We start from the raw sequence: 66,774 nt of genomic DNA on the forward strand, positions 1-66,774 counted from the left end.
TGTGATGTGATGTCTCTAATTTATGTCCAGAGGGACTAACTGGGTTTGGAATTCCTAGGAAACCTATTGGGCCACACTTGGAGGAAATCAATGTGTTCATGGCCACCTTTTTTCTATTATGAGAATGATGCTTTTGTACCAAAGTATATTTGGAAGACAGTATCCAAAAATTTCTATAGTGTGGAACCAGAGTTGGGGGAATCGAAGTACTTTTTGGCTTCCACGAGACCAAGAGGTTATGTGTACACAATCTCCCAATAGAAGGGAGATTTCAAGCATTACCTCTCCCCCCATGACTATTCAGGAAGCACTTTCTCAGACAAAGGAATATTGGCCTCCATGGGATCAAAGAAAAAAATTGAACTACTAGACTGTAGACGATGTGGTGGTGTCCTTCGTGAAGAACTCTGCACTATAATTGAAAATTCATGAGGGAAACTGCAAGATAGTGAATAGAAATACATTCTTGAAAAGTGTGAAGAATGGAACTTGGTTTGGGTTGGGCAAGGTTAGGTGGATCCTCTAGAGATTGACGAGATAGAAATAATATTAGGATTTGAAAAAGATCACACTCGTGGAACTTCGTGTGCGACTGATCGATTGCGCTGTTTGGGTAGTGCATTTGAAATAGATACAATTGCATACCATTTTTCTATCTTGAGTAAAGCCTTTTATCCTGATGGCATTAAATTAAAGTACTTTCTCTTCTGTCTGGTATTGGTGGAGCAGAGGTTGCATTGCATCGACCTAGGATACATATTTCCATAGATACAACACAAGTTAAATGTATCCTAGGTTGATGCAAAGCAACCTCTGCTCCAGAGATCACCAAAAAATAGAGAAAGAACATTAATTTATTGCCATTAGGATAAAAGGCTTTAATCAAGATACATAAATGGTATGCAACGGTATCTATTTGGAATACATTACCCAAACAACGCAATTGATCAGTCACACACGAAGTTCCACGAGTGTGATCTTTTTCAAATCCTAATATGATTTCTATCTCGTCAACCTTTAGAGGAGCCACCTAACCTGGCCCCACCCAAACCAAGAACCATTCTTACCACTTTTTAAGAATGTTTTTCTATTCACTATCCCGCAGTTTCCCTCATGAATTTTCAATTATAGTGCAGAGTTCTTCATGAAGGACACCACCACATCGTCTAGAGTCTATGCTTTGATTTTTTTCTTTGATCCCATTGAGGCCAATAGTCCTTTGTCTGAGGAAGTGCTCCCTGAATAGTCATGGGGCGGAGAAGTAATTCTCTAAATCGCCCTTCTATTGGGACATTGTGTACATAACCTCTTGGTCTTCTAGAAGCTGAAAAGTACTTCGAGTCCACCAACTCTGGTTCCGCACTATAGAAATTTTTGGATATTTCCTTCCAAATATCCTTAGGTGCAAACACATCATTCTCATAATAGAAAAAAGGTGCTCCTTGAATGAACACATTGATTTCCTCCAAGCGTGGCCGAATAGGTTTCCCAGGAACTCCAAAACCAGTTAGTCCCTCCGGACATAAATTAGAGACGTCACATAACACACTCCAGACATTGTTGGTTTGTATTGCATACTGTCTATGTATTTATCACCCTTTAACACTTTCCTATGCGTTTCTCCAATTGCTCTCTTCTAGGCACCTGATGAGCTTGTTTCCATGTCATTCAAGATAATGCCTGCTTGCTTTATTTTACGAAATTTACTTGCACATGAGTCTTCAACTTGTATGTTCCGCTTCTGCACAGATATAAATTTTAATTCACGCTTAGATGATAATTAAATAAAATAAGCATTTGTAAAGAAAATATTTAGTCATTGGATGTTACATATTATCTGATTGAAAGATCCTAGACAATTCTTGGAGAAAGGAAACATCATTGATAATCTTTTTTTGCAAATAACACTAAATCAAATAAATAAAAAACATTTTATGGAATTTTTAAAAGTAGAACTCGTTCAATGCTTTCATGGATCGATGACAAAGCCGTCTGACCCAAATCATCTGATACCGTCAGAATTCCGACGACAACTAAAGAAACATCCGACAGGGATGCTGTATATCTGACATCACTTCCATGTCGGATAGTCGTCGAGGAGCAAAGATAGCATACATCGAAATTTCGACTGTAATTTATTGAAATTTTAGGTCGGGGGACCAAATATAGCTATCGTCGGAAGAGTTCATAACATCGTCGGATGTCCAACGCAAATGGCATCATCGGGAAGACCGACGATGAGTTTTCGACGGTTAAGTTGGTCGGAAGTCCGATGTGGTGTCATCAGACTTTTGACAAATAGCTGTCGGAAATTAGGCCCAAATGTACTAGTGATGATTATTATAAAGAAACACATTGAAGTTTAAATCTAGGGGAAAAATAATTAATAACGATAATAAGTTAGTAATCTAAAAATACTGTATAGTCCTATAAAACATAAAAAGATTAATCGATTAAGCGATTTGTACACTACATTTCATCATGGAAAAAAACACTAAAAAATTAAGTAAATATTTGTTTTTGTTAAATTACTTAAGAAATTTTCTTTGACTAAGCCAACTTGTTGTATATCTTGGTTTAAACATCAACAACTTTTATTACCTTTTGTTTACTTAAATGTTGTAATACAAATAAAAATGAGATTTCAACTAAAGTATTCATCTTACTTCACATAATTTTTTTCAAGATACGACTTCTTAAACAAAGATAATTTAAAACATAGCAATTAAGAAAAGGTTAAATCTAACCATGTTTCATTTTGTTTGATAGGTAAGGTTTATCCTCACATTTCAGTCTTGAGTGCAATGAAATGTTAACTTTCATTTTATTTAATAAAATATCCTCAAGAATTTAGTCATATTTTAAAAGAAAATTTAAATATAATCACATTCATGAATATCATTATAATATGTTTCTATTAACCTTTCCAACTATTAGAAAATATGATTAAAAACATATAAATTTTTAATAAGCATTGATTTCTAATTACTTTATTTTTATTATTATTATTTAAAATATTGAAAATTATTTTTTATTAAATATTAAATATGATTACAAACAAATTAATTTTACAAAATATCATATATGGAATTTATTATTGATAAATTTATTTTTAAAATAGATAAATTATGTAGAGTTTACAATACACAACAACCAAAAGTATATGGGAAATCACATTTAGAGTTTACAATAGAGGAAAGGGAACAAATATATTGCACCATGTTAATTCACATTGTTTGTTAGGCTGTGAGAGTTACAAAATACTGTATAACTAAATTCGGTTACTTCACTACATTAACTTTAGTCGGTATCATATAAATCAAATGCTAACTAATTAAAAACCCAACACTCAATCCAAAAATATTCCCAAATACTTCTTTTCCATTGTCTCATCACAATCATGCTGGTTCAACATAAATAGATACATAACTATTGGGGTTGAGGAAAAATCAACTATACAGCTCCCAAAGATCACCTGCATGCAAACCTGTCATAGAAGGAGAGAAGCAAAAAAGCTATGGAGGCCAGAATTCAGAGATCTAGAAAATAGGAGTCATATTGATTGTGCAACAAGAATGCAATTCAATAATTACAATTGTTATGAAAAATACAAAGAGAGAATCCTTATAAAAGGATACTCGAAACCCTAAAGGTGAAAACCCTAAAGAATTATAAGATTCCTAAGTTTACCTTAAGCGTAGAGTATAATAGACTAATAATTAAATAAATAATTATTAGCTAATAAAAGATAACTCTAACACCCCCCCTTAAGATGAACTTAGGGAGTAGCTAAAAAACAACTAAGGACTAAAAAGCATGTAAAAAATGCATGAAAACAACAATGGGTCCCAACAACAAGGCCTGATGAGGTACCCAAGTACAATAAAATTTTGTAAAGTGGAGAAAAAGGAGAAAACCTCGTGGGAACAAAACTCCTCTCCAAGAAGAGATGAAAGCTCAAGTGAAGGACTAAGAAGCCTCCAAACAAGAGTGTTCCAGAAGATAGGAACAGAAAAAGGCCATGAAGAACACCACTGAAGCATGAAATAACTGCAAACACTGTTGACGAGTAATTGCTGATCTGAAGAACCTCCACTAAAATAGGAAGAGAAGATTGTAATCTGCATGAGTGTCCTCAAATGACACTATTCGAATCAGATGGCAAACAAAGGCAAACAACTGAACTCAAAGATACAGATGACATGAAACACCAAACCCTGAAGGGATGATCAATCTATGAGATTTTGCCAAGATCAAGAGCTCAATGAAAAGTACAATACAGAGACAAAATAGAGGACAAGAATAAACTGTATTCTCATCGATAGATAAATGATCAATAGATCAATAGTTCTTACATACAATGAATATGATTCTGCATATATAGGCAAGGCTAAATGGACATGTGAGCACACAAACATGACATGTGGCTCAATAAGAAACAAGGGTAGGTAGGAAATAGGTGTGGTAGGTAGGACAAAACAATAAAATATTCCACATGAGGTGGATCACCCACCAAAGGTGGGATTATCACTCCACAATAAGTGGATATGATAGAGTAGTAACAAGATCACACCATAAAAGGTGGAAATTCTCCTACACACCCTATCCCAATGTGGCACAAACACCCAAGTGTCTCATACCCAAACTACTAAGAAATGCATTATCCTTAGTAAACTTAAGTAAGGTGTAATAATATCCATGACGAATAATTATTTACACCAACACCCCCCTTAAGTACAACTTAGGGGAATGCACTTAAGTCTACAATGCAACTAAGAAACGCAAGATGGGTCCCAGCTACATGGCCATGTTAGGTACCCATGTACAAATGCAAACTAATACAATGAAATCTCTCACAAAGCGGGGAAAGAGAGAAAAACCCAATGGGAAAAAACCCTCCCCCAAAAGAGAGATGAAAAGTATACAAGAGAAATCTCATAGAAGTATGTGAGGAACAAAACCCCATGTTATAAAAAAGTCCCCCCCATATGAGAGAAGAAGAGAAGCTAGGAAGCCCCCCCTCAATGTAGAATCTACACCAATGATAGAAGCTCGATGAAGTATGAAGAAAATGCTCCCTGAACGTTGAACAATATTCCTCCCCTTAGGAAGAAACAAAACCAAAGGTGTATCCATGAAGTCTCCCCAATCATGAATGAAAGATGTAGGAAAAAAGTCATGATGAATGAAGTCTCTGAAAACTGCTCAAGTGTCCCCACGTCGATGTTGAAAGATACCCCCTCTAAAGGTGGTGAACTGCTCCACACTACTGAAAAAGGCACTCCAAGATCTAGTGGAGATGAATGTAGAACAAGTCCCAAAGACTCACATGTCTCCTCAAAGGATAAAGATACCTCCTCCAGCTGTTGTACATAAGGAATAATCAAAAGAATCTGAGGTATGTAAGATTTAATCATTCTAAGAATCAGAATATTGGTGATAAGAATAAAGGTATGATGACTAAGAGAAGGATATCTACTGACTTGAGATATGTTTGATTTCTAAGATTGAGCTTAAAGATGTTGTAGAAGCATGTAAAGATGAGAGTTGGATAAAAGTAATGGAAGAAGAGTTGAATCGGATTGAGAAGAACAACACTTGGGAGCTTGTTTCGAGACCTAAAGACAAGAATGTAATTGGTACCAAATGGGTGTTCCGAAATAAAATGAATGAAGCTAGTGAAGTTATCAAAAACAAAGAAAGATTGGTATGTAAAGGGCGCTCTTAGATGGAAAGAATTGACTATGAGGAGACTTTTGCTCCAATGGCTAGAATTGAAGCTGTTAGATTGCTGCTTATAAGAATTTCAAGGTATATCAAATGGATGTCAAGTCAACCTTTTTAAATGGTGATTTGGAAGAGGAAGTATACATTGAGAAACTAGATGGATTTTCATTATCAGATAAAAGAGATATGGTATGCAAATTGAAGAAAGCATTGTATGGACTTAAGTAAGCCCCTAGAGCTTGGTATGTTAGACTTGATGAGTATTTGTTGAAGTTGGGATTATGTAAAAGTACTACTGATAGCAATTTATACTTTAAGGTTGAAAATGATAATATTTTGATTGTTGAAGTCTTTTTTGATGATATCATTTTTGGAGGAGACGATGATTTGAGTATGAAGTTTGTTGATGATATGCAAAAAGAATTTGAGATGTCTATGATAGGAGAAATTAAAGTCTTCTTAGGATTGCAGATTACTCAGACCGATAATTTATTTTCATTTCTCGATCTAAGTATGTGAAGGAATTATTGAAGAAGTTTGATCTAGATGATTTCAAACCTGTTGGAAATCCTATGGTGACTGGATGCAAATTGTCTAAAAATGATGAATCTCGAAAAGTTAATCAGACTTTGTATAGATCTATGGTTGGTGGATTGTTGTACTTAACTCAAACTAGACCAGATATTATGTATGTTGTTTGTCTTTGTGCTAGATTTCAAGTTGATCCTAAAGAGACTCATGTTACTGCTATGAAGAGGATTTTCAAATATCTGAAGGGAACCGTTGACTATGGTTTGTGGTATTCAAAGAATGATGATTTCCTACTATGGGCCTATACTAATGCTGATTGCGCAGGTGATGTTGATGACTAGAAGAGCACTACCGGTGGAGCTTTCTTTTTAGGAAAGATGTTGATTTTATGGTCCAGTAAGAAGCAAGATGTTGTATTTCTATCTACTGCTAAAGCTGAACACATTGCTGTTGTTAGCAACTGTACTCAGGTAGTTTGGACAAAGTAGATGTTGAAGGGTATTAGAGTGATTTATGACAAGCCTACTGTTATTTATTTTGATAATTCAAGTGCTATGAATATTTCCAAGAATCTACTACTACATTCTAAAACAAAGCATATATATATGAAGTATCATTTCTTGAGGGAGAAAGTCAGTGGTGAAGTCAAATTGGAATATGAATCTACAAAGGATTAGATTGCAGATATTTTCAGTAATCTTTTTTCTACAGATACATTTGTCTATTTGAGAGATAATTTAGGGGTCTTTGCCCCGCTTGATGAGAACTATATGCATGGAGTTGCATCAATCCGGTGGACCTTAGAGTATTTTTTATTTATCCAGATTGATGAGTTGGTGCTGCTACTCAACAAAAGTACTCAGTGTGTGATTCAGATGACCAGTTGTGAGTTTATCCTAAGGGGGAGATTTCCCTTCACAGAGGATGAGTTATTGGGGAGAGAATGATAATTTGTATTCTGTCTTTGGTATTGTTATCAAAGGGGGAGAGAAGCATGGAAAACACTGCTTTATCTTTGGAGCTTTGTATGCATGGTCTTAGGGGAAGTTTGTTGTAGATTTTTGGTGTTGATTCACTTCCTTTCAATTGATTGTTTTTCACATTCATATGTTTCCATCAATGCAAAAAGGGGAGATTGTTGGATATTGTTGCTACTAGGATATGTTGTTGTCATTGATGTGAACATATTCCTGTATTTTAGTGTTGCAGAGAGTTGTTTGGTTTTCCAGTGATTTCATTGAGTTGATCTAGTTGGTTTATCTATTTGGGATGCTGAATGAACTAGAGATATCTTATTATTTATTGATTTCATGATGCTATGTGGTGATTTGGTCGAGTTGTGGATTCTAGTTTGAAGACTGTTCTTTTGTGTTCAGTGGTTGGCAGATTTTGGTATTTGATCCAATGTGCTTTGGTATAATCATATCTTTGGTTGTGGATTTGGGAGAATGTTTTTTGTGCTCATGTGTACCTACATTTTAGATGGTTCGTGATTTGTTTCTCTGCAAGTTATTTTTCCAGTCCGAATTGTTGTTGTTAAGTGTTCTTGAGAGTTAGCATTTTGATCAATAAAGATTTGAATAAGTGGTATTGGTGCAACTATTGGAGATGGTTCTAACATGCTTGTTGGTGTTTCTTGACAATGTCCTATTTTTTTTGGTGGTCCGCATTGATCTTTGTGCGGGGTATTGGTGGTTTTGTTGATTTGATGATATTCTTGGTGTTATGCGGTATTTCTGATGGTGTAATATGTTGCGGTTGATCTTGGCAAGATTTTTGGTGGTGATGCATGTTTGGAGATTTTATTTCTAGGTCCATGCTATGTCGTCTATGACCTTATATTGGTCCGGTGGTTGGTTTATGTATCGTATGATGTAATTTTTTAATTAAGGGTTGTGGGTTTGGCCGACCTTTTAGTCAAGATTGATGAACTGTATAAATAGGTGTTAGATTCATGTAATTTGTGTGTAGATGTGGTGTCTGCATTATCAGAGAGTTGTGTATGTGCGCATAAGCGGATTTATCCTTCGGTAATGCATATTGAGTAGAGATTGTTGCAGGGTAGACACATGAGCTTAACTAGAACTTTCATCAAGCATTAACATATGCTATTTTTGTAGTTCATATAATCTAGATTGTAGTCTGATCATTATTATAAGGTAGTGAACCTTCGCTGAGCGTTGGATCCTTCTGGGTCATTATATCTTGAGCAGTGGGCTCTAGGCAGTGTGCCTGAATACACGTGAATTCCCCGTTGTAATATTTACACATACTACTGCAGAGTATCATCTTATTGTGGGTAGGCCCCAACCATGGTTTTTCCCTTTAGCGGGTTTTTCGCGTCAAAATCTTGGTGTTATGTGTGTTGTTGTTGTTGTCTTTATGTTTACTCTTGCTATAGTTGATTGAAATATGAGATTGTGCTTAATTAGTTCAATCCAGTGAAAAACAATTCACCCCCCCTCTCAGTTTTCCTTCATTGTTGTTGCCAACATACATAACATCATAAACTCTAAGCTTGAAAAAGACATCAACACATAAAGCTTGATCAAAGACACAACGCAAACATTATAAGAATGTTTACAAAGCCCCAACAATAGAAAATTTGACGTGGAGAAATGTGGATCATCTTTTGGACCAAACAAAACCAATCTTAATAGACAATCGGACTGTCAACAAACTGTATTCACCAACCACATCAACTACAACCACAAGGACCTGAGAAGATAGGAGTGCAACATCCATAGAGTAGAGACATTACCTCTAGAATCACAAGACCAAATTAAAAAATGCGAAGGAATGCAGAGCTTTCATACATTTTTATGTTAGTCTTCCAATGAATACACTCATTATAATTTTTTATGCTAACTCTCTATTACAAAAATAATGTCATTCTAAATAAACATCAACTATGTTACTAATAGAGTTGACATTTTAGACGTGCTACGACGTGTTCATCAATCATCGTGGAGCAGATGTCAAACACACGCTAGCTAGCATTATCTATAATATCCTCAAGAATATGAAGCTGATGGTTTTTCTGGATTCAGAGGAGTTGGAATATGGCGATTTCTTTCCGACCACGCTGGAAGCAGCAATGCGCAGTGCCCCGCTTCATATAGCAATTTTTTCTGAGAATTATGCAAAATCGTCCTGGTGTTTGGCAGAATTGTCATATATGCTTAAAGTTGGCGCTAAAATTATTCCTGTTTTCTATCATGTAGAGCCTAAGGCATTTAAGGGGCACGAGCAGAAGGGAAGATACAGCCTGGAACAACTTGAGGAGTGGAAGAGGGCACTCTACAACATCTCATTCTACAACGGCCAAATCATTAGAACTAATGAGTAAGCACTACACATTCGGTTATCTATCTTCAAAATAAGCATTCTTTCTCTCATGTATGCATTTAACTTTGGCATACTCACCTGTTAGTATTTTGATTTTTTAATGTTTTTGTTTGTCCAGTGATGAGATGAGGCTGCTAAAGAATATTGTGAATTGTGCTTTGAAACAAATAACGAACGTGCCATTGGTGGTTGCAAAACATCCAGTCGGTCTGAAAGAAATAGTGCAAGATTTTGAGGTGAATACACTCCAGTCTGCTCAGGGTGATCAACTTGTACAAATTGTGGGAATTTGTGGCATGGGTGGTTCTGGGAAAACTACCCTCGCAAAAGAGTTGTACAATAAAATATCTTCTTCGATGGTGAGGTCCAGTATTGTGTTTGAAGTTCGAGATGCTGCAGCCAAAGGTTTGTTGCATGAGAAACAAAAAAATGATCTTGGGATCAAAGGCAAAGCATTTTACAATATTGAGGAAGGTATGGGAAATCTTTCAAGATGTTTAACGTCTGTCAGAGTGTTGATTGTTCTTGATGATGTGGATAATGTGGAGCAATTGGATGCTTTGTTGCCAGCAAAAGACAATCTAGAAAGAGGTAGTATCATCATTGTTACCACACGGGCATATGACGTTCTTAAATGTTGGGGCATCTCTTCTGTATATAAAATGAGACCATTAAGTCTATTATATGCAACGTAGCTTTTTTGTTGGCCTGCCTTTTTACAATCTTTTCCCCGTGATGGATTTGAGAAGCTTGTAAAAAGGTTTTTAAAGGCTTGTCAAGGATTACCTCTTTCTCTTAAGGTATCCGGAGGACAGCTGTATGGAGAGTCCCGCAAAGAATATTGGGAGTCTTTGCTACATAATATCTCAAGGATATTGCCTCATGATATAAAAAAGAAACTTAAAGTAAGTTATGATGGCCTTAGTTGTGAAGAGAAACAGATGTTTCTCGATAGTGCATGTTTCTTCATTGGAGAAAAGAGTAGTTTGGCAATACAAATATGGAATGGATTGGGATGGAGTGGTTTGTATAGTTGGAAAAAACTCTTAAATAAGTGTTTGGTTGAAATTGACAATAGACATTAAAATGTATGACCACTTAAGAGATTTGGGTAGAGAAATTGCAAATAAAGAATCACCCTATCAACTTTGGCTTCCACAGCAGATTATTGATGTTGAAAAATATGAAGAGGTTTAAAATATTTTCTTTTATTGCCTCACTAGACAGAAGTGAGGTTACTCATATTACCTTTGTTATGTGCTTAATCAAGGCAAAGCGAACATTTTTGTTTATACATGAATATGGCCACTAAATTTTTATTATTTTAACCCTTAAATAGTTGCCTTGGAAGACAATCTTTCTAGCTACCCCTATTTTACAATCAAAAGGGATAAACAAATTAGCTATTTACTCAAATAGCATGTGTTTAAACAACAAACAAATTTATTTTGGTCTTAGTAGCGGCTGTATTAGATCTATTTTATAGTTTTTGATTTTGTGTTCTCGTCCATTCCAGAATAGAATCCGCATTCAAGGGATAATGGCGACCTCAACTCAACTACGGTGGAGTTATTATACGGTTTGTTTGAACTGTGTATTTTGTCGTTCTGCTTCCTCATGGTAATTTTACTTGTCTTTGTAAGTTTGTAGATTTATTTTTTTATTTCATTCTCTTTTTCAGGAAGATGAGACCTTTCCAGCAATGGTCGAAAAAGTCGGTGAGATTGATGACTCCCACATTTCCTGCTCAAACGGAAACCTCATGGTTAACACAAATAGAGGAATTTGGTCACTCGCACCCTCTTTAGTTGGACTAAAAATTTTTGTGACAAGTGGGAATTATTTTAATCAAGTGATCGGTCAAGTATCAGGAGAATTGATCTGGCTTCGCTGGTTCCAAATAGGACAGCGAAATCTTCCATCAGGTCTTGTATGGAAGAAATTGAGGGTTTTAGAGCTCTACGAAGATTGGATCTCTTCTGCGGAACATCACATAGAAGAGCTGTGGGGGGAGACTGAGAGTGAGGTAAGCATCGTCCGTTTGGCTTGGTTTATATCTATACTTCAATCCTCTCAGTACTGTTGTACTTAAAAATGTGCTGCAGGCTCCTATGCAGTTAAGAGAGTTGCGTGTTTCTGGATGCTACAAGTTCCAACGGTTTCCAAAGTCAATAGGGCGTCTCAATCATCTGGAAAAGATAGTAATCATAAAGGGCTACAATGATACGACTCTGCCAGATGAATTTTGTCTTCTCCCATCTCTGGAACACCTAGTGTTATATCAGTGTGAAATGCTATCATCACTGCCCAGCAATTTCGGTAATTTGAGAAATCTAAGGCATCTAAACTTATCCTGTTGCGCCAAGTTGAGGAGGTTGCCGGATTCTTTTAAGAGTCTAATGCTCTTGGAATATCTCAATTTAGAGCAGTGTAGTCAACTCACATTCACGTTAGATGACTTAAACATTCTGGAAAACATGACAAATCTTGGGTTCTTAAGTGTTTCTAAGTGCAAGCAATTGAAAGAGTTGCCTTTCCACATCACAAATCAGGTGTTCTTAAGAGAGCTCTATTTAGAGGGTACCAGTTTGAGGAAGCTGCCAGTTAACATCTGTGAGCTCAGCGGGTTGAGAAAGATCAGGATAGGGAGCCTGTTGTTGACAAGCTTGCCGACCTCTCTTGCAGATTTGTCTTTCTTGACGGATCTTTCAATTGAAGGTTGTCCTCAGCTGGAACGTTTGCCTGACTCTCTAGGAGGTTTGTCTTCTTTGACAAATCTTTCAATTCAAGGATGTTCGGAGGTGGAATATCTACCTGACTCTCTTAAAGAATTGTCTTCCTTAACGAATCTTTCAATTTCTCGTTGTCATAAGTTGGAATGTCTACCTGCGTCTCTTGGAAATCTTACTTCCTTAATGTATCTTTCAATTCAAAATTGTCGCAAGCTGGACCGTCTTCCTGACTCTCTTGAAGGTTTGTCTTCCTTGACGCATCTTTCAATTTATAGCTGTCCTAAGCTCGGCTGTCTGCCTGACTCTCTAGGGCATCTTAATCTATTAAAGAGTTTGAATTTAGTAAATTCAGGAGTGAAATCTCTATCAAAATCAATTAGACAAATGAATAATCTTGAAATTTTTGATATAGAAAATTGCCCAATCAGCGATTTGGATTTTCGGACGGGGTCATTACCTGTTGCCTTCAACAACTTGAGGTTTATACATCTACAAGGAACAGAAGTTTACACCATTTCAATTTCTGAAGACTATTTTCCCCGCTTGAAGGATCTCAGGATTTGTTATTGTCAGCATTTAAAGGAGATCGAAGCACTGCCAAGGACAGTTGAGTCAATATATTTGAAAAAATGTGAAAAGCTGGAGAGCATTCCTCATTTTGAACAATTAATCTCCCTCAGACGATTTAGTCTAAGAGGCTGCTACCGAATAAAGAAAATTGAAGGTATCGAAAATTGTAAAAGTTTGAAAGGCTTGACAGTAGACAACTGCTGGGAGGTGCCTTGTATAGAAAGCTTGAAAGACATGGAGAAATTAAGGCAGGTTAATCTTAGAGCAAACAAGGGATCAGCTATTGTTGGGTGCATTCAAACCATACAGGTAATACTAGAATTAAAATTTCTAATTATTTTCATCTGACTGTGCATTGACTCAATATTGTGTTAAAAAGGTGCAGAAATGGCCAGATGAAATACAAATATGTATGCGCGCAGTCCCGGATGCATCCTCACTTATAGACTCCGTTCTCTTTCAGAATTTCCTTGTCGTTGAGTCCTTCTCTGACCAGAAAATTCAATCCAGGCCAAAACTGGTGCACAAGTGTTCCTCCGATGGTCATGCCTTTCTATTCTGTTTTGTTATAGTTTGTGTTGCTTCAAAAATGAGACTGAGGATGCACGGTCGTGACAGCCGGGGTGAGGTCTCTAACCGTCTATCCAAGCTTGAAAAGGGTAGATGGGTATGGATTGGTGTCTTCTCACAACGTTCCATGGACTTTCTCTTCCCTAGCGATGAGTTGTCGATAGATGGAGGAGACTGAAGAGAGGACGACCGAGTGGAGAAAGGTTGGGTCGTGAGGGGGCAAGAGCAAACACTACTGGAGGCATTTCGCTGCATGTTACCGCTTTTACAGAGTTGAAATGCAAATTTGTCCTCGTGTATTTACAGCGACTCAATTATTGAAATTTTGTAGGTAGTAACTTATAGCTAATTATAGCCAAATTCTATGGGCAACTTGATAGTTGATGTTTGTGTTAAATTTCAATTATGCATATTAATATATTGGTAAATTTTGTATTTCTCAAATTCTTATGTGGATATTTCTTATCATTTTGTAGAGCAATTTACTTGTCAAGTGTTCTACATAAAAATGTATTTTCAAGTCACATAGTAAAAAATGATGCCAGGTCAGCATGCTTTTTTTGGAAGGTGCATAAAATGATCGGCAAAAAGATAAGAACAATAGTTGTGCACTAAGTCATGTTTAATGGTGCACTGGTGTGGCATAACATAATTGGTAGCTTTATGAAATTTAGGAAATTTTTTTTCTATATAAGTATTGACATGACACTTTAGTGCACCACTATAGGACCCATTTTGTCCACTTATACTACAACATGTATTGGAACCCTCTCCACTATGGTCCTTCCCGCCTAGTATGTATTAAAATTATATTTAAGATTGTTTTTAAAATATTTAATACTATAAACCAACTTAAATTTTGTATTGGTTATTTTATTTTATATAAATTTATTTGGATAATTAAAAAAATATATTTCAAACTTGAATTTTATGTGTGAATTGAATTCAATTTAATAAAAAAGAGGATCAAGATGTATTGTTCTATAAATCTACTTGCACATTATTACAATACTTGTAATCTAATCAGTGCACGTACAACATTCTACCTAAAGAGAGCCTCAAACATGAGGGAAAAAGACATGGCTGGATGATTTTCATGATTACATTTTAACCCCCTAAGTTGTGCATGTGAAATACTAAAAGTTAATGCATTTCAATATAAACAAATTGTATGCAATATGTAAAAATAAATATTTTTGGTACACTAAAAGGATATCTAATCTATCTAGAGCATTAGATCATTCTTAAAGTCATGGCTTGAGAACTCCATTGAAACCTATAAAATATTAACAAAATATGGAATGAGTAACATCTGCGAGACATGTTGAAATAAGTACAAATTAGAACTTGCTATGATAACCATATTAGAAAGTCATTCTTAGGGAATACGAGTTATTTCATAGATTAAAATATCCACAAGGGGCTTTGTTTGATACAAAGACGATATCTCTTATAATATTTTTTAAATAATACATTCATTTGTTACTTTCAATAGCATTAAATTATAAAGGTAAAGTTTGATTTTGACTATCAACTTCTTACAAAAAGTTTCATTAGGCATCAACATGTTCATTAGAAGGAGCATAGATGATCAAAAACCCATTTATCCTTGTCAAAATAGAAGATCTGCTATCATAGCCTTCAAAAAATAAAAGTTGTATCTATTGAAATTATTAGTCTACATCCTCAAACTTCTTGTTGTATTTTTAGTTGTAACCTGTTCGCATATTACATTATCAGTGCTTAGTTTTTTTATAAAATTGATTTAAAGTTAAAATATCTTTTGTGCATTTATAAGTTTGGTAGTGAAATGCTTTCTATATAAAGATGATGTAGCAAGGTTGAATCTTGGTATATAGCTATTTTGAGTAATCACTAGCTATTTGCATGAGGAATATACAAGCCATCATATGTCACCTCTTATTTATAATTATACTAGTGTTGATTATGTACCCCAACCTTACTCCATTATATTTGATATCCATTTTTATTAGTGTCCATTATACAATAAAGAGTCTAGAAGTGTCATATTCTTAATTAAAATCTGACTTATGAAATTACAAAAACATTTCCCTATTGTAACTCATGGCCAAGAATTTACTTTGATTCTAATACCTCTCATTTACCATCTCAGATTAAATTTATGGGTATGTATTTGACTTGGGTTCTTTGAGAGTAATAAATTTGAGCCTAAATCTTTGAAAAAATAAATCTAATTTTTTTTCTCAATGACCTTTCTCATTTGTCATGGTGCTCCAACCATGTGTACGTTTATGTGGTTTTGTGCTATTCGCTATTTTGTTTAACAAGATAAATCATTTATTTTAAGATGATGTGAGAATCATCTTATAATAATTGGCAAATCATTCACATGAGAGAGTAATATCATAGTCATGGAGCATCCTGGTTACATAATCATCTTGCTTCAATACACTAAGAATAAAATTTTCTATCTTTAAACCATTAAAGCTTTTCAAAATTGTTGAATTAGTTTACCTAATAGCTTGATTGTGGAGAAAATTAACTATCAATTCCCAAGTCCCCTAATAATGCCCACAAACACCAACTCATTTCAAAAATAAATATTGCATGTATCAAAATAAGAATTCAACACCAAAGTGAACATGCACAATTTCTTTGCCTCATGCACAAGATCAAGTCATTGACTCCAAGATGTAAATGTTAATAAAAATTGGGCTTCGAAAAACGTCTAAATTAATTTTTTGTGAGAACCTAATGCCACCTGATGCCACGACCTATTGGTTTTTTTTGGGTCATCCGAGCCTTGAAGCAGACCCGCAGGGGAGAGAGGGATGGGGGCAGAGGCACGAGATGGGTAGAGGTGGGTTGAAGCGAGTTTAGTGGATTTTAGTCATAAGCGAAGGTAGCTCGCTACCTAACTATAGAAATCCAATCAACCGTTCAGATGCTGATGGTTCTGCTGGGTGGATAACTGGATCAACAACATTTTAATATCCAACTCCATCCGCTTCTGGCAGATCCGCTTGCCCCTCTACCATTGGATATGGATACACTCAATCTGCATCTGGGGGATATGAAACTAACTCTGCATCTAGATCTCCAACTGGAGAATCCGCTAAATAGAGATCATATCTATTTTAAATCAACGCTCGAGTCCTGCTAGAAATGAATGGTGATCCCGAGCAAAGCAAAGCTCTTCTTCCCGCGCCTGAGAAGTGGATATGGAGTTTTACGTAGATTGAAGGCCCGACGTAAAAGGGATAACGTGCAAAAATATATCGTATGGATCAACATCCTTTTTGAGACTTTTTTTTGTCAAAAAATAGTTCATATGTTTTTTTTTATGCTCCCACATTTTGTAAACATATCTATCAGGGGCATTCACAACTACAACATCTGAAAATATCCCTTAATATTGAGATAGTGATGTTTCTGATTCTCTATTGGCGTTGGCGCAGGTGTAAAGCTCCATCAACATCCCCTAGCCTGTGTGAAAATGGGAGCTTTGAAATGGCACACCGACTGTTTGACAGAATGCCTCACAGAAATTGGAAGTTTTTGAACAAGGTATGAACATCTATCATAGGATAAATAATAGAGGAATTTTGTTACTCATCCAAAATAAAGCCATGTTAGAGTTATGATCTTCAATACTCTCTCTTAGACAAGAGATAAAATTAAAAAACCACATGATTACTACAATAAATTTATTTTCTTATTAAAAATATAAATAATTACATTAGATATATATTCCACATAAAGAAAAGAAATGATGAAAATCATTTGTGTCTTAAATAATGAGATCAACAATTAAAAATGGGAAAATAATATCCTAATTACGACTCCCTAATTAGTATAAGATACTATTTCCAATATTATACTAAGGATAAATATTCAAAAAGTATAATAATTACACTAATACATATATCACTCTCATGCCTTCCTTAATTTTATACAAGGTCCCGCTATCCAAATATGAAGTCTCAAGGGAGTTGTATGTGTCAATTATTCAAGCTTCTTCTAAATCTATTCCAACCTCTTCTTCCAACACATGTCTTGATGATGTTTGAGGATCTTTAAACTTTGAAAATATAAATTTAAATACCACATTTAATTATACACATGGATGCAATGGTAATGATTTAGGATGTGTGCAATGAAGTGTGGAGGTTCATGAGAAATATACATTACATTTTTCTAAAGAAGATTTAGGTTTCTATCCTCCTCCTTTGTTGACATCCGCTCCCCCATTGTCTAATATATCTATGACTTTTCCAACAACTTTTAATCACAACAAGATATAATTTTGTATGAGTCTCTTAAAGCCAACTTTATTACTCTCCCCTTGAAAAATTGAAGAAAAAACCATAAACAAAATTAGGACAATCCTTTTTTCAAGCATCATCAACTATTCCACTAATGAATGTCATGATTTGGAGATTAAAATTCAACAACTTATTGTAGTTATAGTAATATTTAAATAATAGGTGACAATGAGTTATACACTCATCATATCCCTTCTAAATGACATTTATAACCTATTATGTTTTTATCTTGCTATATGACATTGGTAGCTTAATTACCTATTAGGGGCTCATTGTCATTCATGGTACTACGATTTCATGTGCAATCATACTTGGGAGGCAATATAATAGCCTAGTTATTCTTCTCTCTATATTGTGGAGCAAGAATAATAGTTGTCAATTGTTCCTCTTTTTTAAGGATCCACTTTACCTTTGTTGATTTTTATCTTTTATAACTTGATATCCTTTCTTGCATAGAATTGTCTTGAATCCAAATTCTCTCCTTGCTTGGATGTGTGTTTTCCTTGATTAGGACCTGTTTCATTGTTTTGTAGGCAAATAAACAAGTACATCAACCTCTCCTCTCTACCTATACACAAAATGGCTAATTGAAACCACTTCATATACACAAAATGTCTCCTTGCACTGATCGAGCCTAAAAAATGTGACACCCTTGTTCAACAAGGGTTGATACTCTACAACACGATGCCTATCATTCATGAGCTCAAGGTGGTTTCTTTCATGCTCAATAAAAATATGATCAAATTTTTTTGCAGTTTCACCACCATCATAATATCGTTTTTCTATTGTTAACATCATACATCCTCATGCTACACCAGCAATTCATCGGGCTCTTCAATTTGTTCACTCTTTATATGTTAGTGACTACCTTTGACTTATGAACCTTCAAATAAATCATCATAATGACCCCTTCACTATCTTGTGTTGAATGAAAATCCTTCAACTAGACTGCATTGTATAAGAATTTGGTGTGGATCTTTCATTCTTTCCTTGATTTGCCATTTTTTATTTTTCCACCCTACAATTTTGTATTTGAGGTATTTAAAATAGTTGCTCTATAGAGTTTTTTATCTCTCTGCATTCTTTTGGTTGCATTAATTTAAATTATGTAATGTTTCCATAATCTCTTTTACAGCAATCTCTTCCTTTCTTTTGCAATTAAGAGATCACTTGAATTGTAGGTAGACCCCTTCAAATGATAGGGTAGGTTTCCTTTTATACCTAATATATGTCTTGAAAGTATTTTATCCTGATGGCATTAAATTAAAGTAATTTCTGTTCTATTTGGTATTGGTGGAGCAGAGGTTGCATTGATCAACCTAGGATACATATTTCCGCAGATACAACACAAGTTAAGTGTATCCCAGGTTGATGCAAAGCAACCTCTGCTCCAGAGATCACCAGAAAATATTGAAAGAACTTTAATTCAATGCCATCAGGATAAAAGGCTTTCAAGATAGATAAATGGTATGCAATTGTATCTATTTGGAATGCATTACCCAAACAAAGCAATCGATCAGTCACCTTTGAAAACAAAGTGGTATGATGAAATCTTTTGGCATAAAATAGATGAAATGCACTCCGTACTACTACTGCACAATATTTTGGTCGATGATATTTTTAAAATAATAAAGGAAGGTGTATGGAACAACCAAATTCTTATCATTATAAACAATGAATATTTTAAGATCCTTTTATGATGTGTAAGTTGAGAATATTTTATGGAAGGTCCCTAAATGATTACACTTTAAACTTATTTTAGCGATGACTATCAAATGTAGACAAAATGAATGCTTTTTGGATTAGGATGGTACACAAAATCTACTATCGAAAGGTTGTAAAAAATTATTGGGACTAGGTGGTGTGAAATGGCCTATTCTTATGCTTTTCATGCCATAAAAATTTGAGTTTGATTGTCATCATTTAGTTTGCCAAATTCTTCACATGTAACTCCCGAATCATTTTCCTACACACAAAATGATGAAAAATAGGTTTGTTGATGGGGGATTTCCTAGGTCAAACCTTAGGTTGTGAATTAACCTTGAATTATAATGTTTTCCTTGTGAATGAAAGGATATATTTAATCTAGAAATGCTTAAAATTGAACATGATACCTTGATGAATCTTTCTTGAATCCTCACACAAGGTTTGAGGATGTCATGCAAACTGTTGATCATGAACGTTGATGATTCCAAAGGTATGGAATGTTTGTAATACCTCAAAATAAGTTGTTTTAATTAGTTTTGTGGTTCCAAGAACCTGTTTAAGTGCAAAGCCCTCGTTTTAGCCTTCTAGGCCTAGTTGCCCAATTAACCCTCCAGCGAGGAAAATGAATTATTTTCTCTCAACTTTTCCAAAACACAATTTTTTTTTTTTGGATATTCAGACACCCATTTGGATTATATTCAACATACCAGAAGATTGCATATGGTTTCTTTGGAAAGTATATGCTGTCCTGTAACTATGCACTATTTTTGGACTCCAAAAATGACAATTTTACAAAGGAAGTATATAATGTTTTAACTCCTTGACTCCAAAAATCTCAAAATTTATCCAATATGATCAAAAAATAAGGAAAATGCAATTATTTACAAGGTTTAACCTTCTTAGATGCAAAATCCCTTATTTAGCCTCTCACAAACCCTTAAAAGTAGGGTTTCTCATATACCCCTCTTCCAAACACTATACCATCCAAATGATGATGGATTAACCTTTCATTTGACATCTATAAAAACTTTCAATAATAAAATGTGCCCGTCCTTAAGGCGGATTTTCTACTGCTGCTCCTTAGCAAGCAATTTCTCCACTCTTGCATTCACTATTTTGGTGATCACCCCTATTCTCCACCCAATCTGCACATCAACCTGTTATTAATTTATTGTAAATGTTAGAGGAGTGCCATACCATGAATATTAGGCCTTTTACATTCATGGAATGAACATTCTTATTTTAAATCAACCAAATCAAATGCCAAATTGCATAAATCTATTAGAACAGTCAATGCAACTAGTCTAAAGTCTGAGACAAATGGATTATCAGTGCATCTTCCCTGCAAATAAGATGTTCAAGGTCTCTTCAATGTATTAGAAATTTTAATACACACTCAAGACAAAATTACCACATAAGCCAAAACACCAAAAAATTGCAAGAAAACAAGAATTTGCTATTATTGTTTGTCCGAGTCCGTACACCAGCATTCTCTGCCATACAAAGCATTACATCAACCATTTGATCAAAAAATCTTAATTGCTAACACCCAAGGTCATGAAATGATTTATTTAACTTTCCTAAACTCTTCTAAACTCCCTAAGTCATAAATTCCTATTACATCTTTTTGTTGGTCCTAAGGTCCTTACCAAGCCCTTTAGGACAAATTACAAAGTTATTACAATTTTCATCATTAAAGGCCATAATGGACCTTAAGACATCATAATTGATTGGATCTTCACTCCTAAGACCTTCAGAAGTCTTTAATGGCTTCATTGAGTCCTTTGGTCTTCCAAATGCACCCGCACCAACTTGAATTCTCCTTCAATGCTTGATGAATGCTTGATTGCTTGTTCACTTGGAATTGAATTGATTTTATAATTAAGAGATCACTTGAACTGTAGGTAGACCCCTTCAAATGATAAGGTAGGCTTCCTTTTATACCTAATATATGTCTTGAAAGAATTTTACCCTGATGGCATTAAATTAAAGTACTTTCTCTTCTATCTGGTATTGGTGGAGCATAGGTTGCATTGCATCGACCTAGGATACATATTTTCACAAATAAAACACAAGTTAAATGTATCCCAGGTTGATGCAATGCAACCTCTTCTCCATAGATCACCAGAAAATAGAGAAAGAACTTTAATTTAATGCCATCATGATAAAAGGCTTTCAAGATAGATAAATGGTATGCAATTGTATCTATTTGGAATGCATTACCCAAACAACGCAATTGATCAGTCTCCTTTGAAAAGAAAGTGGTATGATGAAATCTTTGGGCATAAAATAGATGAAATGCACTCCATACTATTGCTGCACAATATTTTGGTCGATGATATTTTTAAAATAGTAAAGGAAGGTGTATGGAACAACCAAATTCTTATCATTATAAACAATGAATATTTTAAGATCCTTTTATGATGTGTAAGTTGAGAATATTTTATGAAAGGTCCCTAAATGAATACACTTTAAACTGATTTTAGCAATGACTATCGGTTGTAGACAAAATGAATGCTTTTTGGATTAGGATGGTACACAGAATCTACTATTAAAAGGCTGTCAAAAATTCTTGGGACTAGGAGGTGTGAACTGGCCTACTCTTCTGCTTTTCATGCCATCAAAATTTGAGTTTGATTGTCATCATTTACTTTGCCAAATTCTTCACACAAAGTTTTAGGATGTCATGCAGACTGTTGATCATGAATGTTTTGCTTTAACTTGAATTCTCCTTCAATGCTTGTTCACTTGGAATTGAATTGATTTTATAACTAAGAGATCACTTGAATTGTAGGTAGACCCCTTCAAATGACAGGGTGGGCTTCCTTTTATACCTAATCATCCATAAAGTGTTTGATTTTTTCTCACACACGAGGCAAGAAATGAGGGGTCATATTTTGGGTCCCAATCACGAGTCTTGTCAATTTAGGATGTGACATGCTGAAGTGAGCATCAATGTCTCAAGGTCAGATGGACCTTAAGTGATTGTCTCCGTTGCATATGATTTGTTTGGGTGATAAACTTCACCATTCTACTCACAAGAATTTTATTAAGTCTCAAATATAGGGATCATAACTTATTAATGATGCAGTGAAAGTCCTTCATGAAGGACTTCTAGAAGTATTTTTGGATGAGTGTTCGTCAAGTGCAGAGAAAAAACAATTGATGCTTAATGGATTTAAGGAACATTCTTTCAAATTGGAAGCCAAATTTTTGAAGTATGTAGAGAAGAAGGTGGAAGAGAAAAGACTAGAAGTTTTGGTGACTAGATGTGCAACAACACATATCCAACTACAAGAAAGCACAATTTTTTTTTTAGAAAAGTGTAAAGGATGTAGTGGTGACATACATGTTTTAAAGGAAACGGCCTAAATATACTAAGGATATTATTAAGGGTCACATAGATATTATAGCATCACAAATTGTACAACTATTCAATACTATAGACATGAAGAATGATGCAGAAGGAAACATAAGGCTTCAAATAGAAAAATTGAACATGCAACTAAATCCATTGACTAATCAGAAGAACAAAATTAAGAAATGGTTTGATCATTTGAGAGATGTTGCCGACTTGCAACTCACTAGCTACTTAGTTTTTGTGGGTAAGAATTTTTTTTGTTTTGGTTATGGTTGTGGTGTTTGTAGGGAGAAATTTACAAATTTATATCTATTTTCGCTATTTAATGGTTTATGGGTTTGTAATAGTAATTTCATGTTCTTTCATATTTTTGTATAGATTCTTTATAATAGCCTATTATAGTGATTTGTTCTATTATAGTGATTGCTATGTTTTAAATTATCTTAAACAAAGATAATTTAAAACATAGCAATTAAGAAAAGGTTAAATCTAATCATGTTTCATTTTGTTTGATAGGTAAGGTTTATCCTCACATTTCAGTCTTGAGTGCAATGAAATGTTAACTTTCATTTTATTTAATAAAATATTCTCAAGAATTTAGTCATATTTTAAAAGAAAATTTAAATATAATCACATTCATGAATATCATTATAATATGTTTCTATTAACCTTTCCAACTATTAGAAAATATGATTAAGAACATATAGATTTTTAATAAGCATTGATTTCTAATTACTTTATTTTTTTTATTATTATTTAAAATATTGAAAATTAGTTTTTTATTAAATATTAAATATGATTACAAACAAATTAATTTTACTAAATATCATATATGGAATTTATTATTGATAAATTTATTTTTAAAACAGATAAATTATGTAGAGTTTACAATACACAACAACCAAAAGTATATGGGAAATCACATTTAGAGTTTACAATAGACGAAAGGGAACAAATATATTGCACCACGTTAATTCACATTGTTTGTTAGGCTGTGAGAGTTACAAAATACTGTACAACTAAATTCGGTTACTTCACTACATTAACTTTAGTGGGTATCATATAAATCAAATGCTAACTAATTAAAAACCCAACACTCAATCCAAAAATATTCCCAAATACTTCTTTTCCATTGTCTCATCACAATCATGCTGGTTCAACATAAACAGATACATAACTATTGGGGTTGAGGAAAAATCAACTCTACAGCTCCCAAAGATCACTTTCATGCAAACCTGTCATAGAAGGAGAGAAGCAAAAAAGCTATGGAGGCCAGAATTCAGAGATCTAGAAAATAGGAGTCATATTGATTGTGCAACAAGAATGCAATTCAATAATTACAATTGTTATGAAAAATACAAAGAGAGAATCCTTATAAAAGGATACTCGAAACCCTAAAGGTGAAAACCCTAAAGAATTATAAGATTCCTAAGTTTACCTTAAGCGTAGAGTATAATAGACTAATAATTAAATAAATAATTATTAGCTAATAAAAGATAACTCTAACACCCCCCCTTAAGATGAACTTAGGGAGTAGCTAAAAACTAGCTAAGGACTAAAAAGCTTGTAAAAAATGCATGAAAACAACAATGGGTCCCAACAACAAGGCCTGATGAGGTACCCAGGTACAATAAAATTTTGTAAAGTGGAGAAAAAGGAGAAAACCTCATGGGAACAAAACTCTTCTCCAAGAAGAGATGAAAGCTCAAGTGAAGGACTAAGAAGCCTCCAAACAAGAGTGTTCCAGAAGATAGGAACAGAAAAAGGCCATGAAGAACACCACTGAAGCATGAAATAACTGCAAACACTGTTGAAGAGTAACTGCTGATCTGAAGAACCTCCACTAAAATAGGAAGAGAAGATTGTAATCTGCATGAGTGTCCTCAAATGACACTATTCAAATCAGATGGCAAACAAAGGCAAACAACTGAACTCAAAGATACAGATGACATGAAACACCAAACCCTTAAGAGATGATCAATCTATGAGATTTTGCTAAGATCAAGAGCTCAATGAAAAGTACAATACAAAGACAAAATAGAGGACAAGAATAAACTGTATTCTCATCGATAGATAAATGATCAATAGATCAATAGTTCTTACATACAATGAATATGATTCTGCATATATAGGCAAGGCTAAATGGATATGTGAGCACACAAACATGACATGTGGCTTAATAAGAAACAAGGGTAGGTAGGAAATAGGTGTGGTAGGTAGGACAAAACAATAAAATATTCCACATGAGGTGGATCACCCACCGAAGGTGGGATTATCACTCCACAATAAGTGGATATGATAGAGTAGTAACAAGATCACACCATAAAAGGTGGAAATTCTCCTACACACCCTATCCCAATGTGGCACAAACACCCAAGTGTCTCATACCCAAACTACTAAGAAATGCATTATCCTAAGTAAACTTAAATAAGGTGTAATAATATCCATGACGAATAATTATTTACACCAACACCCCCCTTAAGTACAACTTAGGGGAATGCACTTAAGTCTACAATGCAACTAAGAAATGCAAGATGGGTCCCAGCTACATGGCCATGTTAGGTACCCATGTACAAATGCAAACTAATACAATGAAATCTCTCACAAAGCGGGGAAAGAGAGAAAAACCCAATGGGAAAAAACCCTCCCCCAAAAGAGAGATGAAAAGTATACAAGAGAAATCTCACAGAAGTATGTGAGGAACAAAACCCCATGTTATAAAAAAGTCCCCCCCATATGAGAGAAGAAGAGAAGCTAGGAAGCCCCCCCTCAATGTAGAATCTACACCAATGATAGAAGCTCGATGAAGTATGAAGAAAATGCTCCTTGAACATTGAACAATATTCCTCCCCTTAGGAAGAAACAAAACCAAAGGTGTATCCATGAAGTCTCCCCAACCATGAATGAAAGATGTAGGAAAAAAGTCATGATGAATGAAGTCTCTGAAAACTGCTCAAGTGTCCCCACGTCGATGTTGAAAGATACCCCCTCCAAAGGTGGTGAACTGCTCCACACTACTGAAAAAGGCACTCCAAGATCTAGTGGAGATGAATGTAGAACAAGTCCCAAAGACTCACATGTCTCCTCAAAGGATAAAGATACCTCCTCTAGCTATTGTACATAAGGAATAATCAAAAGAATCTGAGGTATGTAAGATTTAATCATTCTAAGAATCAGAATATTGGTGATAAGAATAAAGGTATGATGACTAAGAGAAGGATATCTACTGAATTGAGATATGTTTGATTTCTAAGATTGAGCCTAAAGATGTTGTAGAAGCATGTAAAGATGAGAGTTGGATAAAAGCAATGGAAGAAGAGTTGAATCGGATTGAGAAGACCAACACTTGGGAGCTTGTTTCGAGACCTAAAGACAAGAATGTAATTGGTACCAAATGGGTGCTCCAAAATAAAATGAATGAAGCCAGTAAAGTTATCAAAAACAAAGAAAGATTGGTATGTAAAGGGCGCTCTTAGATGGAAAGAATTGACTATGAGGAGACTTTTGCTCCAATGGCTAGAATTGAAGCTGTTAGATTGCTGCTTATAAGAATTTCAAGGTATATCAAATGGATGTCAAGTCAACCTTTTTAAATGGTGATTTGGAAGAGGAAGTATACATTGAGAAACCAGATGGATTTTCCTTATCAGATAAATGTGATATGGGATGCAAATTGAAGAAAGCATTGTATGGACTTAAGTAAGCCCCTAGAGCTTGGTATGTTAGACTTGATGAGTATTTGTTGAAGTTGGGATTATGTAAAAGTACTACTGATAGCAATTTATACTTTAAGGTTGAAAATGATAATATTTTGATTGTTGAAGTCTTTTTTGATGATATCATTTTTGGAGGAGACGATGATTTGAGTATGAAGTTTGTTGATGATATGCAAAAAGAATTTGAGATGTCTATGATAGGAGAAATTAAAGTCTTCTTAGGATTGCAGATTACTCAGACCGATAATTTATATTCATTTCCCAATCTAAGTATGTGAAGGAATTATTGAAGAAGTTTGATCTAGATGATTTCAAACCTGTTGGAAATCCTATGGTGACTGGATGCAAATTGTCTAAAAATGATGAATCTCGAAAAGTTAATCAGACTTTGTATAGATCTATGGTTGGTGGATTGTTGTACTTAACTCAAACTAGACAAGATATTATGTATGCTATTTGTCTTTGTGCTAGATTTCAAGTTGATCCTAACGAGACTCATGTTACTGCTATGAAGAGGATTTTCAAATATCTGAAGGGAACCGTTGACTATGGTTTGTGGTATTCAAAGAATGATGATTTCCTACTATGGGCCTATACTAATGCTGATTGGGTAGGTGATGTTGATGACCATAAGAGCACTACTGGTGGAGCTTTCTTTTTAGGAAAGAAGTTGATTTTATGGTCCAGTAAGAAGCAAGATGTTGTATTTCTATCTACTGCTAAAGCTGAATACATTGCTGTTGTTAGCAACTGTACTCAGGTAGTTTGGACAAAGTAGATGTTGAAGGGTATTAGAGTGATTTATGACAAGCTTACTGTTATTTATTGTGATAATTCAAGTGCTATGAATATTTCCAATAATCTACTACTACATTCTAAAACAAAGCATGTATATATGAAGTATCATTTCTTGAGGGAGAAAGTCAGTGATGAAGTCAAATTGGAATATGAATCTACAAAGGATTAGATTGCAGATATTTTCAATAATCTTTTTTCTACAGATACATTTGTCTATTTGAGAGACAATCTAGGGGTCTCTACCCCTCTTGATGAGAACTATATGCATGGAGTTGCATCAATCTGGTGGACCTTAGAGTATTATTTATTTATCCAGATTGATGAGTTGGTGCTGCTACTCAACAAAAGTAATCAGTGTGTGATTCAGATGACCAGTTGTGAGTTTATCCTAAGGGGGAGATTTCCCTTCACAGAAGATGATTTATTGGGGAGAGAAGCATAATTTGTATTCTGTCTTTGGTATTGTTATCAAAGGGGGAGAGAAGCATGGAAAACACTGCTTTATCTTTGGAGCTTTGTATGCATGGTCTTAGGGGGAGTTTGTTGTAGATTTTTGGTGTTGATTCACTTCCTTTCAATTGATTGTTTTTCACATTCATATGTTTCCATCAATGCAAAAAGGGGAGATTGTTGGATATTGTTGCTACTAGGATATGTTGTTGTCATTGATGTGAACATATTCCTGTATTCTAGTGTTGCAGAGAGTTGTTTTGTTTTCCAGTGATTTCATTGAGTTGATCTAGTTGGTTTATCTATTTGGGATGCTGAATCAACTAGAGATATCTTATTATTTATTAATTTCATGATGCTATGTGGTGATTTGGTCGAGTTGTGGATTCTAGATTGAAGACTGTTCTTTTGTGTTCAGTGGTTGGCAGATTTTGGTATTTGATCCAATGTGCTTTGGTATGATCATATCTTTGGTTGCGGATTTGGGAGAATGTTTTTTGTGCTCATGTGTACCTACATTTTATATGGTTCATGATTTGTTTCTCTGCAAGTTATTTTTCCAGTCCGAATTGTTGTTGTTAAGTGTTCTTGAGAGTTAGCATTTTTGATCAATGAAGATTTGAATAAGTGGTATTGGTGCAACTATTGGAGATGGTTCTAACATGCTTGTTGGTGTTTCTTGACAATGTCCTATTTTTTTTGGTGGTCCGCATTGATCTTTGTGCAGGGTATTGGTGGTTTTGTTGATTTGATGATATTCTTGGTGTTATGCGGTATTTCTGATGGTGTAATATGTTGCGGTTGATCTTGGCGAGATTTTTGGTGGTGATGCATGTTTGGAGATTTTATTTAGGTCCATGCTATGTCGTCTATGACCTTATATTGGTCCGGTGGTTGATTTATGTATCGTATGATGTAATTTTTTAATTAAGGGTTGTGGGTTTGGCCGACCTTTTAGTCAAGATTGATTAACTATATAAATAGTTGTTAGATTCATGTAATTTGTGTGTAGATGTGGTGTCTCCATTATCAGAGAGTTGTGTATGTGCGCATAAGCGAATTTATCCTTCGGTAATGCGTATTGAGTAGAGATTGTTGCAGGGTAGACACATGAGCTTAACTAGAACTGTCATCAAGCATTAACATATGCTATTTTTGTAGTTCATATAATCTAGATTGTAGTCTGATCATTATTATAAGGTAGTGAACCTTCGATGAGCATTGGATCCTTCTAGGTCATTATATCTTGAGCAGTGGGCTCTAGGCAGTGTGCCTGAATACACGTGCATTCCCCGTTGTAATATTTACACATACTACTGCAGAGGATCATCTTATTCTGGGTAGGCCCCAACCATGGTTTTTCCCTTTAGCGGGTTTTTCGTGTCAAAATCTTGGTGTTATGTGTGTTGTTGTTGTTGTCTTTATGTTTACTCTTGCTATAGTTGATTGAAATATGAGATTGTGCTTAATTAGTTCAATCCAGTGAAAAATGATTCACCCCCCCTCTTAGTTTTCCTTCATTATTGTTGCCAACATACATAACATCATAAACTCTGAGCTTGAAATAGACATCAACACATAAAAATTGATCAAAGACACAACGCAAACATTATAAGAATGTTTACAAAGCCCCAACAATAGAAAATTTGACGTGGAGAAATGTGGATCATCTTTTGGACCAAACAAAACCAATCTTAATAGACAATCAGACTGTCAACAAACTTGTAAAGCGGAAAAATCGAACCCTAGTTGTTCTCCCCTCCCCAACTCCGAGGAGAGAGAAGGGAGAGTCACTAGGGTTGATGGTTTTCACTTAGGAGAGACTTTACATTCAAAAGAGGGGTTGAAACCCACAAGATCCAATCCCACGCAATGCAAGATTGGATTCTAAATGAGTTTCAAGGGTTAAGACATCAAGGATACCCTCTTTTGTAAAGAAATGTAGAATGATTGAACTAGGAATGCATGTAAAGTAGGAAAGATTCGCTTGTAAACAGAGATAGGGATATGGGATGAAGCTGCGGACCTGGAATTAGCAGTAAAATGTCGAGACGGTGCTGTTCTGCAAATTTGAGCGAAATTTGACGGGACGATGGCGCCCGGCGTGCACATGGTCCTTCGAAAAATCCGCAAAATGAAGGTGGATCTGTTCGTCTCTGCACAAGGATTCCAGATCTTCAATTATAGCCGCGTACCTACAACCTACACACAGAAAAGAGAGGACGATTAGGGGGTTAGGGATGAGGGGTTTACCTTTAGGTCAAACCCCGGTTTTGGAATTAACCAAGAAATGAGAATGCTGTAAATGTAAATGTTTGTAATGTAAACAAGTACTGATACCTTGTTGTAAGAATGTTTGTATTCTTACATGCGAAGGTGTAATGTATGTAGTATGCTGTATGTTGTATGTGATCTCCTCTTCAATGGTTGAATCCTTGTCTTGAATGCAACACTTGGCCTTGAATGGAGACTTAGAGTGATCAATTGCTTGAAGGAATGCTTGAATGCTTAAATGCTTGAATGCTTGAATATCGTTTCCACCTTTTTTCCATCTTACCAAAATGGGAGAGGAAATGTGGTTTATATACTTGTCAATTAGGGTTGAAAGACTGATTTTCCCGACCTTAGGCCGACCAGGAAATGTTATTTTCCAATTTGCAAACATAAAGACCCGAGACCCAAAAGAGACCGGACCCAAAAATAGGGCCAGGGACCAGAGCGCTGGGCGCCATGGTCCTGGGGGACCAGGGCACTGGGCGCCCTAGTCCTGAAGGACCAGGGCGCTGGGCGCCATGGTCCCACCTCTAGGGGCAGCCGGGTGCAAGGAGGATCAGGCCAGGGTGCTGAGAAATGCAGTTTTTGGTGTCATGAACAAGTTTCGGGGTCTCCATTCAGGTTCCATGTTGCATCACCATCGTGAAGACCCAAATGCAGTCGAAATTGCAAGTGTCGCAATTTTAGGATGCTACATTTAGCCCCCACTTTAGCGGGAGTATAAGCGTACGCTCATACTTCCGGTAATGTACAAGGAAACAACATTGAAAAACTTTCACCACGTCAAGGAGGCAAGATACACCAAGCCCCTAGTGGACTAAGGATCTTACAACTTCGATTGACAAAGTAAAAGGGAAGATCATGAGGGAGAACCATGACTGTCAGTAGTAAGGTTCCCTCACTATGAGTCATGCAAGAAAGATATCAAATTTTTTTTGAGGCAAAGCTAAGTTTGTCAAGAAATTTTCAAGTATCTTGAAAAGATATGAATGGGATGTATGCCCCCTACGTTAAAGCGATCGCACACGCCTCACCGGGGGTGATTGCTTTAAGGTAGTGATACATATAAGAAATGAAAAAAGGGAAAGGAGCACGTTATCACAAGGATTTAGCCCCCAAGTGTGAGATAAGCCCAAGGATAATAGACACAAAACACAAAGCACAAGGTGACTTCGCTTTCCTCGGGGTCAGTATGCTGTATGATAATTCATGTATATCATATGTATGTATGCATAATTGTTCTTCATTCCCCAATCAAGGAAGGTCACCTAGAAGAAGGGAACACATGTGTCTTTTAAGTCAAAATGAGAGAGACCAAAAGAGATCTCAATGCTTTGCATCGTCCTCAAGTAGGCAACACTAAGGACAACAAATAGAAGAATGAGAATAACACATAGAAGAAGTAACAAAAGAGAGGAGGAGAGAATCTGCTATGCTAATAAAACTAGTCTAGCACGTCATCTACCCCTCGATCTTGCTGATCAATATTTCGGGAAGGTAGGAAACACGCTAGAGGAGGAACATCCAACACAGCAGATGGAGCTATCACAAGATCCAAACAAGGGCTATGTTCATGTTCCGAGCCACGTTGTTCTTGTCTAGGAGCTAGGATAAGTGCTTTAGAAAATGCGTTAGATAAATGGTTATCAACATCAACATATTCATATTCACTATCAGAATGAACAGGATTAACATTTTCATTATGAATAACATTTTCATCTATGTCATCATCAAGATTTATAAAAATAGGATCTTTGACTCGCATAGGATCAAGACCATCATACATCTTATGTTTAGGAGATTTTGGCTCAATCGTCGGCTGAGGAGAAAATGGAATAATATTGGCTGAAGGTGTTTTTGGGGATTGCAAAATTTGAGAAGCAGCTACCTGAGCTCTAAGACGACGCTTTCGTCGGCGTTCACGTGCAGAACGATTTCGTCTAGTCTTAGTAGGAAGTTGAGAAGTGTGAGGAGGAGGAATGTTCTCATCCTTATCACTTGGGTGTTTAGGTTGTGGTCTCTTAAGTTGAACAATAGGAGAAGAGGAAGCTCTCTTCTCTCCATAAGAGGAAGGAGGAGGAACTGCTCCATATAAGGGAGGAATATTTGGTTTAGGAAGGAGACCAAGTCCATCATGACGAGGAGGTATAGGTCTAATTTTGGAAAGCTTATTAGATATAGGCATAGTCACATCCATAGGAATGGGTTGGGAATCTTCTTGAGGAAAGACATTAGTTTTATCTTTCAAAGGAAGAACTTCCTTCTCAAGAATGATAGGAATGTCAAGTTTGGGTGTTCTAGGTTCACTTAAAGAAAGGATCATATCTTTTTTCCACTTTTGATAAGATTTGAAAGGATGATCACTTCGCAGAGGAAGAGATTGGAATTGTTTAGGCCAAAAGTAATCAATAGGAACACTAGAAGTTCTTTCAACTGGTTTAAAGAGACTATGATTGACAGTAACAACTTCACCATTATGGGGAAATTTCAAGCACTTATGAATAGGAGAAGCAATAGCTTTCATGGAAGATAGCCAAGGATAGCCTAGCTTCACACGAAATTGTTCGGACGATGGAATAATAGCAAAGTCCACATCAAGGGATTTGTTATGGACCTCAATAGGTAATGTAATAGAACCAATTGCAGGAGAAGAAAATGCATCAAATAATTTCACAACCACTTTTGTTTCATCATAGATTACTTGATTCAATTGCAAAGTAAAAAGAAATTCTTCAGTAATGATATTAACCATACAAGAAGGATCAATAAGCACTCCACGGCAAGGTGTATTCTTGACTTTTGCAACTATATATAAAGGACCATCAGGTGCCCTGATAGTTTCACTGGAATCAAATGTGATGGAAGGTTCTTTAGGGATTTTCTGCTGCTCCACAAAGTTAATCACATTAGGAGTCATAGACACAAGATCATCAGGTGAGACAGAGGAATCAGTAGTATCAATCGCATTAGAGGTATGAGAAGGCAATGGATCAGTAAAAATCTTAAGATTTTGGTTAGGAGGAGCTACAGATGTATTGCCTTTATCATTCACACCAGAAACAGAGATAGTATTATTATCAATCAAATCTTGAATTTTACCCTTTAAAGCAAAACATTTTTCAGTATCATGCCCAGGTTGACGATGAAATTGACAAAAAGATTTGTTATCAAAATAGGGTGAATTAATCTTTGCAGGATCTATTTGCCTTATAGGAGGGAGAGTAAGCACATTTTGTTCCAATAACTTATTCATAATACTATGCAATGATTCATTCAAAGGAGTAAACTTTCTTTCTTTCCTGAAAAACTTAGAAATAGGAGGCACACCTAATGCTGCATTCACATGGTTGTTGATGATGTTTTCATTGAATTTAATGGACTCTCTGTTCAGTTTAAACTTCCCAAATGGTTGTTGACTACTATCACCCGTATCACTCGGAGTCATAGGATTTGCTTGTTCCATTTGACTCACAGTCAGTTGATAATTGTGAAGAGTTGCGCACAACTGTTGGAAAGAAGTAAACTCAGAAAACAGGAGTTTTTCTCTTATATCTTTTTGTAAATTAGAAATAAAGATTTTTTGAATATCATTGTCAGGCACTGGAAAGGAAATTGGAGCATACAAATGCTTATATCTACCAATGAAATCAGTCACTTTTTCTTTAACACCTTGTTTACAATGCATTAAATCAATCAAAGTAACTTTAGGAGTTATATTGTTTTGAAACTGCTGAATAAAAGCATTTGCAAGTTGTTCGAAAGAAGTAATAGAATAAGAAGGCAATGAGAAATACCATTGTAGGGCTTTATCTCTTAATGTTCTAGTAAACAGTTTTGCAAGCAATCTTTAGTCATAAGCAAAATCGGTACATATTGTTTGAAAGGTCTTAACATGTGTTAGAGGATCACCCTTACCATTATAAAGCTCCAAATGCGGAATTTCAACATATTTAGGGGGGATAGCTCGAACAATGTCAAGAGAAAGTGGGCTCGCAACATCAAATGTGGGCACACTAAACTTAGATTGATTCATAGAGGCAATTTGTTGCTGTAAAGAAGAGACAGTTTGTGCAAGATTGTTAATGGTCGCTTCAGTCGAAGAGTTCATATTAGATGTGTTAGATTGTGATGGAGGTGTTATGTTATTGAAAGAAGGTAGAGAGTAAGGTGGTGGGACACTATGATAGTTAGTCATAGGAGATGACTGGACAGGAGGAACACTACAAGGAGGAATGGAATGATTAAACGAATTGCCCCCTTGCGTCATGTTCATTTGTGGGGATATAAGAGGAACACTCATTGAAGGAACGGATGAAGAAGTCGGATTGAATGAAGGAAGAGGGTTGGTTGAAGAAGAGGGATTGCCCCCATGACTGGTGATCATAGGTGGAATGTCTTGTGTTGAAGTAGTCATTATGTTTGATGTAAAAGTAGGTATACTAGCAATAGGAGTTGTCAAAGGAATAGAATGATTAACTTGAGTAGGAGGTTGTGTATAACCCAAAGTTTCGGCACAACTCTTCATAGGCATCACATTCGAATCCTCAATGTGTGCGATACCACGCAAAATATCAATTCCATTCTTATCACTTTGAACCATACATTTTAGACCCTCAATTAAGGAAAGAGCTTCACTATCAGGGTATTCTTGAGACATCCATTGTCGAAAATCATCAAATTGGTTATCCAATTTTGAAAGTTGTTCTACAGAAACCTCATGGAGAGATTCTTCATCATTAAGAGGATTAGAGGAATTACCCATGTCCTCATTAAAAAGGCCATTCAAATTAGGTTCCATCTCCTCAGTAATTAAACCTTGGAAAGACTTAATTCTAAGGCTTCGTCTAACGGGAATAGTGTAAGTAGGGCTTATTGTTGTAAAACTCATGCACTAAAGAAAGAGAGAAGATTTTGAATTTTAGAGGTAGCAAATTTCAATAAAATCAACCAATCTCCTAGATTTAAGCTGTAAAATGCAATCAGGACAATCTCCCAAAATTTCGGAAAAAATGTCCGGGACCATGGCGAACGGAGTGCACACGGTCCTCGCAAATTTTTTCAAAATTTTCAAGGATGAAAGTTATGATGATTTCAAAGCTAATCTAAAAAAATCGAGTGATTTTACGATCTGTAGATAGGCCAAATTAAAGTTGCAATCTCAAAATTGAACCCTACCAAGATTGTTGAAAAATGTAAAATTTGAATTTTGAAAAAGAGAGGGAAACTGAAATTTTGAATTTTATGATTTTAGAGGGAATACTGAAAGCAATGTAAGCTTTGAAATTTAAAAGTTGACTCGATTTCGTGCAAAATTCGAATTTGAAAGTGGAAATCAAGGTTGTTACAATTAAACACTTAATTTCAAAAGTCACAAATTGTAAAAATTTGAATAAGGCACTGAAATTTTGAATGAATGCCAACACACTTTTCAGATTTAGGACTGTAAGAAACACAATTTTAACACAGATTTCAATTTCAATAATTTTTGAATGATTAGAAGTCTCAATCCAAGCGATCACTAGACCAACTTTGAATTTAATTTTGAAGGTGTTAAAATTGATAAAATCAGCCAAAATTATGGATTTTAGCAGAACAATACAGTAAGATCTAGCTCCCGAAATTTTGGAAAAAATGTCGGGGACGATGGCGCTCGGGGTGCACACGGTCCTCGCAACATTTTTCCAAATTTTTAGAGATGAAAGATATTGTGATTTTGTTGCGGAATCCAAAGTTACAACCGATTTGGAGGTGTTTTGATTAGAGAAATTATCAGTCAAAGGTTGAATCAAGAAGGTTTTCAAAAATTAGGGTTTTGACACTTAACCACTTAATTTTTAGAATTAAAGCACAAATATGAATTGACAATTTGCAATAGAAGGGTAGATCTGAAACAAGCATTAACAATTAAACATTTCACAAGTTTAATTACTAAAAAGAAAATTTTAGGGTTTTTTATGCAATCAACCTCTAAAATTTGCAAAAGATCAAACATGGAAATATAATTAGGAAAGCAAAATTTTCAGATCTAACCATGAATAATCAGAATGAGGATGTTCACGTCGGGTTCACCAAAATGTAAAGCAGAAAAATCGAACCCTAGTTGTTCTCCCCTCCCCAACTCCGAGGAGAGAGAAGGGAGAGTCACTAGGGTTGATGGTTTTCACTTAGGAGAGACTTTACATTCAAAAGAGGGGTTGAAACCCACAAGATCCAATCCCACATAATGCAAGATTGGATTCTAAATGAGTTTCAAGGGTTAAGACATCAAGGATACCCTCTTTTGTAAAGAAATGTAGAATGATTGAACTAGGAATGCATGTAAAGTAGGAAAGATTCGCTTGTAAACAGAGATAGGGCTATGGGATGAAGCTGCGAACCTGGAATTAGCAGTAAAATGTCGAGACAGTGCTGTTCTACAAATTTGAGCGAAATTTGACGGGACGATGGCGCCCGGCGTGCACACGGTCCTCCGAAAAATCCGCAAAACGAAGGTGGATCTGTTCGTCTCTGCACAAGGATTCCAGATCTTCAATTACAGCCGCGTACCTGCAACCTACACACAGAAAAGAGAGGACGATTGGGGGGTTAGGGATGAGGGGTTTGCCTTTAGGTCAAACCCCGGTTTTGGAATTAACTAAGAAATGAGAATGCTGTAAATGTAAATGTTTGTAATGTAAACAAGTACTGATACCTTGTTGTAAGAATGTTTGTATTCTTACATGCGAAGGTGTAATGTATGTAGTATGTTGTATGTTGTATGTGATCTCCTCTTCAATGGTTGAATCCTTGTCTTGAATCCAACACTTGGCCTTGAATGGAGACTTAGAGTGATCAATTGCTTGAAGGAATGCTTGAATGCTTGAATGCTTGAATGCTTGAATGCTTGAATATCGTTTCCGCCTTTTTTCCATCTTACCAAAATGGGAGAGGAAATGTGGTTTATATACTTGTCAATTAGGGTTGAAAGACTGATTTTCCCGACCTTAGGCCGACTAGGAAATGTTATTTTCCAATTTGCAAACATAAAGACCCAAGACCCAAAAGAGACTGGGCCCAAAAATAGGGCTAGGGACCAGGGTGCTGGGCGCCATGGTCCTGGGGGACTAGGGCGCTGGGTGCCCTAGTCCTGAAGGACCAGGGCGCTAGGCGCCATGGTCCCACCTCCAGGGGCAGCAGGGTGCAAGGAGGATCAGGCCAGGGTGCTGAGAAATGCAATTTTTGGTGTCATGAACAAGTTTCGGGGCCTCCATTCAGGTTCCGTGTTGCATCACCATCGTGAAGACCCAAATGCAGTCGAAATTGCAAGTGTCACAATTTTAGGACGCTACAAAACTGTATTCACCAACCACATCAACTGCAACCACAAGGACCTGAGAAGATAGGAGTGCAACATCCATAAAGTAGAGACATTACCTCTAGAATCACAAGACCAAATTAAAAAATGCGAAGGAATGCAGAGCTTTCATACATTTTTATGTTAGTCTTCCAATGAATACACTCATTATAATTTTTTATGCTAACTCTCTATTACAAAAATAATGTCATTCTAAATAAACATCAACTATGTTACTAATAGAGTTGACATTTTAGGACATAATAATTGTTGCATGAATTTAATATCAGTGAAACAAAATTAGTGAAAGATGTTTTGCATCTCATTGGTTATTGGAATAAAATAATGAAAATTTGATAATAATAGATTTTAGACAATATGAAAGATTGTTACTAGAGTTAGCTTAGACCAATCACTCATAATGCTTATTTTCACAATTTGAATCCAGCCAACTTAAACAACATCTATCTAACACTATGAATAAACATTTGACAATATTTATTAATAAATTGTAATTTAAACTATGCTTTATTTTAAATTTTAAAATATGACACATTAAAAATATGTTGTAATAATGTCCTACATGGTCACTAGGGAATGCCATCCAATTTTGTGCAACATATAAATATCACGATTACAAATCAAGAAGTCAATAAGCCTTACCATACCCAATACTTCCTTCATCTATTAAAAATCTATAACATCATTCCTAAATGTGATAATTCATTATTTACTAGAATCCAATACATCTTGTAAGACTTTCTCTAGCTTCAGTCTTTAGGTGTGAAGAACAAAGACTTGATCTTGTATTTTGCTATGGTGTAGGCTAAAGCCAACCTAATTCCACTTGATTCTTTGTTATGAACATGTGGTCACCATTGATCAAGACCATTACTAGTTGAGGTTAAACTCTATGCATAGAATAATGAGAAGGATAAGTAGTGCAACGAATAAAGTCAACAATAGGATGCTCAAGGATGTCATGGATAAGATGAAAGAAAATGATAAATTATATTTAATTAAATTTTATATTATAAGAGACTTTTATAATATATTTGTGAGAAGATGAAATGGTTTATAGATAATGGTATTAGGTTGATTTTTATTCAAGTCTAGGTAGGTATTAATTATGAAATTTTCTTATATTTTTATGTCAACCATTTGATATGCTCCTTACATTTATCTTGGATGACTCCTTTTTATAGAATAACGTCATTTTCATCACATCAATATTATAAGTGGAGTTGACATTTGATGGCATAATAATTATTGTACAAAAAAAAAAATTTGTGAAACAAAAGTAATAAAAGATTTGCATCCCATTTATTATTGAAATGAAACCACTATCTTAAACATCATTTATTCAAGACTACATTAGAAATTAAAAATTATGTGATTTTTAGAATTTTAATTTATTAATAAAAAACAAAAATTATTAATTCTATTCCAGATAGCCACCCAATCTACGCCTTCGATAATTTCTTCGCAGATCACTTTACAATTTGGTTATTTGGTATCTCCATCATCGACTCGCTCCAAGAGAGACGAAACGTTTCACCTATCACAACCCCAAGCCTACCTTCATTCTGGTTTGATAGCTCTCTGATTTTTTTTTATTTCACTTTACCTCCATGGCATCTACTTCTACCCCTGCTGATCAACCAGATAGAGAGTCTGCAAACACATCACAAGGAACTGCACCCTCTTCATCGACATCTGTAATAATACCATCACCCACATGTCTCTGGTCATCCTGCTTTGACTGGGTTTCTTCCTTTATTCCTTGGCGTTCAGGTCAATCCAATTCCATGCCGTCTACTTCCATCCCCGATCGTATACAGGAGAATGAGGTTATGGGTGCATCTGAAGGAATCGCACCATATGCATCTACGTCTACCAGTGATTGTATACCAGAGAATGAGGTTATGGATGTTCCTGAGAGAATCTCAATATATGTATCTACTTCTACCACTGATTGTATATCAGAGAATAAGGTTACGGGTGCTTTTCATGGAATTGCACCATCTATATCTACTTCTGCCTCAACACTCATGCAAAAGACGTGCTACGACGTGTTCATCAATCATCGTGGAGCAGATGTCAAACACACGCTAGCTAGCAGTATCTATAATATCCTCAAGAATATGAAGCTGATGGTTTTTCTGGATTCAGAGGAGTTGGAATATGGCGATTTCTTTCCGACCACGCTGGAAGCAGCAATGCGCAGTGCCCCGCTTCATATAGCAATTTTTTCTGAGAATTATGCAAAATCGTCCTGGTGTTTGGCAGAATTGTCATATATGCTTAAAGTTGGCGCTAAAATTATTCCTGTTTTCTATCATGTAGAGCCGACAGATCTCAGATGGGTAGCTCAAGGGAAAGGAGTGTATGCTAAGGCATTTAAGGGGCACGAGCAGAAGGGAAGATACAGCCTGGAACAACTTCAGGAGTGGAAGAGGGCACTCTACAACATCTCATTCTACAACGGCCAAATCATTAGAACTAATGAGTAAGCACTACACATTCGGTTATCTATCTTCAAAAATAAGCATTCTTTCTCTCATGTATGCATTTAACTTTGGCATACTCACCTGTTAGTATTTTGATTTTTTAATGTTTTTGTTTGTCCAGTGATGAGATGAGGCTGCTAAAGAATATTGTGAATTGTGCTTTGAAACAAATAACGAACGTGCCATTGGTGGTTGCAAAACATCCAGTCGGTCTGAAAGAAATAGTGCAAGATTTTGAGGTGAATACACTCCAGTCTGCTCAGGGTGATCAACTTGTACAAATTGTGGGAATTTGTGGCATGGGTGGTTCTGGGAAAACTACCCTCGCAAAAGAGTTGTACAATAAAATATCTTCTTCGATGGTGGGGTCCAGTATTGTGTTTGAAGTTCGAGATGCTGCAGCCAAAGGTTTGTTGCATGAGAAACAAAAAAAACTTCTCAACAATCTTGGGATCAAAGGCAAAGCATTTGACAATATTGAGGAAGGTATGGGAAATCTTTCAAGATGTTTAACGTCTGTCAGAGTGTTGATTGTTCTTGATGATGTGGATAATGGGGAGCAATTGGATGCTTTGTTGCCTGCAAAAGACAATCTAGAAAGAGGTAGTATCATCATTGTTACCACACGGGCATATGACGTTCTTAAATGTTGGGGCATCTCTTCTGTATATAAAATGAGACCATTAAGTCTATTATATGCAACGCAGCTTTTTTGTTGGCATGCCTTTTTACAATCTTTTCCCCCTGATGGATTTGAGAAGCTTGTAAAAAGGTTTTTAAAGGCTTGTCAAGGATTACCTCTTTCTCTTAAGGTATCCGGAGGACAGCTGTATGGAGAGTCCCGCAAAGAATATTGGGAGTCTTTGCTACATAATATCTCAAGGATATTGCCTCATGATATAAAAAAGAAACTTAAAGTAAGTTACGATGGCCTTAGTTGTGAAGAGAAACAGATGTTTCTCGATAGTGCATGTTTCTTCATTGGAGAAAAGAGTAGTTTGGCAATTCAAATATGGAATGGATTGGGATGGAGTGGTTTGTATAGTTGGGAAAAACTCTTAAATAAGTGTTTGGTTGAAATTGACAATAGAAATTGCATTAAAATGCATGACCACTTAAGAGATTTGGGTAGAGAAATTGCAAATAAAGACTCACCCTATCGACTTTGGCTTCCACAGCAGATTATTGATGTTGAAAAATATGAAGAGGTATAAAATATTTTCTTTTATTGCCTCACTAGACAGAAGTGAGGTTACTCATATTACCTTTGTTATGTGCTTAATCAAGGCAAAGCGAACATTTTTGTTTATACATGAATATGGCCACTAAATTTTTATTATTTTAACCCTTAAATAGTTGCCTTGGAAGACAATCTTTCTAGCTACCCCTATTTTACAATCAAAAGGGATAAACAAATTAGCTATTTACTCAAATAGCATGTGTTTAAACAACAAACAAATTTATTTTGGTCTTAGTAGCGGCTGTATTAGATCTATTTTATAGTTTTTGATTTTGTGTTTTCGTCCATTCCAGAATAGAATCCGCATTCAAGGGATAATGGCGACCTCAACTCAAATACGGTGGAGTTATTATACGGTTTGTTTGAACTGTGTGTTTTGTCGTTCTGCTTCCTTATGGTAATTTTAATTGTTTTTGTAAGTTTGTAGATTTATTTTTTTATTTCATTCTCTTTTTCAGGAAGATGAGACCTTTCCAGCAATGGTCGAAAAAGTCGGTGAGATTGATGACTCCCACATTTCCTGCTCAAACGGAAACCTCATGGTTAACACAAATAGAGGAATTTGGTCACTCGCACCCTCTTTAGTTGGACTAAAAATTTTTGTTACAAGTGGGAATTATTTTAATCAAGTGATCGGTCAAGTATCAGGAGAATTGATCTGGCTTCGCTGGTTCCAAATAGGACAGCGAAATCTTCCATCAGGTCTTGTATGGAAGAAATTGAGGGTTTTAGAGCTCTACGAAGATTGGATCTCTTCTGCGGAACATCACATAGAAGAGCTGTGGCGGGAGACTGAGAGTGAGGTAAGCATCGTCCGTTTGGCTTGGTTTATATCTATACTTCAATCCTCTCAGTACTGTTGTACTTAAAAATGTGCTGCAGGCTCCTATGCAGTTAAGAGAGTTGCGTGTTTCTGGATGCTACAAGTTCCAACGGTTTCCAAAGTCAATAGGGCGTCTCAATCATCTGGAAAAGATAGTAATCATAAAGGGCTACAATGATACGACTCTGCCAGATGAATTTTGTCTTCTCCCATCTCTGGAACACCTAGTGTTATATCAGTGTGAAATGCTATCATCACTGCCCAGCAATTTCGGTAATTTGAGAAATCTAAGGCATCTAAATTTATCCTGTTGCGCCAAGTTGAGGAGGTTTCCGGATTCTTTTAAGAGTCTAATGCTCTTGGAATATCTCAATTTAGAGCAGTGTAGTCAACTCACATTCACGTTAGATGACTTAAACATTCTGGAAAACATGACAAATCTTGGGTTCTTAAGTGTTTCTAAGTGCAAGCAATTGAAAGAGTTGCCTTTCCACATTACAAATCAGGTGTTCTTAAGAGAGCTCTATTTAGAGGGTACCAGTTTGAGGAAGCTGCCAGTTAACATCTGTGAGCTCAGCGGGTTGAGAAAGATCAGGATAGGGAGCCTATTGTTGACAAGCTTGCCGACCTCTCTTGCAGATTTGTCTTTCTTGACGGATCTTTCAATTGAAGGTTGTCCTCAGCTGGAACGTTTGCCTGACTCTCTAGGAGGTTTGTCTTCTTTGACAAATCTTTCAATTCAAGGATGTTCGGAGGTGGAATATCTACCTGACTCTCTTAAAGATTTGTCTTCCTTAACGAATCTTTCAATTTCTCGTTGTCATAAGTTGGAATGTCTACCTGCGTCTCTTGGAAATCTTACTTCCTTAATGTATCTTTCAATTCAAAATTGTCTCAAGCTGGAACGTCTTCCTGACTCTCTTGAAGGTTTGTCTTCCTTGACGCATCTTTCAATTTATAGCTGTCCTAAGCTCGGCTGTCTGCCTGACTCTCTAGGGCATCTTAATCTGTTAAAGAGTTTGAATTTAGTAAATTCAGGAGTGAAATCTCTATCAAAATCAATTAGACAACTGAATAATCTTGAAATTTTTGAGATAGAAAATTGCCCAATCAGCGATTTGGATTTTCGGACGGGGTCATTACCTGTTGCCTTCAACAACTTGAGGTTTATACATCTACAAGGAACAGAAGTTTACACCATTTCAATTTCTGAAGACTGTTGTCCCCGCTTGAAGGATCTCAGGATTTGTTATTGTCAGCATTTAAAGGAGATCGAAGCACTGCCAAGGACAGTTGAGTCAATATATTTGAAAAAATGTGAAAAGCTGGAGAGCATTCCTAATTTTGAACAATTAATCTCCCTCAGACGATTTAGTCTAAGAGGCTGCTACCGAATAAAGAAAATTGAAGGTATCGAAAATTGTAAAAGTTTGAAAGGCTTGACAGTAGACAACTGCTGGGAGGTGCCTTGTATAGAAAGCTTGAAACACATGGAGAAATTAAGGCAGGTTAATCTCAGAGCAAACAAGGGATCAGCTATTGTTGGGTGCATTCAAACCATACAGGTAATACTAGAATTAAAATTTCTAATTATTTTCATCTGACTGTGCATTGACTCAATATTGTGTTAAAAACGTGCAAAAATGGCCAGATGAAATACAAATATGTATGCGCGCAGTCCCGGATGCATCCTCACTTATAGACTCCGTTCTCTTTCAGAATTTCCTTGTCGTTGAGTCCTTCTCTGACCAGAAAATTCAATCCAGGCCAAAACTGGTGCACAAGTGTCCCTCCGATGGTCATGCCTTTCTGTTCTGTTTTGTTATAGTTTGTGTTTCTTCAAAAATGAGACTGAGGATGCACGGTCGTGACAGCCGGGGTGAGGTCTCTAACCGTCTATCCAAGCTTGAAAAGGGTAGATGGGTATGGATTGGTGTCTTCTCACAACGTTCCATGGACTTTCTCTTCCCTAGCGATGAGTTGTCGATAGATGGAGGAGACTGCAGAGAGGACGACCGAGTGGAGAAAGGTTGGGTCGTGAGGGGGCAAGAGCAAACACTACTGGAGGCATTTCGCTGCATGTTACCGCTTTTACAGAGTTGAAATGCAAATTTGTCCTCGTGTATTTACAGCGACTCAATTATTGAAATTTTGTAGGTAGTAACTTATAGCTAATTATAGCCAAATTCTATGGGCAACTTGATAGTTGATGTTTGTGTTAAATTTCAATTATGCATATTAATATATTGGTAAATTTTGTATTTCTCAAATTCTTATGTGGATATTTCTTATCATTTTGTAGAGCAATTTACTTGTCAAGTGTTCTACATAAAAATGTATTTTCAAGTCACATAGTAAAAAATGATGCCAGGTCAGCATGCTTTTTTTGGAAGGTGCATAAAATGATCCGCAAAAAGATAAGATCAATAGTTGTGTACTAAGTCATGTTTAATGGTGCACTGGTGTGGCATAACATAATTGGTAGCTTTATGAAATTTAGGAGAATTTTTTTCTATATAAGTATTGACATGACACTTTTAGTGCACCACTATAGGACCCATTTTGTCCACTTATACTACAACATGTATTGGAACCCTCTCCACTATGGTCCTTCCCGCCTAGTATGTATTAAAATTATATTTAAGATTGTTTTTAAAATATTTAATACTATAAACCAACTTAAATTTTGTATTGGTTATTTTATTTTATATAAATTTATTTGGATAATTAAAAAAATATATTTCAAACTTGAATTTTATGTGTGAATTGAATTCAATTTAATAAAAAAGAGGATCAAGATGTATTGTTCTATAAATCTACTTGCACATTATTACAATACTTGTAATCTAATCAGTGCACCTACAACATTCTACCTAAAGAGAGCCTCAAACATGAGGGAAAAAGACATGGCTGGATGATTTTCATGATTACATTTTAACCCCCTCTGTTGTGCATGTGAAATACTTAAAGTTAATGCATTTCAATATAAACAAATTGTATGCAATATGTAAAAATAAATATTTTTGGTACACTAAAAGGATATCTAATCTATCTAGAGTATTAGATCATTCTTAAAGTCATGTCTTGAGAACTCCATTGAAACCTATAAAATATTAACAAAATATGGAATGAGTAACATCTGCGAGACATGTTGAAATAAGTACAAATCAGAACTTGCTATGATAACCATATTAGAAAGCCATTCTTAGGGAATACGAGTTATTTCATAGATTAAAATATCCACAAGGGGCTTTGTTTGATACAAAGACCATATCTCTTATAATATTTTTTAAATAATACATTCATTTGTTACTTTCAATAGCATTAAATTAGAAAGGTAAAGTTTGATTTTGACTATCAACTTCTTACAAAAAGTTTCATTAGGCATCAACATGTTCACTAGAAGGAGCATAGATGATCAAAAACCCATTTATCCTTGTCAAAATAGAAGATCTGCTATCATAGCCTTCAAAAAATAAAAGTTGTATCTATTGAAATTATTAGTCTACATCCTCAAACTTCTTGTTGTATTTTTAGTTGTAACCTGTTCGCATATTACATTATCAGTGCTTAGTTTTTTTATAAAATTGATTTAAAGTTAAAATATCTTTTGTGCATATATAAGTTTGGTAGTGAAATGCTTTCTATATAAAGATGATGTAGCAAGGTTGAATCTTGGTATATAGCTATTTTGAGTAATCACTAGCTATTTGCATGAGGAATATACAAGCCATCATATGTCACCTCTTATTTATAATTATACTAGTGTTGATTATGTACCCCAACCTTACTCCATTATATTTGATATCCATTTTTATTAGTGTCCATTGTACAATAAAGAGTCTAGAAGTGTCATATTCTTAATTAAAATCTGACTTATGAAATTACAAAAACATTTCCCTATTGTAACTCATGGCCAAGAATTTACTTTGATTCTAATACCTCTCATTTACCATCTCAGATTAAATTTATGGGTATGTATTTGACTTGGGTTCTTTGAGAGTAATAAATTTGAGCCTAAATCTTTGAAAAAATAAATCTAATTTTTTTTCTCAATGACCTTTCTCATTTGTCATGGTGCTCCAACCATGTGTACGTTTATGTGGTTTTGTGCTATTCGCTATTTTGTTTAACAAGATAAATCATTTATTTTAAGATGATGTGAGAATCATCTTATAATAATTGGCAAATCATTCACATGAGAGAGTAATATCATAGTCATGGAGCATCCTGGTTACATAATCATCTTGCTTCAATACACTAAGAATAAAATTTTCTATCTTTAAACCATTAAAGCTTTTCAAAATTGTTGAATTAGTCTACCTAATAGCTTGATTGTGGAGAAAATTAACTATCAATTCCCAAGTCCCCTAATAATGCCCACAAACACCAACTCATTTCAAAAATAAATATTGCATGTATCAAAATAAGAATGCAACACCAAAGTGAAAATGCACAATTTCTTTGCGTCATGCACAAGATCAAGTCATTGACTCCAAGATGTAAATGTTAATAAAAATTGGGCTTCAAAAAAGGTCTAAATTAATTTTTTGTGAGAACCTAATGCCACCTAATACCACGACCTATTGGTTTTTTTTGGGTCATCCGAGCCTTGAAGCAGACTTGCAGGGGAGAGAGGGATGGGGGCAGAGGCACGAGATGGGTAGAGGTGGGTTGAAGCGAGTTTAGTGGATTTTAGTCATAAGCGAAGGTAGCTCGCTACCCAACTATAGAAATCCAATCAACCGTTCAGATGCTGATGGTTCTGCTGGGTGGATAACTGGATCAACAACATTTTAATATCCAACTCCATCCGCTTCTGGCAGATCCGCTTGCCCCTCTACCATTGGATATGGATACACTCAATCCGCATCTGGGGGATATGAAACTAACTCTGCATCTAGATCTACAACTGGAGAATCTGCTAAATAGAGATCATATCTATTCGAAATCAACGCTCGAGTCCTGCTAGAAATGAATGGTGATCCCGAGCAAAGCAAAGCTCTTCTTCCCCCGCCTGAAAAGTGGATATGGAGTTTTACGTAGATTGAAGGCCCGACGTAAAAGGGATAACGTGCAAAAATATATCGCATGGATCGACATCCTTTTTGAGAATTTTTTTTGTCAAAAAATAGTTCATATGTTTTTTTTTATGCTCCCACATTTTGCAGACATATCTATCAGGGGCATTCACAACTACAACATCTGAAAATATCCCTTAATATTGAGATAGTGATGTTTCTGATTCTCTGTTGGCGTTGGTGCAGGTGTAAAGCTCCATCAACATCCCCTAGCCTGTGTGAAAATGGGAGCTTTGAAATGGCACACCGACTGTTTGACAGAATGCCTCACAAAAATTGGAAGTTTTTGAACAAGATATGAACATCTATCATAGGATAAATAATAGAGGAATTTTGTTACTCATCCAAAATAAAGCCATGTTAGAGTTATGATCTTCAATACTCTCTCTTAGACAAGAGATAAAATTAAAAAACCACATGATTACTACAATAAATTTATTTTCTTATTAAAAATATAAATAATTACATTAGATATATATTCCACATAAAGAAAAGAAATGATGAAAATCATTTTTGTCTTAAATAATGAGATCAACAATTAAAAATGGGAAAATAATATCCTAATTACGACTCCCTAATTAGTATAAGATACTATTTCCAATATTATACTAAGGATAAATATTCAAAAAGTATAATAATTACACTAATACATATATCACTCTCATGCCTTCCTTAATTTTATACAAGGTCCCGCTATCCAAATATGAAGTCTCAAGGGAGTTGTATGTGTCAATTATTCAAGCTTCTTCTAAATCTATTCCAACCTCTTCTTCCAACACATGTCTTGATGATGTTTGAGGATCTTTAAACTTTGAAAATATAAATTTAAATACCACATTTAATTATACACATGGATGCAATGGTAATGATTTAGGATGTGTGCAATGAAGTGTGGAGGTTCATGAGAAATATACATTACATTTTTCTAAAGAAGATTTAGGTTTCTATCCTCCTCCTTTGTTGACATCCGCTCCCCCATTGTCTAATATATCTATGACTTTTCCAACAACTTTTAATCACAACAAGATATAATTTTGTATGAGTCTCTTAAAGCCAACTTTATTACTCTCCCCTTGAAAAATTGAAGAAAAAACCATAAACAAAATTAGGACAATCCTTTTTTCAAGCATCATCAACTATTCCACTAATGAATGTCATGATTTGGAGATTAAAATTCAACAACTCATTGTAGTTATAGTAATATTTAAATAATAGGTGACAATGAGTTATACACTCATCATATCCCTTCTAAATGACATTTATAACCTATTATGTTTTTATCTTGCTATATGACATTGGTAGCTTAATTACCTATTAGGGGCTCATTGTCATTCATGGTACTACGATTTCATGTGCAATCATACTTGGGAGGCAATATAATAGCCTAGTTATTCTTCTCTCTATATTGTGGAGCAAGAATAATAGTTGTCAATTGTTCCTCTTTTTTAAGGATCCACTTTACCTTTGTTGATTTTTATCTTTTATAACTTGATATCCTTTCTTGCATAGAATTGTCCTGAATCCAAATTCTCTCCTTGCTTGGATGTCTGTTTTCCTTGATTAGGACCTGTTTCATTGTTTTGTAGGCAAATAAACAAGTACATCAACCTCTCCTCTCTACCTATACACAAAATGGCTAATTGAAACCACTTCATATACACAAAATGTCTCCTTGCACTGATCGAGCCTAAAAAATGTGACACCCTTGTTCAACAAGGGTTGATACTCTACAACACGATGCCTATCATTCATGAGCTCAAGGTGGTTTCTTTCATGCTCAATAAAAATATGATCATTTTTTTTTGTAGTTTCACCACCATCATAATATCGATTTTCTATTGTTAACATCATACATCCTCATGCTACACCGACAATTCATCGGGCTCTTCAATTTGTTCACTCTTTATATGTTAGTGACTACCTTTGACTTATGAACCTTCAAATAAATCATCATAATGACCCCTTCACTATCTTGTGTTGAATGAAAATCCTTCAACTGGACTGCATTGTATAAGAATTTGGTGTGGATCTTTCATTCTTTCCTTGATTTGCCATTTTTTATTGTTCCACCCCACAATCTTGTATTTGAGGTATGTAAAATAGTTGCTCTATAGAGTTTTTTATCTCTCTGCATTCTTTTGGTTGCATTAATTTAAATTATGTAATGTTTCCATAATCTCTTTTATAGCTATCTCTTCCTTTCTTTTGCAATTAAGAGATCACTTGAATTGTAGGTAGACCCCTTCAAATGATAGTGTAGGTTTCCTTTTATACCTAATATATGTCTTGAAAGTATTTTATCCTGATGGCATTAAATTAAAGTAATTTCTCTTCTATTTGGTATTGGTGGAGCAGAGGTTGCATTGATCAACCTAGGATACATATTTCCGCAGATACAACACAAGTTAAATGTATCCCAGGTTGATGCAAAGCAACCTCTGCTCCAGAGATCACCAGAAAATATTGAAAGAACTTTAATTCAATGCCATCAGGATAAAAGGCTTTCAAGACAAATAAATGGTATGCAATTGTATCTATTTGGAATGCATTACCCAAACAAAGCAATCGATTAGTCACCTTTGAAAAGAAAGTGGTATGATGAAATCTTTGGGCATAAAATAGATGAAATGCACTCTGTACTACTACTGCACAATATTTTGGTCGATGATATTTTTAAAATAATAAAGGAAGGTGTATGGAACAACCAAATTCTTATCATTATAAACAATGAATATTTTAAGATCCATTTATGATGTGTAAGTTGAGAATATTTTATGGAAGGTCCCTAAATGATTACACTTTAAACTGATTTTAGCAATGACTATCAGATGTAGACAAAATGAATGCTTTTTGGATTAGGATGGTACACAAAATCTACTATCAAAAGGTTGTAAAAAATTATTGGGACTAGGAGGTGTGAAATGGCCTACTCTTATGCTTTTCATGCCTTAAAAATTTGAGTTTGATTGTCATCATTTAGTTTGCCAAATTCTTCACATGTAACTCCCGAATCAATTTCCTACACACAAAATAATGAAAAATAGGTTTGTTGATGGGGCATTTCCTAGGTCAAACCTTAGGTTGTGAATTAAAATTGAAGTATAATGTTTTCCTTGTGAGGGAAAGGATATATTTAATCTAGAAATGCTTAAAATTGAACATGATACCTTGATGAATCTTTCTTGAATCCTCACACAAGGTTTGAGGATGTCATGCAAACTGTTGATCATGAATGTTGATGATTCCAAAGGTATGGAATGTTTGTAATACCTCCAAATAAGTTTTTTTAATTAGTTTTGTGGTTCCAAGAACCTGTTTAAGTGCAAGGCCCTCTTTTTAGCCTTCTAGGCCTAGTTGCCCTATTAACCCTCCAGCGAGGAAAATGAATTATTTTCTGTCAACTTTCCCAAAACACAAAACAAATTTTTTGAATATTCAGACACCCATTTGGATTATATTCAACATACCAGAATATTGCATATGGTTGCTTTGGAAAGTATATGCTGTCTTGTAACTATGCACTATTTTTGGACTCCAAAAATGACAATTTTACAAAGGAAGTATATAATGTTTTAACTCCTTGACTCCAAAAATCTCAAAATTCATCCAATATGATTAAAAAATCAGGAAAATGCAATTATTTACAAGTTTTAACCTTCTTAGATGCAAAATCCCTTATTTAGCCTCTCACAAAACCCTTAAAGTAGGGTTTCTCATATACCCCTCTTCCAAACACTATACCATCCAAATGATGATGGATTAACCTTTCATTTGAAATGTATAAAAACTTTCAATAATAAAATGTGCCCCTCCTTAAGGCGGATTTGCTACTGCTGCTCCTTAGCAAGCAATTTCTCCACTCTTGCATTCACTATTTTGCTGATCACCCCTATTCTCCACCCAATCTGCACATCAACCTGTTATTACTTTATTGTAAATGTTAGAGGAGTGCCATACCATGAATATGAGGCCTTTTACATTCATGGAATGACCATTCTTATTATAAATCAACCAAATCAAATGCCAAATTGCATAAATTTGTTAGAACAGTCAATGCAACTAGTCTAAAGTCTGAGACAAATGGATTATCAGTGCATCTTCCCTGCAAATAAGATGTTCAAGGTCTCTTCAATGTATTAGGAATTTTAATACACACTCAAGAAAAAGTTACCACATAAGCCAAAACACCAAAAAATTGCAAGAAAACAAGAATTTGCTGTTATTGCTTGTCCGAGTCCGTACACCAGCATTCTCTGCCATACAAAGCATTACACCAACCATTTGATCGAAAAATATTAATTGCTAACACCCAAGGTCATGAAATGATTTATTTAACTTGCCTAAACTCTTCTAGACTCCCTAAGCCATAAATTCCTATTACATCTTTTTGTTGGTCCTAAGGTCCTTACCAAGCCGTTTAGTACAAATTACAAAATTATTACAATTTTCATCATTAAAGGCCATAATGGACTTTAAGACATCATAATTGATTGGATCTTCACTCCTAAGACCTTCAAAAGTCTTTAATGGCTTCATTGAGTCCTTTGGTCTTCCAAATGCACCCTCACCAACTTGAATTCTCCTTCAATGCTTGATGAATGCTTGATTGCTTGTTCACTTGGAATTGAATTGATTTTATAATTAAGAGATCACTTGAACTGTAGGTAGACCCCTTCAAATGACAAGGTAGGCTTCCTTTTATACCTAATATATGTCTTGAAAGCATTTTACCCTGATGGCATTAAATTAAAGTACTTTCTCTTCTATCTGGTATTGGTGGAGCATAGGTTGCATTGCATCGACCTAGGATATATATTTTCGCAAATAAAACACAAGTTAAATGTATCCCAGGTTGATGCAATGCAACCTCTTCTCCAGAGATCACCAGAAAATAGAGAAAGAACTTTAATTTAATGCCATCATGATAAAAGGCTTTCAAGATAGATAAATGGTATTCTATTGTATCTATTTGGAATGCATTACCCAAACAACGCAATCGATCAATCTCCTTTGAAAAGAAAGTGGTATGATGAAATCTTTGGGCATAAAATAGATGAAATGCACTCCATACTATTGCTGTACAATATTTTGGTCGATGATATTTTTAAAATCGTAAAGGAAGGTGTATGGAACAACCAAATTCTTATCATTATAAACAATGAATATTTTAAGATCCTTTTATGATGTGTAAGTTGAGAATATTTTATGAAAGGTCCCTAAATGAATACACTTTAAACTGATTTTAGCAATGACTATCGGTTGTAGACAAAATGAATTCTTTTTGGATTAGGATGGTACACAGAATCTACTATCAAAAGGCTGTCAAAAATTCTTGGGACTAGGAGGTGTGAACTGGCCTACTCTTCTGCTTTTCATGCCATCAAAATTTGAGTTTGATTGTCATCATTTACTTTGCCAAATTCTTCACACGCTACTCCTGAATCAATTTCCTACACACAAAATGACAAAGATAGGTTTGTTGATGGGGGATTTCCTAGGTCAAATAGGTTTGAATATACCTTGAAGTGTGCAATATGGAAGGTTTGTATTCTTAATCTCCTACCCATTTCTTAATTTAAAAGATGATATCTTTATTAAATATCTCCTCTATTTTTGGAGGTAGACATCTTTAGGAAAAGATCTCTTCCTCCCTCTTTAAAATGATCCCTTTAGATATAATATAAAAATGCTTAAAATTGAACATGATACCTTGATGAATCTTTCTTGAATCCTCACACAAAGTTTTAGGATGTCATGCAGACTATTGATCATGAATGTTTTTCTTTAACTTGAATTCTCCTTCAATGCTTGTTCACTTGGAATTGAATTGATTTTATGATTAAGAGATCACTTGAATTGTAGGTAGACCCCTTCAAATGACAGGGTAGGCTTCCTTTTATACCTAATCATACATAAAGTGTTTGATTTTTTCTCACACATGAGGCAAGAAATGAGGGGTCATATTTTGGGTCCCAATCATGAGTCTTGTCAATTTAGGATGTGACATGCTGAAGTGAGCATCAATGTCTCAAGGTTAGATGGACCTTAAGTGATTGTCTCCCTTGCATATGATTTGTTTGGGTGATAAACTTCACCATTCTACTCACAAGAATTTTATTAAGTCTCAAATATAGGGATCATAACTTATTAATGATGCAATGAAAGTCCTTCATGAAGGACTTCTAGAAGTATTTTTGGATGAGTCTTCGTCAAGTGCAGAGAAAAAACAATTGATGCTTAATGGATTTAAGGAACATTCTTTCAAATTGGAAGCCAAATTTTTGAAGTATGTAGAGAAGAAGGTGGAAGAGAAAAGACTAGAAGTTTTGGTGAATAGATGTGCAACAACACATATCCAACTACAAGAAAGCACAATTTTTTTTTAGAAAAGTGTAAAGGATGTAGTGGTGACATACATGTTTTAAAGGAAACGGCCTAAATATACTAAGAATATTATTAAGGGTCACATAGATATTATAGCATCACAAATTGTACAACTATTCAATACTATAGACATGAAGAATGATGCAGAAGGAAACATAAGGCTTCAAATAGAAAAATTGAACATTCAACTAAATCCATTGACTAATCAGAAGAACAAAATTAAGAAATGGTTTGATCATCTGAGAGATGTTGCAGACTTGCAACTCACTAGCTACTTAGTTTTTGTGGGTAAGAATTTTTTTTGTTTTGGTTATGGTTGTGGTGTTTGTAGGGAGACATTTACAAATTTATATCTATTTTCACTATTTAATGGTTTATGGGTTTGTAATAGTAATTTCATGTTCTTTCATATTTTTGTATAGATTCTTTATAATAGCCTATTATAGTGATTTGTTCTATTATGGATAATGGTGTGGGTTAGACGACTTTTCCGTCAGTGCATGAAAGCATTGCATGATTTCTACTTTTAAAAATTACATGAAACATTTTTTATTTATTTGATTCAGTGTTATTTGAAAAAAAGTTTATCAATGATGTTTCCTTTCTCCAAGAATTGGATCTAGGATCTTTCTGTCAGATAATATGTAACATCCAATGAGTAAATATTTTCTTTACAAATGCTTATTTTATTTAATTATCATCTAAGCATGAATTAAAATTTATATCTGTGTGGAAGTGGAACATACAAGTTGAAGACTCATGTGCAAGTAAATTTCGTAAAAGAAAGCAATCATACATTATCTTGAATGACATGGAAACAAGCTCATCAGCTTCCTAGAAGAGATAAATTGGAGAAAAGAAGAGGAAAGTGTTAAAGGGTGATAAATACATAGAAAGTATGCAATACAAAAAAACAATGTTTGGAGTGTGTGATGTGATGTCTCTAATTTATGTCCAGAGGGACTAACTGGGTTTGGAATTCCTGGGAAACCTATTGGGCCACACTTGGAGGAAATCAATGTGTTCATGGCCACCTTTTTTCTATTATGAGCATGATGCTTTTGTACCAAAGGATATTTGGAAGACAATATCCAAAAATTTCTATAGTGTGGAACCAGAGTTGGGGGAATCGAAGTACTTTTCGGCTTCCACGAGACCAAGAGGTTATGTGTACACAATCTCCCAATAGAAGGGAGATTTCAAGCATTACCTCTCCCCCCCATGACTTAATCATCTTGCTTCAATACACTAAGAATAAAATTTTCTATCTTTAAACCATTAAAGCTTTTCAAAATTGTTGAATTAGTCTACCTAATAGTTTGATTGTGGAGAAAATTAACTATCAATTCCCAAGTCCCCTAATAATGCCCACAAACACCAACTCATTTCAAAAATAAATATTGCATGTATCAAAATAAGAATTCAACACCAAAGTGAACATGCACAATTTCTTTGCGTCATGCACAAGATCAAGTCATTGACTCCAAGATGTAAATGTTAATAAAAATTGGGCTTCAAAAAAGGTCTAAATTAATTTTTTGTGAGAACTTGAAGTTCTTTAGGTGTATTTTATGGCTAAACAAGGTCATAATAAATAAATTTAATCATAATAGTCTTAGTTTATATGTTGTGCTAGATAATTAGCAATAAGATAAATAATATTTTAGTTGATTCAAATATGTTTGGAGAAATATTCAACTAGACCCCAAGGCACATTATTAAATGAGAACATGATAGTTGAAGTGGAAAATCTTTTGATTTTTCAAATGTTTCATTACTTTTGTACTTTTGTGTAGCGTCGTAAATTGTACGCACTTGCTAGGGTGGTACAATTTCACACCTAGTTTAGCACCCGCCTTGGCGCATTTTACATTTTGCATTACATTTCCCCTTTAGCACTTAATTAATCAAATTAATTAGGTCTAAGGTCCTATTTCATCATCTTCCACATTATAAAGTTGGGCCCTTTCATTAAAGTGTGCCCCTTTCATTTTATTCTTCCAATACATCACATAATCAAAAACCCTGATTAGGTCCTATTTTGAACTTGGGGGCTTGATTTCGGGGGTCAAAACATCTCGAAATCGCCTGTAACTTTGGGATTCTCTCTAAAATCATCATATCTGACGGCCCTAAAAATTTGGTGAAAAGTTGTCGGGACCATGGCGCCCGGAGTGCAACATGGTCCCGGACATTTTTCCCGAAATTTTAGGAGCGCAATCCAATCATAAAATAAAGCTTAACCCCAAGAAATTGGCGGGATATTCAATCTCTAGGTCAGCCAAAAGTTGAAATTAAGACCTAGGGTTTCATATATAAGAGCTCTCTTTCTTCATTTGAAAGGATCCGGATTTTTGTTTTCAAGGACCTTCTATGCAGCGAAAGAGCAGATCTTTGAAGACTTCAACAACATTCAACATCCATCCATCAAGCATTCATCAATTTCATTCATACATTTAGGGCTTTGAAGACATTGAAGAGCAATAGGAGATTACCGACTGAAGATTGGCTTGTATCCCTCCCTTGGGGTTGGGTATGATTTCATGTTGTTTTCATGTCTTTGCATAAGCTTCAATATATCACTTATTCATGCTTTAGATCACTTTGCATCTTGATTTAGAGCATTTACATTATCATTTACAAGCAATTAGGGTTTACTTTCTAGGTTGCTCTAGTTTGCTTTCTTGCATTTTAGGACCTTGCACACACACTAGGTCTGCACACACAATACATTTTACAATACAACTTGGCTATTCGTGGAGGTGGAAATCACCGAAGTGGGGGTTTGACTAAGGCAAAACCCTATATAGCCACCCAAACACCTTTTCAGATATAAGTGCAGGTTTCGGGACTCGGACGACGCTGCAAGTTACAGATCCGGAAGAAGCAGACGGAGACCAAACAACACACCAAGTTTCAGAGCAAAAGACTAGGACAGGGGCGTGGAGTGCCCTGGTCCTGCCAGGACAGGGGCGCTGGGCGCCCTGGTCCTTGGGACAGGGGCACTGGGCACCCTGGTCCTCCTGACAGACAGCAAGTTTCAGCATTTTGACAGCTTTTCAGGGTGCAAAACAGCAGTTTTCGGAGCAGTTTCAGGGGCAGATTCAGGACAGTGGCGCCCGCGCCCCCGTCCCGAACATTTTCATTCATATTTTAACTCCGGGTACGCATTTGCATTCTTGTCTTGTCCTTGTGTTTACAGCTTTCCATAGTTTAAGTTCAATTCTGCAATCTTGTTGTTAGTTCATACTTGCACTTTGGGGTTGGGAATTGAACTTGCATCATTGTATCTTTCAATTACAACAAAGGAATAGAAATCCTAATAGGTAGCCCGTGGCTCTCTCTTCCACAAAAAGAAGTAGCCAATTGTGTGATACCTCTAGGCTCTTTCGTATTCCACAAATGTGTGTCAAAAGGTGAGATTAGGGCATGTTTGCTTAGTGTCACTTTTTCCCCCACACATTTTGGTGAACCCGACGTGAACTCCAATCTTCTCTGATTCTGATTTATTTTTCAAAAATTGAGTGTTTATGCTATTTACAAGTTTTAATTTCTTGCAAGATTCAAAAAATTTAGAGGAAATTTTTGCTAAAACCCTAATTTTTCAATTCAAAGTTGAACTTGTGGATAGCTTAATTGGGATCAATAATTTGAAATCTGATTTAGGAACTCATTTGAATCATAAATTTCATTTTCTAAATCTATATTTTAAGTGCTTGCATTGAACATTTCCTTCTATTTTGCATGTGTTATCATTTGAAAGAGGAAAATTGTTGTCATGATGCATTCATTTCATAGATGTGATAATGGGTTAGCTTCCCTTGTTTCAATTTTTCCTTCTTCTAAAGAACCTCCCCCCATCTATAACAACATTTTAGTGCCTAAAATAGTTTCTATCAATCCCTTTGAGACTCTCCCATGCTCTAAGGATGAAGTCTTTAAGAGTGATCTTGATAATTCTCCTAAAATGTGCCCTTCCTATTTAGCTATCCTAGAGGAAGAGAATGATATCATAAACACCTTTCTTAATGTTACTTCACCTTCCTTCCATGATGCCTCTCTAAGTGAAAAGGTATTGATGGACATTGAATTATTTTCTCCTAAAGTTGGTCCTTCCAATGGGGGCATGTTAGTGCAATAAGAGGTTATGAACACTTCTTTCAAAGATCTCCTTCCTAAGCATGAATCTTTGGAGAAATATGTTCATGTTCCTCCTAAAAAACACTCCCTTCATGAGGATCCTTTTGTGCAAGAAGATGACATTATCCCTACATTTCCTAGTGATGGCATTTCCTTTTCCAACAAAATTCCCACTAGAGATGATGAATTAATGATAAATGCTTACCCTTCTCCTAAAGTTTGTCTTACCCATAAGCATCCCTTAGAGAAAGAAGATGAAATAATAAGCAATTTCCTTAATTCTCTCTCCCCTAAAGATCATATTGAAAATATTTTGAGGAAAGAGGATGAGTTTAACACATCTATTGATGCTCTCCCTCCTAAGGATGAGGAATTAATAAACAATGTTATCTCCTCTCCCGAAATTGACAATACTTCAAACATTCCTTTCAACAACCTCACTATTTGGGATGAACCATTAGAAGGAGGTGTAGATTATTCTCTACCCCGTGAGAGAACCCTAGCCAAAGGGGATGAAATCAAGATTGGAAACTCCCTTGATAGTTTCTCCCCTTCCTTGAATCTCAATTATTCTCCCTCTAAAAATAAAGCATCTCCCTCTCCTCAACTTGGTTCTACTCATAAGGAAACCCTAGTTCAAAGCAAGATGGTTAACATTTCTTTCAAAGATCTCCCTCTCAAAAGTGAGACTTTAGAGAGTAATGTTGATCCTTCTCCTAGAGAGTTTATTCCCCATGTAGATCCTTTGATGATAGAGGATGATATGACCTTTCTTAGTATTACTTTTCCTACTAGAACTTCAATGCCTACCCCTGGTCTCTCTCCTAAAATTGATTTAATCCGTGATAAGATTTTAGTGCAAGAGAAGACTATCAATAATTTTTCCAATACTTTTGTTCATTCCTCTAAACCATCCTTAATCAATTTGATACATGTGAATGAAACACCTAACAAACCTCTCTTCACTGTCCAAGGTGCTTGTCCTTCTCAAAATTCTCAACCTTTAAATAAGCCTATCTTAGTGGTTCAAGGTGGTTATGCTAATGATTCTTTTTGCACTCCTAAGAAACTTGTTATTACTGTGCAAGGAGGTTATTCCTCTAAGAGCCCTTATGAGTATGCTAAGCAATTGACTAGAGAGAGTTATCATGCGGTTGCCCATTCTTATAATACTAGAAACAATAGGCAACCTAATCCTCCTCCAGTTATCCCAACTTCACTTCCTCCTTCCCAACCTATTCTTCCCCAAGCTCCACGTATTTCACAAGTTCTTGGTAAGGAATATGATCTCATAGAACAACTTAAAGCTACCCCTGCTAAGATATCCCTTTGGGATCTGATCCAAACTTCTTCCGCTCATCATGGAATGTTACAAGATGCCTTGAAAGATTTGAATGTTCCTCCACCTAATACATCTAGTAATATAGTATCTTTGGTTAACTCTGTGATGAATCCTAAAGCTCAAATTGTGTTTACCCAAGATGAGTTGCCTACTAGTGAAATTCAACAACAATATGATCCCTTGATGATTGTGGTTATCATAAATGATACGGCTATAAGACGAACACTAGTAGATAATGGCTCTAGCCTTAATGTATGTAGCATTAATCTATTGCATAAGATGAATGTGGATACATCCCTTATTGAGCCTGACTCTCGTCCCATTCGAGGCTTTGATAATGTGGCTAAGTCTTCATTAGGTATTATCACCTTACCCATCACAGTGGGACCTGTTACTTTGCCTACTCCTATCCATGTTATGTCGGGAAATCTAACGTACAACTTGTTATTAGGGAGACCTTGGATTCATAGTATGCAAGCTGTCCCCTCTACATTGCATAGGCAAGTTAAATTTATTTATAACAATAAGACATATACCTTGATAGGTGATACTAATCTTCAGTCTTGTTTACAAACATCTACTTCCAAAGGGAGTTCTTCTAAACCTTCCTCTTCTAGTGATGACTCTTTAAACAAAATACCTATGGATGAATCATCACCCTCTGATAATCAAAATTCTTTGGATGAGTCTGGAGCTCCTGAAGAAGATTCTTCTCGACTTGAATCTACACATGAAAAGGCTTTTGATCCTGAGAAGGTTCTCGCAGAAGACGATTGGGGATCCCTTGATTTTAATCCCATCTTTGTAGGTGAATATAGGGTTCCTCCTAGAGATCTTAAAGTTAAAGAGAAGGAAGAAACTAGAGATCAATCAGTCTTACCTGAACCTATGAGCAATAATTTTGTGGCCACCTCTCAAACTTCTTCTCCTCACACCTCTAATTATGAAGAGTTTGATTCTTTGTCTTATGAAAAACCACCCTCTCTTCCTGAAATGGCTGATCGTTATGGTCGTGGTTTTCACATTTTTGCTAAGCATGGGTATCATGGAAATGGTTGTGGTGCTCATGAACAAGGGATAAAAGTTCCTCTAGAGACTAATTTTCACAATTATGCCTTTGGACTTGGCTATAATCCCTGCAAACACACTAAAGCATCTAAAAGACCATCTCTTAATGTGAATGCTATATTTAGTAGTGATGATGATCTCACTTCAACTAAATCATCTTCTACTTCTATCAACTCTCATTCCCCTCATAAGGAAATCTTGGCGATGAACAAATCTCTTTATGACTCCCCTCAAATTTCTAAATCCACTTATGAATCTTTATTTCCTATTCATCATAAAGTCCTTTCCTCCAAGGATAAGGCTCTAATAAATTACACTCATCCCTCTCCTAAGATTTCTTGTGACTTTTCTTGTTCAATTTTTATCATTTTACACATGTTTTTGATCTCACTTATAGTTGAGCATTTAGCATGTCATATTCAAATACCTCATTCAATCCATCATGTCTTTAAATAACATTAATGGCTATTATGTTGCTCATCATTATGTGACATTGGTAGCTCATTTACTAGGGGCTCATTGTCATTCATGATGGTACAATTTCAAGTGCAATCATATTTTTGAAGCAACATAATAGCCTAATTTTCTATGTTATCTCTTGTTCCTATGGGGACAAGAGTGATTTCATACATCTCTTCTTTTTCTTATGTCCAAATCTCTTCCTAGAAGATTGTGTAAGTCCTCATTGAGGCAATTATCTTTCCTTATTTTTATCTAAGGATCCACTTTTTCCTATTTCGTGGATGGTGTGAAATTTATTACATGATGTTATTCCTTGTATGCATTTGTTGTTGTTTGTTCAAGGATTCTCTCTTACAAGAGGTGTAAGTCCTTGACTACAACCTCTTTTGCACTTGGTAAACTACATCCATAATGAATTCACTCTCCCAATTGGGTTAAAAAGAGCGTCATCCTTCATTAAGAATCACTTTCACCTCGCAAAAGAAGGAAGTATTGCATTCTTATTCTCTTCTTTGTCTTATTCTAGAAGATGTTATATTTGTCTAAGACAATTCCTCTTTGGGATAGGTGTCTTTTGTACAAAGGTCTCTTCTCCTCTAAGGATCTCCTTTACACATACTACAAGATATCCCTTTTCAACTATCTTATCCTTGCTTAAAGAGTGCAAAAACTCCCTTGCTTGGATCTATGACATTGTTGCATTTTTTTGGGTATCTTCTTTTGTGATGAAGGTAGGTATCCTTGTTCTACTTTGCTTATGACATAAACATTACACTTTTTGAGCAATGGGTCATTCTCGGAACCAGAGCACAGATTCTTAGAGCGAGATGTCTCCATTTTTCTTTTATGCAAGCTGATTATTCTCAGAACCAGAGCATAGACTCTTAGAGCGAGATGTCACATTTTTGTACTATACATATACAGGTTGTAGCATACTCGGGCATAGACTCCTATGAGATGCTTCTAACCTCACTTACACACACATGCACGAGGTCGAGTGGAACTAGCAGCATAAGGCTAGACTTTCTCACTCTCCTCCCTTACATGGATCACCTAGACAGACTCTAGGGGCTAGTTTTCCATGTCCTTTTTCCCATGGATCACCTAGACAAGATCTAGGGGCGAGAAGTCCATGTTTTCTCTCTCACTATTCTTCTCATGGATCACTAATGTGTGTATTCATGCCTTTTTCCTTTCTTTTCTTCTCTTTGCATTTTGTTTCCATTTACATCCTTCATCTTGTGTTAGAGAACTCCCAAATCCTCACACTCTTTGTTGTGTTGGAATTGAGATTTGGTCCTCTTTCTTACCAAATGATTCTCCATTAGTTTTTGATCTCATATCAAATCTTCTTGTGAGCATTTGTCATCAATATTCTTTAACAATTCGAAGTGGTAAACATGATACCCTGTTTCAACTCACTAAAATTAGCAAGCCGAAACAGGGGGGGCATATAGCTACCCTCAAATTTTCATCACCTTCCTTAGTAAGCATTAGGTGATTTTGTGATCTAACGTGTGTTTTGTAGGGTGCGGTTCCTAACTGTGTACTGCAGATACCGCTGGGGGCTTCGTCCGACAGACTTATGGATATATCCTTTTTCAAATAATGTTTACTTTTCTGTACATTAGCTTGCATATGCACGTAGTGTTCATATGACCGCTAAAGTGGGGGCTAAATGTAGCGTCATAAATTGTACGCACTTGCTAGGGTGGTACAATTTCACACCTAGTTTAGCACCCGCCTTGGCGCATTTTACATTTTGCATTACATTTCCCCTTTAGCACTTAATTAATCAAATTAATTAGGTCTAAGGTCCTATTTCATCATCTTCCACATTATAAAGTTGGGCCCTTTCATTAAAGTGTGCCCCTTTCATTTTATTCTTCCAATACATCATTTAATCAAAAACCCTGATTAGGTCCTATTTTGAACTTGGGGGCTTGATTTCGGGGGTCAAAACATCTCAAAATCGCCTGTAACTTCAGGATTCTCTCTAAAATCATCATATCTGACGGCCCTAAAAATTTGGTGAAAAGTTGTCAGGACCATGGCGCCCGGAGTGCAACATGGTCCCGGACATTTTTCCCGAAATTTTAGGAGCGCGATCCAATCATAAAATAAAGCTTAACCCCAAGAAATTGGCGGGATATTCAATCTCTAGGTCAGCCAAAAGTTGAAATTAAGACCTAGGGTTTCATATACAAGAGCTCTCTTTCTTCATTTGAAAGGATCCGGATTTTTGTTTTCAAGGACCTTCTATGCAGCGAAAGAGCAGATCTTTGAAGACTTCAACAACATTCAACATCCATCCATCAAGCATTCATCAATTTCATTCATACATTTAGGGCTTTGAAGACATTGAAGAGCAATAGGAGATTACCGACTGAAGATTGGCTTGTATCCCTCCCTTGGGGTTGGGTATGATTTCATGTTGTTTTCATGTCTTTGCATAAGCTTCAATATATCACTTATTCATGCTTTAGATCACTTTGCATCTTGATTTAGAGCATTTACATTATCATTTACAAGCAATTAGGGTTTACTTTCTAGGTTGCTCTAGTTTGCTTTCTTGCATTTTAGGACCTTGCACACACACTAGGTCTGCACACACAATACATTTTACAATACAACTTGGCTATTCGTGGAGGTGGAAATCACCAAAGTGGGGGTTTGACTAAGGCAAAACCCTATATAGCCGCCCAAACACCTTTTCAGATATAAGTGCAGGTTTCGGGACTCGGACGACGCCGCAAGTTACAGATCCGGAAGAAGCAGACGGAGACCAAACAACACACCAAGTTTCAGAGAAAAAGACCAAGACAGGGGCGTGGAGCACCCTGGTCCTGCCAGGACAGGGGCGCTGGGCGCCCTGGTCCCTGGGACAGGGGCACTGGGCGTCCTGGTCCTCCTGACAGACATCAAGTTTCAGCATTTTGACAGCTTTTCAGGGTGCAAAACAGCAGTTTTCGGAGCAGTTTCAGGGGCAAATTCAGGACAGTGGCGCCCACGCCCCCATCCCGAACATTTTCATTCATATTTTAACTCCGGGTACGCATTTGCATTCTTGTCTTGTCCTTGTGTTTACAGCTTTCCATAGTTTAAGTTCAATTCTGCAATCTTGTTGTTAGTTCATACTTGCACTTTGGGGTTGGGAATTGAACTTGCATCATTTTATCTTTCAATTACAACAAAGGAATAGAAATCCTAATAGGTAGCCCGTGGCTCTCTCTTCCACAAAAAGAAGTAGCCAATTGTGTGATACCTCTAGGCTCTTTCGTATTCCACAAATGTGTGTCAAAAGGTGAGATTAGGGCATGTTTGCTTAGTGTCACTTTTTCCCCCACACATTTTGATAAATTGTTCACTAACTAATATGTGTGATAAATAAAAAAATACCCAATCAAATCAAACTATTGTGAGTGTAAACTTATTAATCCACAAATTCTCTATATGATTCTTTCCTATAATAAAAGATTTACCTTTAATTATATGTCAAATTTCTCAGATTTTCAATGAATAGTTGTAATGGGTGAAAATTAGGGTTTCAAAACATAATGTAATAAAACTACTAATTTTCCTTAATTACCATTATATTAGCCTGGAAAGATAGGAATTTGATAGATCTAAGCCTAATAGACGAAGATCCTAATTAGATTCCAGGCCTCCTAAAAGGAGTTTTTCTTTCCCTTGAATTGAATTTAATTTGAATCATTTAAAGATTTAGGGTACAATGATGAATTGTTAAAGCAATTAAGAATAAATAGTGAGCTACAATTGTTGTATGGAGCCACAAACTTGGGTCTAAGTAGTATATGAAGGCTTGGATCTGTTCCCATATATTCAGCTTGAATTGTTGGGACCATGGTGGTGCTCACCTTGGTCGTCTAAATTTTTCACCATCAAAAGGTGAACCTGTTCATCTTCTTGAACCCTATCGATCCTCTGAAATGCAACTTGGTACCTATTCTTGCACACAGTCAAAAGGGGAAAATTGTTGGGAATAGGGGTTTTCCTTAGGTCAAACCTTGGTTTTGGAATTAACTATAAAGTTGAATTGAAACGTAAATGAATTACTACAGTAAAATACTTTCCTTTTGAGGGAAAGGTAGAAAATGAATTAAAACCCATTGATATACCTTTAATGAAGTTTTATTTGTCTTCACAAGGAATTAGGGTTTCATGTAGATAGTCTTCATAAAACATAGAACATGAATTCCATCTCCAAAGATTGAATCTTGACTTCACTTTTTCTCCAATGCTTGATAGAAGGTTGGTTTCTTTCTCACTTGAATTTGCTAGAGTGTATAATGATCTTGAATTTTCAGATTTAGGTTTTGACATGAAATGGGTGGACCTCCTTTTATACTTGTTGATTGAAAAAAAAATTGAATTTCCAATGCAGGCTGGCATGAGATCTAGGTCCCTACCTAAATTGGGTGATCATTATGAGGCCCCAAAATGGGTCCCTAAGGACCATGTAACCCAACGACATGGTCTTGGACATCATGGCTCTATGATTAAGGGGGGAGAAAGTGTAGACAGTGAGAAAGTTGAGTTTGGTACTTGTGCATGTAGAATCAGTGCTTTAATTAGGTCTTAGAGGATGAACGCCAAAGTGAGGCCTAAGTGAAAACAAAATTATAGGCAAGTACAATTTAGGATGACACATTTATCCCCCACTTTAGTAGGGAGTATGAGACTAAGAATACTCATGGTAAAGTAAAAAGGTTTGCATTGAAAACTTTCATCAAGACATCAAAGAGACAAGACACACTAAGCCCCCAACGGACTTTAGGATCTTACTACTTCAAGATCAAAATAAAAGGGATATCATAAGAAAGAGGAAAGACAGAGTGAATAATGACTACTATCCTAGTAAGATTCAATTACTATGAGTCACAAAAAATAAAAAATACCAAATTACAAAGAAAAATGCTTAGTTTGCAAAGTAACTTGAATATTGAAATATATTATAGTGTGTGCATAAAGTGAAATATTGACTAGAGTATGCTCCTGTATTAAAGTGACTACATACTCCTTATTGGGAGCAATTTATTTAATATAACATGCATCCAAAGACAAGCATGTTACCACAATGATATGCCCCCAAGAAAGGACAAATCAAAGGATAATGGTCACAAAACATAAAACATATAAGGGATCCAGTAACTCTGGGGTCAATATGCTCTTATGATAAATAATCTATAACATGAATATTTGTATTGAATTGACCTCATTCCCCAAAGATAGTGGAACCACAAAAATAATGGAAGAAGGGAACATGTGTCTTTTGATTCAACATGGAAGAGAACAAAAGAGATCTCAATGCTTTGCATCATCCCCAAGTAGACAACACAAGGGACAAAAAATAGAAGAATTGAGATATAAATAGAAGAATGTCATAATAGATTTAACCTCTTTTATTACCTTGCACCAACAAAGTGACAAGCATCATCAAAGAGAACCTGTCATAACACATCACGAGGGAAGCAAATTACGAACAAGCAAGAGAGAAGAGAGAATCTACAACATAAATGAAGTTATTCAAGTGAATCATTTGTCTCCCAATCTTGTTGAACATTGTTTTGGGAATGTGGACAAGATGTAAGAGGAGAAACTTTGAGCACGGTAGATGGAGCTACTGCAAGTTCCAAACAAGGACCGTGCTTTAATGACGAGTCACTTTTTTTGTCACTAGGAGTTAGGATCAATACTTTTGAAAATTGATTAGATAAATAATTTTAAACATTAAAAATCTCATACATTTCATCAAAATCATTAGAATCTTGACATTGTTAGCATAAACAACATCATCATCCATTTTGGTGCAACAACACCTAGTCAATTTTGTGCCTCATGAAGGCTTATTTGTATTGGTTCTTGTTTGTGTCTTGTGGAGGTCTTAAATAAGGTACAATGGACCATTTGTGATGTTTTACATTCATTTATGTTGTCATCTAGTTCAATCAAGTAATCATGTGGCTCACTAGGTCCTATATGTACAAATATCGTCATGGTGTGATCACATTGTAATAACTTGCCAAATATGATGGACAATGATGTAGTAAGGTTCATTTTGTCTCTTTTAGTATTTCTAGGGTGATATTTCATGTTTTTGGGTCACTTTATAAAGTTTGGACAAAGTTGTCAATATCTTGTAAAAGTTGCTATGCAATTTTTGACAAATTGCTATGCATAATGAGCATTCTTTGCAACCAACAGTCATCTATTTAAAAACAAATTAGGGACCATTGGAAATGGGTGGATATGTTTTTAAAAAACCTCTTTTGGATCGAG

The 66,774-nt window shown here is 35.5% G+C and overlaps 2 protein-coding genes across 2 annotated transcripts; both read left to right on the forward strand.

Annotated features, from left to right (window-relative positions):
- The first annotated feature begins 9,280 nt into the window (after nucleotides 1-9,280).
- On the forward strand, nucleotides 9,281-13,656 carry LOC131874282 (disease resistance protein RPV1-like). The gene is made up of 7 exons (XM_059217575.1): nucleotides 9,281-9,603; nucleotides 9,725-10,259; nucleotides 10,302-10,511; nucleotides 11,123-11,185; nucleotides 11,288-11,632; nucleotides 11,712-13,217; nucleotides 13,294-13,656. The coding sequence occupies exons 1-7, from the start codon at nucleotides 9,281-9,283 to the stop codon at nucleotides 13,654-13,656; spliced, it is 3,345 nt and encodes a 1,114-aa protein (XP_059073558.1).
- Nucleotides 13,657-39,055: 25,399 nt separating this feature from the next.
- On the forward strand, nucleotides 39,056-44,100 carry LOC131053827 (disease resistance protein RPV1-like). Its single transcript, XM_059217576.1, has 6 exons — nucleotides 39,056-39,933; nucleotides 40,056-41,142; nucleotides 41,468-41,530; nucleotides 41,633-41,977; nucleotides 42,057-43,562; nucleotides 43,717-44,100. Exons 1-6 carry the CDS (start codon nucleotides 39,056-39,058, stop codon nucleotides 44,098-44,100), a joined length of 4,263 nt encoding a protein of 1,420 aa, XP_059073559.1.
- Nucleotides 44,101-66,774: the final 22,674 nt, after the last annotated feature.

The sequence above is a fragment of the Cryptomeria japonica genome, chromosome 3 (assembly GCF_030272615.1).
Source record: "Cryptomeria japonica chromosome 3, Sugi_1.0, whole genome shotgun sequence".
Lineage (NCBI taxonomy): Eukaryota > Viridiplantae > Streptophyta > Pinopsida > Cupressales > Cupressaceae > Cryptomeria > Cryptomeria japonica.

What these genes read in the sequence shown, in the direction of transcription:
- LOC131874282 (XM_059217575.1), top strand. Translation starts at nt 9,281, where the DNA reads ATGAAGCTGATGGTTTTTCTGGATTCAGAGGAGTTGGAATATGGCGAT. An exon ending in CAAATCATTAGAACTAATGA is followed by an intron (nt 9,604 to 9,724) that starts GTAAGCACTACA and finishes TTGTTTGTCCAG; the next exon opens with TGATGAGATGAGGCTGCTAA. An exon ending in AATGTTGGGGCATCTCTTCT is followed by an intron (nt 10,260 to 10,301) that starts GTATATAAAATG and finishes TATGCAACGTAG; the next exon opens with CTTTTTTGTTGGCCTGCCTT.
- LOC131053827 (XM_059217576.1), top strand. Translation starts at nt 39,056, where the DNA reads ATGGCATCTACTTCTACCCCTGCTGATCAACCAGATAGAGAGTCTGCA. An exon ending in TACGGTGGAGTTATTATACG is followed by an intron (nt 41,531 to 41,632) that starts GTTTGTTTGAAC and finishes TCTCTTTTTCAG; the next exon opens with GAAGATGAGACCTTTCCAGC. An exon ending in GGCGGGAGACTGAGAGTGAG is followed by an intron (nt 41,978 to 42,056) that starts GTAAGCATCGTC and finishes AATGTGCTGCAG; the next exon opens with GCTCCTATGCAGTTAAGAGA.